Source organism: Prosopis cineraria, unplaced genomic scaffold (assembly GCF_029017545.1).
Source record: "Prosopis cineraria cultivar Desert tree isolate PC_DT_omini unplaced genomic scaffold, ASM2901754v1 PC3, whole genome shotgun sequence".
NCBI lineage: Eukaryota > Viridiplantae > Streptophyta > Magnoliopsida > Fabales > Fabaceae > Prosopis > Prosopis cineraria.
In genome coordinates, this window is record NW_026555334.1 from 39617374 (window position 1) to 39688240 (window position 70867).

General features: G+C 34.4%; 6 protein-coding genes across 14 annotated transcripts; 5 read left to right on the forward strand and 1 right to left on the reverse strand.

Annotated features, from left to right (window-relative positions):
- Positions 1-1166: 1166 nt before the first annotated feature.
- Positions 1167-3529, forward strand: LOC129307130 (probable carboxylesterase 15). Its single transcript, XM_054948010.1, has 2 exons — positions 1167-1918; positions 3039-3529. Exons 1-2 carry the CDS (start codon positions 1251-1253, stop codon positions 3373-3375), a joined length of 1005 nt encoding a protein of 334 aa, XP_054803985.1. The 5' UTR covers positions 1167-1250; the 3' UTR covers positions 3376-3529.
- Positions 3530-12276: 8747 nt separating this feature from the next.
- On the forward strand, positions 12277-16052 carry LOC129304614 (myosin-binding protein 7-like). 2 transcript variants are annotated; one of them, XM_054944335.1, is made up of 4 exons: positions 12277-12680; positions 12802-14407; positions 14906-14952; positions 15642-16052. In XM_054944335.1, the coding sequence occupies exons 2-4, from the start codon at positions 13055-13057 to the stop codon at positions 15748-15750; spliced, it is 1509 nt and encodes a 502-aa protein (XP_054800310.1). In that variant the 5' UTR covers positions 12277-12680; positions 12802-13054; the 3' UTR covers positions 15751-16052. The 2 variants fall into 2 exon arrangements, with proteins under 2 accessions (XP_054800310.1, XP_054800311.1); XM_054944336.1 differs by having other exon boundaries at positions 12922-14407.
- Positions 16053-17580: 1528 nt separating this feature from the next.
- LOC129306706 (arginine-specific demethylase JMJ22) lies at positions 17581-20173 on the forward strand. The gene is made up of 2 exons (XM_054947418.1): positions 17581-18933; positions 19743-20173. Exons 1-2 carry the CDS (start codon positions 17636-17638, stop codon positions 19981-19983), a joined length of 1539 nt encoding a protein of 512 aa, XP_054803393.1. The 5' UTR covers positions 17581-17635; the 3' UTR covers positions 19984-20173.
- A 1054-nt stretch (positions 20174-21227) lies between these two features.
- Positions 21228-26972, reverse strand: LOC129307463 (uncharacterized). 3 transcript variants are annotated; one of them, XM_054948438.1, is made up of 15 exons: positions 26696-26972; positions 26277-26439; positions 26020-26099; positions 25810-25939; positions 25594-25682; positions 25360-25513; positions 25083-25282; positions 24684-24883; positions 24495-24590; positions 24269-24390; positions 23518-23619; positions 23016-23125; positions 22795-22882; positions 22115-22314; positions 21228-21732 (listed from the first exon to the last, which is right to left on the reverse strand). In XM_054948438.1, the coding sequence occupies exons 2-15, from the start codon at positions 26385-26387 to the stop codon at positions 21516-21518; spliced, it is 1899 nt and encodes a 632-aa protein (XP_054804413.1). In that variant the 5' UTR covers positions 26388-26439; positions 26696-26972; the 3' UTR covers positions 21228-21515. The 3 variants fall into 3 exon arrangements, with proteins under 3 accessions (XP_054804413.1, XP_054804411.1, XP_054804412.1); XM_054948436.1 differs by having other exon boundaries at positions 24495-24593; XM_054948437.1 differs by having other exon boundaries at positions 24495-24593; positions 26277-26460.
- A 7686-nt stretch (positions 26973-34658) lies between these two features.
- LOC129304560 (calcium-dependent protein kinase 20-like) lies at positions 34659-39117 on the forward strand. 2 transcript variants are annotated; one of them, XM_054944259.1, is made up of 7 exons: positions 34659-35958; positions 36427-36570; positions 36685-36837; positions 37228-37346; positions 37945-38112; positions 38232-38456; positions 38594-39117. In XM_054944259.1, exons 1-7 carry the CDS (start codon positions 34953-34955, stop codon positions 38678-38680), a joined length of 1902 nt encoding a protein of 633 aa, XP_054800234.1. In that variant the 5' UTR covers positions 34659-34952; the 3' UTR covers positions 38681-39117. The 2 variants fall into 2 exon arrangements, with proteins under 2 accessions (XP_054800234.1, XP_054800233.1); XM_054944258.1 differs by having other exon boundaries at positions 38232-39117.
- A 5434-nt stretch (positions 39118-44551) lies between these two features.
- LOC129306458 (ABC transporter G family member 22-like) lies at positions 44552-53174 on the forward strand. Of its 5 annotated transcripts, XM_054947071.1 has the most exons (12): positions 44552-44646; positions 44773-44969; positions 45134-45524; positions 49518-49588; positions 50318-50553; positions 50688-50843; positions 50976-51159; positions 51253-51561; positions 51643-51930; positions 52026-52310; positions 52394-52501; positions 52599-53174. In XM_054947071.1, the coding sequence occupies exons 2-12, from the start codon at positions 44937-44939 to the stop codon at positions 52809-52811; spliced, it is 2274 nt and encodes a 757-aa protein (XP_054803046.1). In that variant the 5' UTR covers positions 44552-44646; positions 44773-44936; the 3' UTR covers positions 52812-53174. The 5 variants fall into 5 exon arrangements, with proteins under 5 accessions (XP_054803046.1, XP_054803047.1, XP_054803048.1 ...); XM_054947072.1 differs by lacking the exon at positions 44773-44969 and having other exon boundaries at positions 44556-44646; XM_054947073.1 differs by lacking the exon at positions 44773-44969 and having other exon boundaries at positions 44598-44646; positions 45119-45524.
- Positions 53175-70867: the final 17693 nt, after the last annotated feature.

Sequence of the window (70867 nt, forward strand, 5' to 3'; positions counted from 1 at the left end):
CTTACTTGTTAGGCTAGAAAAAGTTGTAAATTTTGTTTACCAGTTCCGCTGTAAGGTGTACTATATGGTCCGTGCACGAATACATGTCATTGGGTTAAAATATGAATGACCCCTTTTGGGAAACATATAAAGAAAAGAGAAAGAAATTATACTATAAATAATAGAGATAATCCCATTCTTATGGCTGCCGTGGGCACCTCCACCACCACTATCAGTAGTACCACCATTTAAAACAGACCTACACATGGGTCCAAGAGCTCGTAGGTCAAAAGCTCAATCACTGCCATTTTAATAGCGGCAAGTCTGATCTTGTTTCAAATTCCCAATAATTAGTAGCATCCTCGCCCAGAAGAAACCAAAATATCAACGCCTTTCTGGACTAGCATATGGAGACTTCTGGGTGAAGGAAAGTCCAGTTTTGGTCTAAAGCTATTATCAAAAAGAAAAATGCCCATTCCACTATTTTGCATGTACCAGGCTTCATTATGATAATACAGATGCGTTTAGTCTGCTATATGAACATACTCTAAATCTAAATTTGCTGAGAATGTTGCATTTGAGATGTAAAATTTTTAAAAGGCAAATGGTATATTCAACCCTACAAGGTTCCTAAGAATAAAATTTTTAGGTGGTAGATATGAAAGACTTTTTTAAGATCTTCATATCTTAAAGCAACAAAAAGGTATATAAGGTTCTCACTATAAAGTGTTGATCAAATTAAAATAATGACGAGAAATATTTCCCATCCTTGTATATCTGTTGTGTCAACACATTAAAAGGAACCTTTTTTATGCAAGCATCTAAAAAGAGGACTATATTCATATATCCATGATTTCTAAAATTTTAACTCATCACAAGCCTCAGATCAAACTAATTCTGAAGCCATCAACTTGTTATAGAGCCATCAACATATTCAACATTTGATATATAATTCAATTTTAATACTAATCACATCATAAATAATATTCCTAAAAAAATTACATTCTATCTATTGCATGAAAAATTGCATTTTTTTAAAGTAAACAAAAATTAAGGATAAGCAGCATGATCCCCCCAACACATTCAATATTCAATAATTATTTAAGACTAAAATTACTGAATTATCCTCATCACTCTCCATTATCTCTCCATACTACCACCTGCCTGGTGCTCTATATATATCCTTCCACAGCAATGCCGGGTTCCTACACGCCTGACTGCAATAGCCTAAGCAAAACCCATTAACCATATAACTTGAAAAAACACAAATCATGGGTTCTCTTCCTCACGTAGTAGAGGACTGCCTAGGTTTCCTCCAGCTTTACAGTGACGGCTCCATTTTGCGATCCGACGGCATGGATTTCAATGTTTCACTCGTAGAAGACAACTCCGTACTCTTCAAAGACTGTCTCTTCCACAAAAGATTCAATCTTTATCTTCGTGTCTTCAAACCCAAATCCTCCTCCGGCAAGCTTCCTCTCATAATGTTCATCCACGGCGGAGGGTTCTGTTTCGGCTCTCACGCCTGGCCCCACCTTCACAATTGTTGCGTTCGCATGGCTTCGGAGCTCCAGGCCGTCGTCGTGGCGCCTGATTACCGCCTCGCGCCAGAGCACCGGCTTCCGGCGGCAGTGGACGATGCTGTGGAGGCGGTGAGGTGGGTGCAGAGGCAGGCTTTGAGCAAGGATGTGGTGGATAGCGGTGGGGATGCATGGTTGAATGGTGAGGTTGACTTTGACCGAGTGTTTATAGTGGGTGACTCATCTGGCGGGAACATCGCACACCATTTGGCTGTTCGGCTGGGATCCGGATCCCTAGTAATGGATCCGGTTAGGGTACGAGGTTACGTGCTGTTGGCGCCCTTTTTTGGTGGGGAAGTTAGAACCAAGTCCGAGGAGAGCGCTCGGGAAAAAATGTTGAGCTTGGACTTACTCGACAGGTAATGAATAATTCATAAAAATTCAATATAACTCATTTCGAGTAAAACTTGGTTGTAGCCGGTAACTATAATCTTACGTACTGAGTTTGTTCTTTTTGTAAAAAAAATATATATATATATAATTTACATGTACACATAAATTAAATTATAAATAATAACGTTTATAATAATATTGGGATAAAGACAAAGTTAATAGTCCGAGAGGCTTACAATTCAAGCATGCATGTGGATTATACAGAATTAAAGCAATAACATTTTAACTTGGCTACTTCCTCTTGGACACATCTTTATCTGTCACCCTCGCATGCCACATCACTGGAGCATGTTCATCAAATCGTGGAGACCAGCGAAACGTTATTGTCACAAATTGATATTGTTTACTATTATTTTCAATCCTTGGCTTTTCATCGCTTTCAAAATCATTGCTCCGTCGTAATTTTTGCCCTTTTAAATGGGAACATCAGCACTTTATACATGTACTGTTGATGCTAATTACTGTCACTCAAAGAAACAAAGCATTATTGCCAGATCCTCATTCCTATATAACATCGCCAGCAATGGGATATATATATACACACACACATTCATGATGATACTTGCAAATTAATTAAAGATGCCACTTAAAGCAGGGTGAGATGAGTTATTGTTAGAAAATAAAGAGATAAAAGATAGTGCTAGCTAGGTAAACCTAACATAAAATTCATGTGGGTGGGGAATATTTGGACAGAAGATTCGAACACCAGCCTTCATTATTCAATCAAAGAAACAAAGTGGGTACAGTATATAGCACACATGCAACACATAGAAAGATATATAATTGTAATCCGCCATCTATATCCACTAATTAAATTGATGAAGATTGAAGGTATATGTGTGCAATATCTGCTAAATTAAATAAGAAGTCATGACCAGAAACTACTTCATTTTTGTCAACTATTAGTGAAGTAACCAATAATAGCAAATTCAGATCTCTCTTAATATGTTTCAAATCATCTTGCAGAGCTGTGCAGCCTTATCCAACACTAAGGCTTTACAAATTCCATCATTATATATCAATCATTTTTTAAACTATAGGTTGATAACAAAGAGCACTGAGAAGAGGTCATTAATCTGTGTGCAGATTTTGGAGACTGTCAGTTCCTGTCGGAGAGAATAGAGACTACCCAATGGCGAACCCATTCGGACCTGAAAGCCCTAACCTTGAACAAGTGAAGCTTGATCCTATAATGGTGATAGTTGGAAGCAATGAATTGCTGAAGGATAGAGCATACGACTACGCACGAAGATTGAAGGAGCTAGGGAAAAAGATCGAGTACATTGAGTTTGAAGGAAGAGAACATGGATTTTTCACGCAAGATCCATACTCACAAGTTGCTGGAGAGGTGATGCAAATCCTCAAACAATTCTTGCTTGAAAATTCTGGCTCGAAGGAGATGACCTGTGTACTGTACATATAAGTTTGTGGTAGCAAATTAATGAGGGAAATTGCATGCCTTTAATTATTGGTAAATTTGTGGGCTTAACTGTAGAGATATGCGTTGGCTTCAAGTGCGCATTGATTGAATTAAGTCTAAGTGGCTCTATCTATCTATCTACCTATCTATTTATCTATCTTTACCTTTTTGTCTCGGTGTTCATATATGTTGTGGTTTATGGGCTTGTTTAGATTTCAGTTTGGTATAATTAATTATAAAAAAATTGATTAATATAATTAATTTTGATTATAATTAATTACGATTAATATGATTAATATGTTATAACGTGATCACAAAATTAAAGATATTTGAATAATTTATTTAAAATCAATTTTAGACGTGCAAATTAAATAAAAAACATTGCTTTCGAAAATATTAAATTTGTTCAACTTTATTTAATAAGTAAAATATATTATTTAACTTATATACCTCATTAATTATGAAAATTATATTTAAAAAATAGTATTTGAGAAGTGGACCTCTTATTGTTGCAGGAGGCTTAAGAATGAGAGTTTAAGATAGTGGAACAGAAGCAGGATATGTGCACATATTCACTAGAGAGAAATTATCAAATGGTAGAAGGAATATTAATAATTTAATTGATGTAAAACAACATAGTTAACGCATCTATGTTTTCTACTCTAGTTAGTGATAATCCTTATACAAAAAATACCTTGATCAAGTAACGCCTAGCACTAAATAAACAAATAAATAAAATCTAAGAATTTTGGCATGCATGTTTTTATAAGATGTGAGACATATATTTGACGGAGACAAAAATTTTATTTTCACACCAAAAGGAAAACCAAAGAGCATGGCATTGCTGAAGGATAATAACGTTCAAGGCTAGATTTGGCAATGGGTATTTTATGACAAATAATAAATACGCATAACAGTAGAATTGAAATTCAGAAGCTGCTCCTCCCAACTTACGCCAAAACTAGGTTTCGAGTTAAATAATTGATTACGAGCAAATATGGTGTCTGGGTTTTTTTTTTTTTTTTGTTTACCCAAAGCATAATTTTGCCCAAAAGAATTGATTATTTTTTGTATCCAAGCAAGCACTATATGTCATCTTTAATTAACAAGTAGTGGAATATCCAAAGCCACCAGACGTGTGTGAAATCACAATCTTGTCTCACGTATATACGGCGACCGCCACGCTTAAAAAGTTTTATGTCTAAATTTTCTTTTTATAATGCATCTTTATTTTTGCGTATATCAGAGACTTGAGCAATATTGATGCATAATTAGTACGTACGTGCGCGCGCGCGCGCGCGACTCTACATGTTAGGTTCAATAGCGCTTCAAAATTTAAAATAGTTAATTCGCTATGTATATGATGACAAACCATATACTTGGAATTCTTATTGGAGGGATGAATAGCTGCTATATATAGCCTTTAATGTTTGATTACTGATACATGATTGAATGTTATCGTTACGTTTCACATCTATATTATTACTGTCAATGCACGAAATTTCTCCGTAACAAGTACAGTGAGTAGAATTTGCATCTTGCTGGATCTACTGATAATGAAGCAATCACATGAGAATTATATTTCTTTAAAACCGACCACAAAGACTGTGACAATTGTAATCATAGTTCAAGTTGATTGATAAATGGGTGATCCAACAATAGTTAAAAGTCAACTTCAAACAGAGGCATATTGCCATCCAAGAGCCGTCACACAATATATGATAACTATATAAAGGTTAAAACAGAAAATTCACCCATAAACTATGTAGATCTAGAGTGGCTAGAATTTTAAACTTATTTTTTATATAATATTTTTTTAAATTTTAAAAATAATATAATTTATTTCCTACCATTAATAAAAGTTAGCTTTAACTGTTAATTAACTAGAAAATAATATCAAAAATTAAAAAGACCAAAAACGTACAATAAAAGGCTCAAAATTATAGGCAAGGATCCAAAAAATTATAAAAAAGGCCAATAAAATTTTTATTGATAATTATTTATAATTTTTGAAGTTATTTTTAAATTAACTAATAGTTAAAGTTAATTTTTATTAATAATAGATGCCAAAAAATGAGTTTAAGATCCAAACACTCTTGAACTTATGATTTAGGAGACAATTTATTTTTTATCCATATATGCAGTTCTATATGCCCTTCCTTATAGGCATTTTCCCCTCTATGTCATGTACAGTCATTCATGCATGTAACCATAGAAAAAATTCAAATCGGTAATTGATATATACTTCCTCCGTTTTTTTCATAAGATTCATTCTTGGGATATTTAATATAAGACTCTTTCTAAAACTTAATAAAACATTCATGAATAATTATTTTCAAAATTATTCTCTCAAATCCATCTTATATCAACTAATTTAATGAAGGATAGTTCTGAAAAATTATAAAAATTCCTGACAGTTAATTACTTTTAACTAATGTCCTCATCCATGTAAGGTAACTAAGATGTCTTTTTAATAAAAACTGGAGGGAGCAATGTATTAGATTTCATTGATGCAAGTTTCAACCCTGCAGGCCAGCACCAATTAATTATTGATAAAATTTGTCAATTTGTTCATCTAGAACTTCTTTTGATATGGATTTTATTATTTCTTATTTCTATCAAGAAGGCCGACAGAGAAAAGATAATCTCGTTGGTGTTTGTCATCGTTAAATTTTAATAAATTTAAACCTACCTACTCTTACATATATATGTATGTATGTATCGAACTAAGGATAACGTATTTTGTTGTTAAGTACTTTCTTAAACTTTTATGATAAAGCTTAAAAGTCAGCTAATGAGTGCTTAGAAGCAAAACCACAAAGATTAAAACAAGTGGGTGGTGATTAATAGTGATCAGATACCGTGGGCAACCTTCCAGGCCATTCACATCAGCTTCTTGTTGGTCTCAGGATATACTTGCTTGAAGCACATACATTGAGTGCATAAAGATGACGAATAACACCATTAACTTCAGTTCAATTATATTGGTTCCTTAATTACTTAACTATTCCTTCTCATTAATTCGTCTTTTCAAGTGTTCCAACATGTACACATGTTAAATATAATGACTAGCTTGCTTTATGATCTGAATCAATTAGTATAGCCCACCAAGCACTGACAATATTTATATGTTTAGTCTTTGTCTTTTTAGTGGAATGAGTAAAACAGGATGTAGATATACGCATCATTAGAATTTTCTTTGGCTATTAATCATTATTTCATAGAAACTCCATTGCAAAAGTATCAGTTGTGCGCTACACATGCGTGTAATTAAGATCAATTTTACTTTGAATTTAAATTCTCTAAAGTTGTGATTGGTAATTTTTTGTAAATTTTTATTTTTTTCTAAGAGCAAAAAAAAAAGATTTAATATTTTATAAAAAATAACAAAATAAGAAAAAAATATTTTTTAAAAAAAATTTACATAAATTCATGTATATCAACTTTAAAAGTTGTGTGTGTACACTAAGAGCTTGTCATCTATTTGATAAAGCCAGGACACATTTAATCAAGCAACCAAAGTCAAACCCTCCATCATATCTCAGGGTTATAATCAATTGTACATGTCTGAGCAGTCTTGCATATATATATATATATAGTGCGAATATGTTTATAAACAAAACTCATTATTGAATTAATTAATCTAATAATTGAGTCCAGATTTTTTCACAAGAGAGAGAAAGTGATGACTGATCAGTAAATGTGAAATTCACAACACAGATGACCCAGTGTGTAGCTGATCTCTCCTGTGTGAATGGGACGTGAAAAGATTACCTCACCAAAACAACTATATAAATGCAGACTTTACTTCGTGATTAATTGACGAATTGACTATATATTATTTTTTTACAAAACAGTGCGCGTTAATCTCAACATCAATATCTTTTCGTGAGGATTTTGTGGGTCTCAAACCTGGATCTCCATTGGCAAGACTCGAATTGATTTGATTATTAAGAGACTGATTCATTCATATAATATAATATAATATATGCAATTATACCTTCCCCCTAATATACTAGACGGAAGGCATCTATATACATATGGGCTATGGCAATATATTAATTTATTATAATCAGGTTCGGTTCTTATCTTCTCCGAGAGATAACGGCAGGAGCGATTTAGGGCGGAGCCATCCATACATTTTCTGGGTCCGAGTTCCGTATCATTCTTTCAAAGACCACGACACGGATTCAACGAATGTGCTTCAAACACGTACGCTCTTGACTACTTCTTCCAACAAGGTTTCAAATCAACAAAGAAAATACAATCCTCTCGTGATGCTTGGTTTAATTATCTTGTCCTTTTTTCACCCGAAAGAGAACAGCTTTCTCTGACCCTCATTTCTTTATTTGGAATGGGTTTAGATTGATTTGGACACCTTAACAATCTGGTGGACAAACCCTAGTGTCCACTATAGTTTTTCTGGTTTTGCCTACAAACTTACAAAAAATACTTTAGACATGTGTCGGGTTCTGGCATGATCATCAGCCTTTTCCGGTCTTTCAAGTTCTCGGCCATTTGAAACGGTAACAAAAATATTCTTGAAATATAAAGTATAACAAAAATTTTATCGTAAGAACTCTGATTTCTTAGTTCAGAGTCGTCTTCTCTTCCTCGGTCAGAAAACTTGGCATGGACAGAATATGTTATTAATGGACATGATTTAGGCAATTCTCTTAAACATAAACTTAATTAACCTAATTAATATGATTTGAATTAGACTTCGATTAGACAATTAAAAAAAATAGATGGGTACACCTCCGTTTAAAAACACAAAGAGAGAGGAGATACAACTACGTCCTCAAGGTAAGTGATTATTCATAATTCATATGCTGAGTATAGGTTACAATCTGATTTAATCAACTAATTAACTAAATTAGTAACTCCCATAACGGACAGACACAGTAAAGAGACTCAACAAAATAAAGTGTATTTTTTTCTTTTTTTTTTTTTTCAAAACCAGAATTTCTGGAATTGTGAATGCTGTATATCATTATGATCTTGGAAAGTGTTGAAGCTATTCAGAGGATAGTACATTATTCTGAGTGTTCTGAAACTATGATGAAGTCCCACATGCTAGGGATCGAGCCCATTCAGAAGAAGCATGTTGGCTCTCGGAAAGCACTCGTGACGTGGATCACTTACTGCCACTGACGCAACAAAGGACTGTGCTTGTGGGATATGAGCCAGCTAGCCAAAGACTATAGTGCATCTTGAGATTGGTCATGATGATGATAACAAAAGTTGCAATAATTCTGGGCCAGTACAAAGGCGAGAAAAAATACCAGAAACATCTTCTAGCTGATCTTCCAGAACCATTTATGAGACAGGAAGTTAGAAAAAACATACTACATGTAATTCTTTTATTTCTAACCTAACATCATTTTTTATTTTTTTTATTGCTCAGATATCTTTTTGTTAGTCCGTTTATAGTTGGAAACTCACTGTATATTTCATGTCACTCCCAGGCATTCTTAGATTTTACCCTTGATTAAGTTCTGATCACTTAGCTTGCTGATCAGCATGCAAGCTCCTTCCATTTATAGGATCACTATATCCATTGTCTCTACTCATTGGCTTTCATTGCAATTAGCTTCAAAGAATCGAGATTTTATGCAAAACCGTAACATCTTTCAAACATTATTGTTAAAAAAACCTCTTGATTTCGTTGATTCCTTTTGTGTTTTAGGGACAACTGGATTTTGAATTTCATGCATTTTATGAAGTTTGAGAAGGATGAAACAGTAGTAATCATGGCTCCATTATCATCACGACATTTTATAGTTACACATTCACGCATTTATTGATTGAGTTAAAAGTCATTCTTATCTTTAAAATTTATCTAAAAGGTCATTAGGAACCTTAAACTCAATTATAAATTAATTATATCTCTGAACTTTAAAAAATATCTCTCTTGTCTTGTTACTGTGTCATTTTCTCATTGTTAGTGTGCCTACATTATTTTTTTTTTAATATTTGAGTTAAGGATACTCATTGACTCTTCAAATAAAAGTTAAGGAGTAAAAATAACTTTTAACATAATAAATAATATTAAAAAAATATTAAAACTTATTGATAACTAAATGATGTTAAATGTTTTTAATATTAAAGTAATAAAGAAGTGAATATTTAACATTAGAAGATGTACAAAATTGATCTATAATTAAATTTAAAGTCCTTAATAACTCTTTGGATAACACTTATTGATTTCTTCAGCTTTTACAGGGAAAAAAAAGATATCAACGAGTTTTGTTCTTAAATAATCAGGGGGAAGAAGGCGAAATATCACCTTTATTTAATTTACGAACAGTTTGTAAATAAAAGCGCCGGCCCGTTGTAGGCCATTCTGAGTTTTGAAGATGAATGCTAGACAAAAACCCTGTAAATGCAATCAAGTCTAAAAATAAAAAATTGATAAACGGTGCACTCTATATATAAATTAAATACCATAAAATCCATTAAAAACCATGCTTATAAGTCATGAGTAATGTGACTCGCCTCATAATTCGTCCAAGAATATACGTTAAATGAAGGGGGGCTTGGCCCAGGAAGGAAGTAAAGCCCACTTGGAATGTTGGGCAGCATTAGCTGGGCTAGCACGGGCACGTGGGGTATGAATCAATGAGTTCCATCCCAATCAAGTTTAAGAGCCTTCTATTAATAAAAAAAAAAAAAAAGAGTTTAAGAGCCTTCTGTAGCGAGCCTCCTAGATTGACGAGGTTATCATTGTCAGTCTCAGATAGCGTCTGGTTTTGGTCAATACTTGAAGGAGGAGAATGGTTGAGAGCTTGTCGATCTTTGCTAGTCTGGAAGGATCAAATCAGGGCCTCGGGAAATTGAGGGAGACATTCTTTATAATTATAAAGATATTGACATTGATTTGGTCAAAAGCGCTTGTTTAAAGATTAATAATTAAGACCATAGTGAAGTTGCAGTCAAACCAATTGCGAATAAAATATTTTTTTAAACGAGTCAAGACATTGGCTTAAATAGTTTACCGATTCAAGTGACTAAACTAACCCAGATTTTCATATCATAAGAATCACATGAGATATTGTGTTCAACATGTTTGGCGTGATGACTGATTAGTGAGATGGGGTTTCTCCTGCGGAAGAAGTTGAAAGCTATGCTAAAATGTTATGTCGCGTTGAGATTTTGAAATGAAAGTATCCATGGAGATGTAACGGATGAGAATAATTATCGGTTGAGATTTTGTATCAGCTGAATTTATTTTTATTTTTTCTTTTGGTTGTCCAAGGTATTTCCACAATTAGCAGTGGTGGCCTGTGAGACTAATCTTCTAAAAAATTTAAACATCATTTAAGTAATTGACTCTCTCAAGTAATATTTTTCTATACATATTTTTAGGAATTAAACACTGGAATGATGTTTAAAGGGTCCAAACCACTATTATCTATACCACATCTATTTGTTTGTATCAGCTGATTTTATACGAGACTTCTTCTGAGAAGTGTTTATTTAAATTTTGGATGAAACAACACAAATCCGGGAATGAAAATAAAGATTTTCCTGTTCACGGCGTATAAGTTCAATGATGGGTATCATAATTCTTCGCCCAAACGAGCATGCACAAGTCTCATGCATCGTATTGTTGAACCAGGTGGGTTCTATATAACTGGTCTTATTTAACTGTAAAGTCTCTCAGGCAACCCAAAAAAAAAAAAAAAAAAACTCAATTGGTGAAGAAGATATGGCTAATTCTTAAATTAAATTAATTCATAAATAGAAATTGCCTCAAACTTGTAATAAATTATGTTTTCTAGTCACACACATGTATGAGAGAACAATTATAATGATACAGGTATTTAAAAAAACACAATATTAGAGAACGAAAACCATACATGTATTTCAAGAGACAATGTGGCCGAGAGCTCTTCATTTATGAATTAAAATCCAAAATAAAGCTCACCAAAAGATAAAACAAAAATCCAAAACAGGTTTGCAAGAATTAAAATGCCTGCGCAACAAAAAAATTATTGCTCTACTCCCTTGGTCTAGAAGAAATTATTTTTTTCCAGTGATTTTGTATAAATATTTTTTATAATTTTTTATTTTACAATTTTTTGATTAAAGTATTATATATGAGAAAGAAATTTTTTAAAAAATATTAATAAGGATATTCTGTAAAATTTGTTTTCATTTTAAACAATATCAATAATTTAACTTTTTATCATTTAGATTCGATGCGGTAATTGACCTAACTTCTACTCCATCTATTCAAAAATATTAATTGAGAAAGTATATAAAATGAGAGCACTTCTTTTCAAAAGAGAGGGTATTTCTTTGAGGGAAGAACGGTAACAATTTCGTCATGCTGGGATCCAAAGAGGCCAGAGAAGGCAGGAAAACAAACCAAAAAGGTCAAATATTGACATCATTAGCCAGGTACCTAAATTAGACCATAATAACGAACAAGTAGTTAGTGTATAGTGTATTCATGAGGTTTGCATGGAGTATTAAGGAAGCGCAAGAATGAATATCAATATTTGATAATATATTAACAGAGTACATCACATAGCATGATTCATTGTCCATACATCATGCAGATCTAAGCTCATAATTTAAATCAAAAAAAAGGTATCAATGAAAATGAGAAAAGGCATTATAAGACATCACATTAAGTATTCACTATAATTTTTAAATTTTAATAAAAAATTAAAATTGACTTGTAAATGAAATAAAGCAGAGTACTTTACAAAATAATTTTAAAACAAAAGAGGAAATAAAAGAAAATGATGCGATAATGATAATCAATAAAAAAGAAAGCGGACAAAATGAGAATGGATAAAACCAGGCAGTTGTAAAATCCAACAAAGCGGCATGGAACAGGTCAGAGTCACGAACGCGATGGCTTCACCATACCTTCACTCTTCGACCGTACATCTCTCGCGTCCCTCTGCTCTGCCTGCCCTCTCTCCCTCCCTCTCTCTCTCTCTCTCTCTGTCTGGAGGAAGAGAAAGGGACCATTAGCACAAAACATATCGTCTCTTTGAAACTCGAACTGAGGCGAATAATAATATATAATAAACAAACCTAAAATTCTAAAAATGAGAATTACAATCACAAATCACAAATAGATAAAAAGGATTTTCTTGGGGATCATTTTCTCTCTCCCTCTTCTTTACTTTCCCCTGACCCTTCAATTTTCCTTCCCTCCAAACACCGTTCCCGCTTGTGCATTCGCGGGGACAAGTGTGAGAAGCCATTGAGGTTCTGGTGTTCGCGGTTGTGCTCTCTTTGCCTTCGCCGGCTCCTCTTGATTCCCCCAACCGATTTTTTTTTTCAAGGTGAGTTTCGATCTTTTTCCCTTACTTTCTTTTTTTTTGAAAAAAAAAAAAACAATTCATCTTTTTCCTATATTTGTTCTGGGAAAGACTAATTTATTTGGAAATCCTTTTATCTGGCAAGGCTTCGAGCATTTATCCTGAAAGGTGAATGATAATTATAAACGATTTTCAGAGCTGGTATTTGAAAATTATTCGCCGTGATATTTTTAATGGGCAGGCGTCTTTCTTTTCTTGGGCGTAGGTTCGGGGTTGATTGTTTGATCTGAGGGGGACCGACAAAATAAAGGAGCGCTTGGCATGGAAAGAGGGCATTGCTATAATTTGTTCTATTATTATTGATTTACAAATTCTTCGCGTTTGGATGTTAATTTGAAATGGAATCGGACGCAGCTCCATTTTCCAGCCAATTGGTAAAATGTTGCGACGGTGGGTGTAGATGTTCTTTGGTAGCTGAATCTCCGGGCACTTGGATTCGTTCTGTTAAACGGAAGCATGATGAGTTTGAACGGGGTAACCAATTGTTTCTACCTGCCTTGAATTACTTTTCAGTTGCAAGGGTCCAAATTGAGAATGAATGTGCTGCATTGCGCGAGATAGTTAGCAGACAACAGGAAACTATACAAGATTTATATGCTGAGCTGGAGGAAGAGAGAAATGCTTCATCGACAGCTGCAAACGAGGCCATGTCAATGATATTAAGGTTGCAGAGGGAGAAGGCAGAGATTCAAATGGAAGCCCGGCAGTTCAAATCCTTTGTGGAGGAGAAGATGTTGCATGATCGGGAGGAAGTCCTAGCATTTGAGGATTTGTTGTATAAAAGAGAACAAGCAATCGAGTCACTTACTTGTGAAGTGCAGGCTTATAAGCATAGGATGATGAGCTATGGGCTCACTGAGTCTGAAGCAGATGGTAGGAGTCTGTATATGGAAGATATTGATGCTGAATATGAACCTTCCATCCATGAATACCCTCCGTTGAAGTGCAATGTAAATGAAACACATAATGCTGCCAGGGATGCTGATGACGTGGACGTTGAGAAATATGCATTTGGTGAAACCCCTCGTGATCGATTGAGGAATTTGGAAAATAGGATATGTCAAATGGAAAGAAATCCCACTTATAGCCAGGTGGATGGGGATATTTCAGGAAAAAATATTCTAGAGAAGGTGATAGTTGGGCAGTCTCCTCGACCAAGTAAACATTCGAGGAAATTTTCTGGTGACTCTAGTACATATGCTGGAATGGGTAGAGAGATGAGACCTGAATCTTTTGTGGATTCTCCTAAACTTAGTTCTTCCTTTCGGAAGATTGATCATATCGCACTGCCAGAGGATCTATCCAACTTGAAAAGGGTAGACAATGCATCAGAAGCTGGTGACGACACTGGTGACAGAGTTTATACCATCGACTCTATTCATAGTGGCCCCCAAAATGGTATTAAAGAGTCCAAACCTGTATCTGGTGTTTATGAAGATTATTCAACCACTCCAAGGGTTGACAATGTTTTTGGATATGAAGACCCTGACATTAAAAAGTTATCAATGAGGCTCCAGGCACTTGAGGCTGATAGGGAATCAATGAAGCAGACAATCATTTCAATGAGTACTGATAAAGCACAGATTGTGTTACTGAGGGAAATAGCTCAACATTTATGCAAAGAGATGTCACCCCAAAGAAGAATGGCAGTGAAAAGGCCATCTGTTGGCGGATTTTCGTCTATCATTAAGGTAAATAAAACAATGGTTTCGTGAATGCAATGCGTGTGCTTCTGCTATATCTGATCTCTTATATATTGTTGATATTATTTATCATTTGGTTGAACTTTATTGCTTTAAGTTTCTGCGAAACTGAGTCATGAATTCCGAAATTCTAGAGATGCCTTTGAAGCTAATTTATCAAGTGAACGCATACGAAGTTTTACTCTAAAATTTAACAGCAGATATTACTCATGCTGGCTGTTTTCCTTTCATATCAAAGATTGTTCTCTCTATGAAAGATATCATCTGCCACCCTTTGCTGTCCATACAAAGCCCTTTTTTTTTTTTATAAAAAAAAGGAAGAAAGAAAGGAAAACTCCCGGCTACCATAGAATCATTTAGAAACACGTGCTGTTTCCCTGTTTGCATTGCTCATTTAACAAATAAATTGCTTTTATGCCTATCACTCGTAAGTGAAGATTTTTATGTTCTCACTTGATATATTTTATTTTTCTCTTTTGTGTTCAGACAATCACAGCTGCTCTTTCATGGAGGAAGAAGGCACGCCAAAGCAAGTAAGTAGAGAGTAATACTCTGTTAAGGGGTAAAATTGGAGGGATTATTTTGCGGTGAATGAAATTTGGAGGTAAAACTTTGGATAACAAAAGTAGGATAAATAAGTATAAAATTGAAGAGAATATTAAACCTTAATTTCACCTGAATCTACTCTAAATTGGAGCAGTAAAGAGAAAATTGGAATGTTGCCTTCATTTGCATGGCGTGTCCTCATTTATATGACATTGAACTAAAAGGAGAAAAATGTTTTTGATGGCATCGTGTTTTCATCATTGTGTTCATATTCATGTTTCTATCAATATAATAGAATGCTATTATGCGAGGTCATGCTTGAACTCTTATAACCACCTAAACAGTTTTTTGTCTGAAAGACAACACCGTACTTTGAATTTAATGTAGCCAATACTTATAAAACACTATATGAAGGAAGAGAATATTTAGGGACTAAGGGAGAGAGAGGATGTTTGAAGGTCTTATGCGGGAACTTGTGAAGTTGGATCTGAGAATTATGGATTGCTTTATATATAAACCGTTGTCTCAAAGCTTAGGCATTTTATCCAAATGGCAATTTTACTGTGTCCATGACTTGTCTGATTTTGTGGGTCCAGACTCCAGAGGATAAGCAATTGTCTTACAGTTTACTTTCTAAGCGATTGTTGACCAAATGATCTGAAATGGTTAACTCCAGGTATACGTTCGGGCAATCAGCCAACGGCGTCGGCTTGCAAACGCTTCTGGATAATGGGCCTCGTGCAAGGCAATGGAGATGTCTTTCTAGCACAGAACTCAGAGTTTAGTTCTTGAATCCCTGTATCAGCCCACAGCGCAGAGCCCAAAAAGGGAAGCACCAACTCAATTTTAACCCCACTATTGCGAGGAGATATATCTTTTTTTTTCTTTTAAATATTTTTTCTCGTGGGAAGTGTGGTGTTTTATGCATTGTTAGTTCATTCGTTCTTTTGTATTCTTTGCATGAAATTGAATGTAATTTGTTGGTTGTTTTGTGAAAAATGAAGTGAGCATGATTTGCTCGAATAACCTGTACATGGCATACATAATGTTTCATAATCTTAAGTTCAATGCAAGTTTCTTAACTCTCCGTCTCTTCCTGCAATGTACATAGTATATAGCTTTCTCAGGCCCCTCTAATGAACTTGTTGAGCCTTCGTTAATATTATTATCCCTTTTCCGAAGGTTAAACCAGCTGCATGTAATTTAGAACAATATCTAGAATATCACCTTTCTGTGTTTGAATGGATTTTCCCATATGTCTAATATATATATATATATATATATATTGGGTTTTCACTTATATTATGGGCACGGTTGGGAAAGATGCCGAGATTGGGAGATATTAAACGTAGACTAAAAATAAAAAATAAAAATGGTATTCAATTTTAACAAATAATTAAAAATAATTATTAAATATTAAATATTTGTAACAAAATAAACATGTTACATATAAATAAAATAAGTGTGTATTATTATTTTACTATTCTTTTATTCCTATTATTTATTTATTTTTTAACTGAACAAGTGGAGGCTAAATTGAGCAATTTTTCCAATTTTCTAGTAGTTACTTAAAAAAACTTAAAATTTCTTGAAAATTATACTCATCTATCTATTTGTAAATCATATTAAAACATGTGAAGAATATACAAAGTCAACATTATGTGCAAAGAAAGATTGAAGAAAAATTTTAAAAAATATACAAACGATTTATAAAATATAATTTTTTTTATAAATTTTAACTGTATATTGATATTAGTTTTTTTTTTATGGAAGTGCATCTTGGAATCCGCTTGAATAAGAATAAGATGAAATATTTGCATCACAATTTTGATAAGAGGTATAGTAATTTAGAAGTAAGATTAGGAAATTAAATTATATCTGAAGTGAAAAAATTAAGATATTTGAAAGCTATTATTCAATATGATAAAAATGTTGAAAATAAAATATAAGTTAAATGGTTTAAATAGAGAAAGGCTAAATGAGTTATTTATAATCAAAATATACCTAATAAACTTAAAAAGAAAGTTTTATCAACCTACTATAAACTCAATTATATTATATGATAGTAAATGTTGGATCTTAAGAGACAACAAGAGTATAAATTTGGGTTAATAAAGATGAGAATATTAAAATGAACATGCAAGCAGACATAAAAAGATAAAATTTAAAATGAACATATATATATAAAAAAATGAGTAGGACATCTATTAAGAAAAAAATAATAGAAAATTATTTTGTAGTAGTTATGTATAGAAAAGAACGTGGGAGGCACTAATGAAAAAGGTGAAACATGTAATCTCAAATCATATAAATAATATGAAGGATGAAGAAAATATTTACAAAAATTGTTAGACAAAACCTCCTAATTAATAATATTTTTAAAAATTTAGTTAATGATAAAATATAATAGTATAGTATAATTGATATAACTGATATCATTTAGTGGGATAAAGATTATTATTGTAATGTTAGTTTTTTATGGTAAAAATGATATATATATTTAAAAAAAAAGTAAAGAATATACTGCAAGCGACATTTCAGCAAAATATTTTCAAAAGCGTTTTCGTGTACAAGCCGGAACGTTTCGAGTAGGATGGAAACGCGTTTTCGGAATCACCTTCAGCTTTCTTTTTAGGTTTCGGCATCAGTGCAACGCCCTCAACTTCCACAATGCTTAGCTTCAAGAGCTTCTGGTACCGTGCAAGAAGGATCAAGAAAAAGAACAGAAACAAGAGCAAACTCAAAAGTCCATCCGCTATCCATAAGCAAAAGTGCATTTCCCATAACATTGAATATCTAGACCGAGAAGGAGTGAAAGAAGATACTGAAGGTTTCAGGCTCAAAAGTTCTGCTCCATCACATACTTACTGGGTGCAGCCTTTGGGCAATCTTTATCTCAACCCTGGTTCTATCAACTGCAGAGATACAGGTTTAGGTAATCTGCACACTCTGACAGACGAGCTTGTTCTTGAAATTCTGGGGTTGTTAAATGGGAACGACTTGGGGGTTTTAGCAACTGTGAGCAAGTCCTTTTATGTTTTCACCAATCATGAACCCATTTGGAGAAATCTCGTGTTGGAAAATCTTAGTGATGGCTTTCGGTACAATGGGTCTTGGAAATCAACTTATATTGGTACTTACTACCCTTTATTTGATGTATCAAATATTGCCGTCCAGAATTTGAAAGTGAAAGATTTTTATTCTGATTATCTTTTCCAAAGTTGGCTCTGTGCTAATCTTGAAATGAAACCCGAATGGCTGGTAAGAGATAATATAGTTCGCAAAAAGGGCATTTCGGTTGAAGAATTTGTGAAGAATTTTGAGGAGACTAATAAGCCGGTATTGCTGGAAGGATGTCTTGATAATTGGGATGCGCTGAAAAAATGGGATAGTGATTATTTGGTGCAGTTGTGTGGCGATGTTAAGTTTTCAGTCGGGCCAGTAGAGATGAGGCTTGAAGACTACTTTGAGTATTCAGTTCAAGTGAGGGAAGAAAGACCATTGTACTTGTTTGATCCAAAATTTGCTGAAAAAGTTCCAAAGTTGGATTCACATTATGAAGTGCCAGCTTACTTCCAGGAGGACTTGTTTAGTGTCTTGGGCAAAGAGAGACCTGACTACAGGTGGATTATTGTTGGTCCAGCTGGATCAGGATCATCTTTCCACGTTGATCCAAATTCAACTTCAGCTTGGAATGCTGTGATCAAGGGCTCCAAGAAGTGGATATTATTTCCTCCTGATGTCATTCCACCTGGAGTTCATCCTAGCCCTGATGGTGCAGAGGTTGCATCTCCTGTTTCAATAATTGAGTGGTTCATGAACTTTTACTGCGCGACAAAAAGTTGGATGAAGAAACCTATTGAGTGTATCTGCAAAGCTGGGGAGCTTGTCTTTGTGCCTAATGGATGGTGGCATTTGGTGATCAACTTGGAGGAGTCCATAGCTATAACCCAAAATTATGTCAGCAGGTAAGATTCTGTACTGCTTTCTGTAGTTAGTTTAATTAATAGTATCGTATTGAGTAGTATATTATCAATCTACGCAAACTAATTTGTAGCCCACTTTTTTGAAAGTTGATTTCTTTAGGTTTGAACAAGCTATGCTTTCATTAAAATTATATGCAGGAGTGTTATGGCTCACTTGATTTGGTTTCTTCATTCACTCGTGGTAGCAATATGGTGTTCTACCTTTTGATCATTCCGTTGACTATTGGGAAGTAGTTATAGGCTTCTACATTCTTCTGTTTCTCCATTGACTTTTGTCTTCTTCTTCTTCTTCTTCTTTTTTAATACATCATGGTAGTAGTTCCAGCTTCAGAGGCTAGGGTCTAAAACTGTATAATGACATCGTGAAGTTGTTTGGCTTGTCAGGTTTTGCACTCTGAGTAATCAAGTGCTTGATTTTAATGTTAAAACCATGACATGTTTTTATTAGTTAGTGGTTAAGACAAGTTTTTGTGGCTCAGTGAATTTGGTTCTTTGTACCTGAAACCGAACATGGAAATTTCACATTCAAGCTAATGCTGTAATGTCTATTATCTCTTCTGATACAGTTGGCAAATTTCAATTTTCCCCACCCTGTCATCCTTGTGGTTGTATAAACAACTTGAAAATTGCTTAAAATTCATGAAAAACTAATTGCTAAACAATTTAATGATTTAACATTTGTGTAGTGTTTAATTTGGTTTCACCTTTGTATTTTGCATATTTTGTAATCTCAAATGGTGCAGGATGGAAATTCTTTCTTTGACAGAACTCGTTGTGGTAATTTGTTGCAGGAGAAACTTGCTTAATGTCTTGGATTTTCTTAAAAGGCCAAATGCGAGCGTACTAGTATCTGGAACAAGAGATCGAGTGAATTTGTATGATAAGTTTAGAAATGCTATCGAGGATTCTTTTCCTGGAATAATTGATGAGCTGACGCGGAATGAGAGAGAGAAACAGATTCAGCAGAGGAAACTTTCCTTCTGGGATTCTGTCACGGATTCTAAAGTAGGAGCTTTTAAGTTCTCTTTCTAGAGGGAGGCAAGAAGCAATAATCAATTTTGCTAATCCACAGTTCAGGTGCATCATACAAATCATCGTCTTAATTCGTCATTCATTAAATTTACTTTCATTTTTGTATCTTACAGAATTATCATTTTCAATTTTTCATGGTGATCACCAATTTTTGGCAATCTGCTGTAGTTTAAAAATTTGTTTGTCCGTTTGTTTGCTTGTTTGTTTTGTTTTGTTTTTTTTTTTGTTGAAATCTTGAAGTCTCCATCAGACTTTTATCACTGCACTATCAAATTCACTCACGCGTCTACTCTACGATTTTATCTTTTTGATTTATATGGTTCATACCATCATGAGTTATATTGTTATTATTTTTTACGTTAATTACAGAAGTTTTGAATGTTAAGTTATTACATTATAATCATAGAAAAACTAAACAAAAAAAATTAGTAGCAAAACCAAAAACTAGATTTAAAATTTATAAAACTTCAATTATTCATAAGAATTATTTGTGCTCTTCAATCTTTTTTATAAGCCATGTTTTAAAAAGTTTTCTTGGTCATTTATATAAGTCATTTTTTCTTTCTTTCTTTTTTTTAAGTAACATTTGATTTACAATGTCAAAAATACTTTCTAGCAAATTCTTAAAAAAAAGAGTGTAATATTTTAATTTTTAAGAAAACTCTTCTTACACATCAAATCACCCTTTTTAAAATCTAAAGACAAAATTGAAAACCGATTTATTTTTAGGATAATTTTATTATTCTAATTAACTCACATTAGTTTTGGTAAATTGGTTAAAAATGACTTATAAAAATGGGAGGAAATAAAAATTACAAAATAAATTCAAGCACAAGAGTTAAAAGAATTTGTTTTTTGAATGCTCAAAACTTGATGCACATATTCCAAATTTGCATGTCATGAGATTAATGCATTTATTTAAAGTATCTAAATTTACACTTCTTTCGGGACTGATAAATCTAAATGTCGATGCATGCATACCCTCGCATTGAATCCTCTGCAATAACTACACCTTGTGTAAACCAAGAGTGAAATAAGTATAGGCTCCATGTTTATGGTTGTTTCCCTCCCACCACCTTTGTGAATCCCTAATCCAAACTATACAGACATTTCTATACATGTCAAGCAGATCGGGAGGATTTTCCTTTTTTCTTTTCTTCTTTCCTTGCTGAAATCATCAGCAATTCTGACGAGCAGTAAAATCCATGTGTCTATATTCACCATTCAGCATAGAAGAAAAAAAATTGAAAATGGGGGAAAATGGTCAACATTCTGCTATGGTTCAAATCCAAATATTACACATGCTGTGCATTCCTAGAGTTTAAGCGGATCACCACCAAATAAGGATATGCTTGCAAAAATTACAATTGGTTTGACATATTACACATTCTTGTTACAACCTGTTCTTCGAAGGTAGATATGAAAAATGCATGGGAATTTTTTTTTACCTGGGAAGAAACTCCGAAACTGTAAGGTTTGAAATAATTAGTCAGCACCGTGATGGAAACCAGAATTATTTGTAGAGGATAAAATTATACAGGCGATAGAGAAGCTGTATAAGAATCATCAGAGTACTTTAGGCCCTTTAGCGAGCATGGCTGCAAGCCAGAGATGACTATGGCTCCAGGAATGCCAAATGTATCATTGCAGTTTTGCAAGCTTCCACCACCTGCAGCTTTAGAACCTGATTTCTCACAAGTTGAATTCAAAGCAACATTCAAGCCAATTGAGCTCGGTTCTGTCACAAAACTGTAAGCCACAAAAAAGAAAACATCATTTAAGGGCCAAATAACAAAATCTGACACATCTTTTTTACTTGATTAAATAGCATGTCACAAACCCAGCACATCACTCAAGATATAGCTCATGATCAAGAAATATTCAGCTTGTTTTGGGATTCCTGATGACTGAGAATGACTGAAGGTTGACAAGACCATGAAACCCAAACATAGATTGAAGCAGCTAAGCTAGGAAACGAGGAGGGACAACCTAACGTCCTAGATCGTGCTGAATTAATACAATATTCGTTCCACGCACAGGAACCACTTCATTGTACAGACCGCATGAATTTGGTCCTTCCCAAACAATTCAAAGTAGCGACAGGGTATCATCATGCAGAAGCTATCCATACCTTGCCTCAAATTTTCTTCCTTCAGAACTCATCAATGAACATATACCAGAAATAATCCATGGTGGAAGAATCGTATCTTTGATTTCAATACTACAACAAAGGCCATCTGATGAACCTTGGGTAATTTCAGCATCTCTCCTATATGATTCATCATAGGAGGCAGCAATTTGTTCAGCCCGTTTCATCTCCATGCATTTAATCTACAAAGGGGTGTCATTATGCTCCAATCATCTCTTGTTTCATGGCAAGAAAAATAACCAATGTATCTCAATTAAGCAGATTTCTCTACTGGTAGCACTAGCATAGCAAATTTACTTGAGCGAGTTTACAGCAAACATTCAATTTTCAAGGGAAGTATAAGTGCTTATTTGGAGGATACTGATAAATCTTATCATCACTAGTCCAGCATGCATATTCAAAAGATTAAGCAACTACTGGCAACTGCTTTTGAAGGTTTGTTAAATGTTTCAGGATGGTAGGTGTTACCTAACCCCAAATTAACCATAATAAATTCCACAAGTGAGGTGTCAATACCTGTTCTTTCTCAAGTGGTGTAGGTAATGATGTAGGTAAAAGGATTATCTCGACAGTTCAGCAATCAACTAAACATCTAGATGCTAAAAAAAGAGCAATAATAGGGTGTGACAATTATTAGGGGAGAACACAAAGGTATGACATACATCAGGAGAAGAAATGGCAGCATTTTGAAACGGAACAGGAGAACATAATACAGGGACATCCATAGCAGATAGTGAGGTAAAGAAAGATCTGCAGACAAAAGGAACTAGTCAACAAGCCAGAAATTGAGTAAACAACAAATTCGCATAACCCACTAACATGATATGGAAAATCTGGACAGAAACATTAGAAGAAAGTTACCATTAATTGGTTCAATAGTCACCTGTAATTTAGTAAAAGGTCATATAAACCGTGTACATTCATGTTGCCACTGAAAACCAGTAAAGATTCTGGGGTATTGTCAACATCAGAGAAGGATCTCATTCTTCGAGTCTGCAATTTGTTCACAGAAAGCAACAATCAACTCAAAAATATAAAAATTATACATGGTGAAGTTAACTGATAGCCCTGTATTGGGAGCACTAGACAGATACAATAAGGACAATCATTTTCCCTACAATAATCTTAAATTCTTAATAAGTGTTGACATATACGAGAAGATACCAAAAACTCAAATAAAGGCGAACTTCCATTAATGAAAAGGCCATACATTATCATCAGACAGCCAATAATTGAAGCCAACAGAAATTTTGTCAAGCCAGTTAGACTTATGGAGACAATTATAAAGAACGCTATTAACTAGTTGTAGATCCCTAGTCAAAGCAAGGCATAAATCAGGCATTGCATAAGAAAATGAATAACATGAACGGTCTATTGATTCAAACCTGCCCTAGATTATGCCTTTCTATTTCTGATAGCTCAACCAGGTGTTCAGTAGCAATCTGCTCCACTTTAGAATGGCAAAGAGGCATAGAGAAAGAAACATCCTAGTCAACAGGGATATGGCCAAAAATAAGTATAAACATGATTACTAAATAAATATTAGGGCACACATTTCAATATCAAGTATAAGACTAAAAATAGGAGAATCTTTAATTTCACAAAACAAATATACGACCTTTTTTCAAGTCATGATATTGAGCAGTTTAGCCATCAAATGAGGATTTTGGCAAGAAAGAAAGAAAGAAAGAAAAAGGAAATGGAAAAAAAAACCACCAAATGAGGATAACCTAGTAGATTTTTTATTATTTTCACATGTATAAGCAACAAATAACTAATAAGCAACACCAATTAGCTTATAGCTATATTATGCTAGTCTAACCATCAAACAGGATAAGCTTATTGTCTTGGGTTTGATCCCTAGTTCATATCCCTTACTTTTTCCCTACTCCCCTCCACAGTTCAATGACATGCTATGTAGCAATACTAGCAAACATAACTTAACAGGTAGTTTCACTGAGATCTGCCTAGAAAATATTCTATCAAAGGTAAATTACTCTTATCCTGTGTATCCAGTACAGGAAATAACAAGCTATGAGAGAAAAGTATACTAGGCAGAGAGTGAATACTGAGTAAGCAGTGACAAATAAGCACAAAGCACCCATCAAAGTGAGGAATTTGTGAATTTATTCTTACATGCTCTCTTAATAATGATCTCAAGCCTCTAGTTGACTGAGAGATATAAGCATTGCAAGAGGATATGGATCTATCAGAACCATCACTGCCGGTGAACATCACCACAAACTGAGAAGTGCAAACTAGAGGATGGAGGAAACACAGGAAGATTAATACTTGGTTTCCATTCAAATTCAAATTCAAAACAATAAATAAGGCAGTGGAACTAGTGAGGGGATGTTATCACCATAAAAGATGCCACATGTATTATTACGAAGCATGTAATAGAGATTCCGGAAAGATTCTTCCCAATGTATCTGCCGTTTATTTAAGAAATCCAATTCTACTGCACAAAAGGGAAACATCCACCTTAATAAAGAGGGAGAAAACAAGGAAGAGACTGGAAATGCAAAAAGTTAAAAAGCTGCCTGACAACCTCCATCAGCTGTTGATGAGCTCAACACTGATATGACAGAAGGTGGGAGGATGGATTGAGGATACGTCCATGAATGCAAAACTTCAAAGTCATCAGAATTAGATGTGAGATGTGAATGACCCCTCATATTTTGACCCTTGAAAGTGCCATGTTTGAAGGTGAAATGAGGCATGGTTCGGCGCATAAATGACCTCTGAATCCTGAAGTTCAGAAATCAACAAAAAATAAACAGGATAACAACCAAGAACACCAAGGATAGCTGAGACCAACAAAGTAAGCAGGCAATAAAGTATTCAAATAAATCACATCAATGAATGCAGCAGTACTAACAAAGTGAAAATTGCATGCCATTCCCCTTCATTATCAATGGTAAGATGTCGGTCCATCCAATGTACTCACCAATTCACAGAAGAAGATACAACACGCATACTAGTTTTTAGTGTAAGATCCAGAGGAGCCTTATGGCCAGGTACATGGCACTCATTGATAAAATTGCCCACAGTGGTTGATGCACTATCTCCAAGTCTTTTAGATGAATTAGCAGCTAAACCACAACCCACATTTAGTTCTGGGGCAGCTAGTCCTCTTAATGCATTACCCTGTATTTTAAAACATGTTTACAAATGGCACCCAACATATAAGTACGTAAAAAGAAAAGAAATCCGCCAATGTATACCATGTCAATAGCTGCCAAGCCTGAAGATCTATCAGCAGATGATGAAAGCTCAGTTACAGTGAGGAACTTTCCTTGGCTGCACTTTTCGATTGTATGACCAGACTGCAATGTACTATCTTTGCTTACTTCACTAGAAGCAACAGTATTCTCTAAGCTGAAAGCAGTTACAAAGAAAATCAACACAGGGAAATTATAAATTTGAACTAAAGAGAACACATAGGAAACAAGGCAAACCATGATATCCCTTGCTGTTTTGTGGTAGTCAAATTAGTAAGAACATAGGGATTCTTCAGGGTGCTAGTTTTCTCCGTAGATGTATTTTCCTAAACATAATAACAAGGTTACTTAGTTCAATTCGAAACACGTTAGCAGTCAGAGATTTTCCATCTAACGAGGATGTGAACAGAAAAAACTCAGCGTAAGTCACATGTCTTGTACAAATGTAATAACCTTTGCGTTTTCTTTTCCAGAAGTCATTCTAAACCTGGACTTTTTGGCAGGAAATACATCATCAACGCGTGTATCAATGAATTTTGAATTCCTTGATAGCCCTGGCCTTTTAAGCCCATTATCCACGTCACTGGTGTTGCAAACATAAATCAAGCAAGCTGTCAACAAATTATGAAATAACAAATTCAACGAGAATCAGAAGAAGCTCACTTTGAAGTACTGCTCAAAGGCAACGGAGATTCATCTGTAAGGTCCACAGTCACAGCACTAGCCCGCTGCAACTGTTCTCCCTGCCAACAAAATAAAGATGATATAGACATGAAAATTTCTGCCTCAGCATTCCACAACAGTTCATTAATAGTAATCAATATCAATGAAAAGATGCTGAAATTAATCGGACTGGCATATATATCAGAATCACGTAATTGGACGCTTTAATTTAAAAAGAGAGAGAGAGAGAGACTTACCCTCAATTCTGATGGCGTCTTTCTTTTCATTATTGTATCACTATTTCGAGGCCCTGAGCCAATTAGATGAGAGCGATGGAGTAACGAACTTGGAGCAACAACTTTTGCCATGCCTTGGCTTCGAAAACCACAATTGCAGCTTTCTTACCAATCAAAGCACGTCCTATGATTAATTGAAGTAGACCTAGTGAGATGCGAGATGAATTTTTTAAAAAAATCAAAATCAAAATGTCCACAATGATGGAATAAACATTTTAAGCATTGGCATATCTGATTTAAGTCGACGAAGCCGCGATTCTAATAGTGATAATAGGAGCAAAGAACGCAGGATCGCGACCAAGATTATTCCCAGTAGTAGTACATATAAAGACCGGAAGCAATTCAGAAGCTAAGGAATCAAAAGATTGATTTCATCTTACCTCCATTCTTAGGTAAAATACAATATGCCCTTAAACTGAGACTGTATCAAGTCCCGGATTTCGCATAAGTTTCGCCCTAAAGACGACCTTAGGGCAGACTCAGGCCTGAGTTTGGAGGAGAGGAGGGGGAGTAAACTGAGTGAACTGAGATGGCAGAGAATGAGAAAATTAGCGGCGAAAGTGAATTGCTTTCAAAAGCAATTTGATTTCCCTCCTGTTTCTGACGCCGTGAGCACGACGCCGTTTCCGACCGTTCGGGAGTCTCGTGTGTTGAGGAGCTTCCACTATCCAGAAATGATCGTATTTGTAATTTTGTACCTCGAATTGATATTTTCACACGAGAGCGAAACCTTTTTTTTTTTTTTTGGTCACCAATTAAAGTTGGCATGCATGATAAGGATTCTCATCGTTTAAGTAAATGATTGAAAATCATGATATTAATTACGTAGAAATTTAGTTTATATTTTGAGAGACATAATTTTTATTTTTAGTAAAATTTATTTTTTATATTATCAAAAAAATGAGTTTTAGCAAATTTAACCAGCATTATATGGCTAAATAAAATTAATAACCCACCTTTTTCTAAATTAAAATAATGATCATTTTTTAATTTACCTTTGATGTAAAAGATAAAATTACTTTTAAACATCGCAATATCTTAATTATTCTTTTTTACATTGGCTTCACTTTCACTCACCTGGAAATATGGAGATGACACTACACTCTCAGTCACAACGACAAAGAAATTGATAGTAGATGACGGAACGGCTTACATTGATGGATAAACGAAGTTAGAAATTTATCTAGGAGACCGCATGAATGCAAGGTGAGGCAAACTAGAAGCTACAAATTCAAGTTAAAAAATCACGAATGCGATGTGAGGAAGTTTAAAACTGCAGCTTCTATACAAAGCCATAATAAAGTTGTAGATTCAGGGTGAAGAAGTCTATTCAGACTCGATTACAAAAGTCAAAATTCAAGTGAGGGTTTCTTGAGATTTGATTTAATTTGTTTTGAGCAAATGATTATGTATTTTTCGCGTTACTAATTTATGATACTACATCATTAATATACTACGGTATATCAATTATAAACAAGTTTATGTTTGATTGTCTGATTATGTTAATTTATAATAGTATATCACTGATATACTATTTTACATCACTAATATATAAGCCATATTCATGAAATGTACTAATTTGTTTATTATTGATATATAGCTGTATATCAATGATATAATATCACAAATCAATGATAGAGTTTTCTTTTTAATATCTAATAATTTGCTTTGTAATATCTGGGAAAAACAAAGAGGGACAGGGAGGAAAAGCTCTGTAATAAAGATAGTGATCCAGGCAAATTAAATCAAAAATTCTAATAAAAAAAGCATTGTACAAGAAATGGATATGATGACCTAAGAAAATCATATCCAAATTTTTGATGAAGAAAATATTTAGAGATAATAAATGAGAGAGGGAGCACACACAGTATCCAATCGGTTAAAGATTAGTTAAATCAAATATATTTTATTTTAATAATAAATTTATTTTGAGGATAAAAAAGAAAAAACACATTTAATTAATTTTATGAATGGGTCATATTTTAAAATATTTAAAAACTTTATCTATAATTTATGAGAGTTGTATCTTTGGAGGTTATGGAATTGATTTTCTCTCAAAAAAAAAGGGAACGCTTATTTTACTTTAAAAAATATATTTATAATCTTTATAGTTTTCTTAAATTTTGAATCATATTCTTACCCTTGTAAGTTACTCTATTTTTAATTAAATCCCTATAATTTGATTAATTAAATTCTTTAATCCCTGAAAATTAGATTTTTTCGATTTTTTTCTTTAAAAAACAAAATAAAAAATTTTATATTTTTATTAAATGATTATATAATTTTAGAGCTAGTTTCATAATTTTTATAACTTAAATTTTATATAATTAGATTGTCTTTTAAATTTTTGTTATACTCATAGAATTTTCATAAAAAAAATAATAAAAATGTAAACAATGCATTAAATTAATTTTTCCCTATTCTAGCTAAAAGAGTTGGATTAAATTTTCTACAAACTACAAGAGTGCTTTTTTCAGAAATTTAATACTTTATCCATTAAAGAATGTAAAGTAATTTTAATCGAATCTCACCTTAATAAAGATAAAAAATGAGCGAGCCACGGTGGTCCTTGCCCGTATGGGCTCAGCCGATATAGATCCAATCCTGAAAGCTTGGTTTTCCAAATTTTAACCAAAATCTTGAAGCCCGACTCTTATAAAGGCTCAGGGCCTAACCCTTAAACTTGATTTAAAAAAAATAAAAAAATAAACACTATAATTTAATTATAATATTCTAAAATTTAACATAGAATAAATCAAGGTCTCGCATCATCTTTTAAAAAATACATAAAACATTTAAAAGATTCTTTTAAATTTAAAATGAAGATAAAAATATTCATCAACCTAATTCTAAATTTTTATTATCATCATCTAAAATAAATCCCTCATATATATATTCACTTGATAAAGATGACGATAGAGGTTCATTATCAACTATCTTTGTAACTCTTTCTTCATGGCATAATCAAGATCAGAAATGAAATATCAAAGTACAAACATACAGCATCAAAGTTAAATGCTGTCAAGATTCAAAATGAAGGTCTAGAAGTAATTAAAAAAAATAGTGCAAGTCAAGCCCAAGAGATCACGCAGGTCATAAATCACAAAGACAAGGTGTAATACAACCTATTGATGACAGCGTGCATCAAATTAAAGTATCAAACCACTGTAAACACTAGTGAGATTTTGATATATGCTCAACCTATGAAGCCGAGAATCGAGAAGAAAATGGATAAAAATAGAAGAAATTAAACTCGGTAAAAGTCAAAAATTAGATATTAGAGCACCCCACAATGAGAATTGGAGATCACGAGACAACCGCCCAGCCACCCGCGACAAGAATTATACTGGGCAGCGGCCAACTAACACCCATGATAAGACAATCGCGCACGGTGATACTGAGCAGCGATGGGAGGGAGAGCAGCTTGCAAGAGACACGAGGTAGAGTAGACAGTCAAGAGAAGAAGAGAAGGCAAAGGCAAGAGTAGATCAATAGGAGAGTCGACAAAGTTGAGAGGCAAAGCCTGAATGTTGGAGAGTAGAGAAGGCGGCTTTGAGTTTTTCCCCTTTTTCAAACAATGCGTTTCGGGGATACGAGCTTTTTCTCGGGGGGGGGGGGGGGGGGGAAGAGAATTGAGCTTAGAGAGCCCCCTAAGTCCGGACATGTTTTTTTAAGATTTATTAAGGTAAAGCCACAAAGTCCCAATACCTTAAAAATCACAATTTCTAAAACCGAAGCCTTTATTCTCAACGTGGTTTAACGGGCAATTCTCTGGAACCTATTCTTGTTCTTGACTCCATACCCCTGATAAAATAATTAATTGTTTTTAAGGTAAATGTAAAATAATTTATTTATTATGCACACTTTAAAAAAATATAATGATTATATCTTAAAATATTAAAAATATTTTACATATTTTAATATCAAACCTCTCAAAAAAAATGTATTATATTTTTTAATAGAGAGAGTAATTTTTTTATTAATTTTAATTTTTCAATTATTAACATATTTAACAAATCAAACTATATGAACTTCATAACAATAAAATAAATTACAGAGATCCAATTTAAAATTTAAAAAAACTATAAGGACTTGTAGATTAATTTTATAGTTGGGGTAAACAGAAAAACACAAATATGGTGTTCAAATTTTAGTTACGTTTATTTTGAAATTGACTAACTCAGATTATCATTCAAACTCAAATCTTTACGTGATCTCGTGGGAAAAAAAATCTTACGTGATCTTAAAAATTACTGCAGTATCATAGAGCAAGTCGCAGTAATGTTTTTATAGCTTGTTTTGCCAAATTGTTTTATAGTTCGATAAATAATAAATAACTAATCAAGAAGTATTTATCTAATACCCCCCATAAGAATATTCCTTCCCCTTTTTTCTGCCGAGAAAAGGCTATTGTTCCACATTTTTTATTCTCAAAGAAAATGGTGACCCTTCTTCGGTTCTTCCAAAAAAAAAAAAAAAGGTAACACACGTACCGCACACCCATCTCTGCGTGGCAAGGGAAGTGCTACTTGCAACTTCGCTTTTTTAAGAGAATATGGTGCTATTGTTCCACGAAAGTTCGCCCATATTAAAAAAAAAAAAAGTTACACTTTTTTTTTTGCCAACAATGTTAAAAAAATTTTGCACTGACAATTATCGAACAGTGAGATATTGGAGCATTTATTAAAAAAAAAATATCGAACTGTGATTTACACGAATAAATGCGGTGACTAATTTAAAGGTCATTGCCAATATCAAGTCAAAGGGACCCCACCACTCCGATGACGACATAATCATTGATGACTATCCGAATTTTTTTCTCTTGCATTTTGAGTATCAAAAATGAACGAAAAATAATGACCATGTCGGTTTTAGATTACTTGTCACGCTGTTTGGCTTCAAGTGGAACTCTCATCTCTTGCAAAAGATCCTATAAAAAGTTAAAAAACAGTCCGAGCTTTTATAGTGCAAACCCTGGGACAAGGAAAGCAACGAAGAAGCCTTTTTGGTCTTTACAATGAAAATGGTAAAGAAAATCATGAACTTATGCATGAATAAATTGATCATTTAACCTTTCTTAAAGCAAATTATCCAAAATGGAGATTTATGAATTTTTTGTGATTTTTTAAAATATTTTTCTTACTTATTTATTTCATAAAACACAAAAATTTCTCCTTCATTTTTTTTAAAAATAAAACACTATTAAATTTATATATTCAATTTCAGAATATCCATTTCTTTTAACTCCATTCAACAAATTAAAGACTAAAGCATATCTTTAGTTTTTGACTGCTCACAATGTTGCATTTTTATCTCTTAATCTTATAAAATATTTTTTCAGCCCTTTAATTTTGACACTGATAAATTCATCACAAATTTTTTTTTTCCATTAAATTTTTAAATATTAACAAAATATCTTCAAATGTTAACATATTAAATTTAATTTTTTTAAATAATAATATGTGACATAAAAAATAATTATTTAAAACCAACGGTGCTTTAATTAGGGGACTGAAAAAATATTTTATAAAATTAAAAAACTAAATCAAAATTTTGTTCAAATTATGAAGGCCGCAAGTATACTCTAGTTTAAATTAGATGGGGCTGAGTTTCCAGCTTTGCGCAGAAAAAACGTGGGGCTGGTTAAGTCGCATGCGGGCACTCTATGTATCGTAAATCAAACTGGAAGTGATCCATGTATTTATGCCTTGATACTAAAGTAACATGTAATATTGTAAAAATTAGACAGCGAGGGTTCACTTGCTTGTGCGTATGATCACACAAAGTCCACGAACTGCATTAAAGTCTGAAACTGAAAGTCAGTCGTAGCAGAAAGGGCATGAGCAGGGCCAACCCTAGAAGTACACTTGAGATGATCATCTAACTGGCTCTCGTCTGCACAATTCTTCTCCGATTCTGGACGATGTAAGGCGCCGCAAGAACGAAGAGAAGAAGCGGAAGATGGTGGATTGGAATTCCCGGTTAGCTGCTGCACCAGACTCATAAATTCTTCGGGCTTCACATGAAACACCTTCGGAGATCCCAGATAAATGACCACCGGAGAGGAACACTGCTTCTGATGGTGCTTCTTCGTCATCTTCCTGGAACTCTTGTTCACCATGAGAGGTCCAGCCCTTGGACCCTGCAACTTCATCCTGTTTGCTTCAGATTGCGAATCCATCTCTCTTGTGTCTTGTGATACGATGCTGTCTTTCGAGCTCCTAATTCGTGCTTTATGTAGAGAGGAAAGCAGAGTGAGGATGTCAAGACTTTTTGAGCCTGTGTGAGTGGTGTTAGTTGTCAAAAAAAAAAAAAAAAAAAGACAAGCACTCATGGTCTACCCTGATTTCGTCCATTTTTAGTTTTATATAATCTGAGTTTCGTCTTTTTGTAAAATTTGCCGGCGGCTCGGCTTGGAGAATCGGTGTTCATTCCCCAGTCAAAGTTCACCAGACAGTGATAGTCACGGTCAAAGTCAACCTGTGTGGACATCTTCCTCTTCATGGCCCATTGCTAATATTACACTCCCTCGTGTAAAAAATATAAAATATTTTAAATTAAATTTTATTTTTTAATAAATTATTATTTATCTTTAAATTAACACTATTTTTTTATATTTATCTTTATATAACAAAATATTTTATTTTAAAATAAATATAAAGTGATTATTTAATAAATATATTTAAAAAAAAGACAATAAATATATCTTTAAACATTATATTTTTAAATATTTAATTTTTAAAAAAATATTTTAAATTTTTAAACGGGGAAATATTATGTTTACATATTCTAACGTTAGTAAGTGACCATTCAAAAGCATTGTTCTTCTCTCTCTCTCGAGATTATTCCTCTTCTTTTTGAGAAAGTCAACCGTGGACCTTTTGGTTAAACTTTAGATGTTCAACTCGGACCATATAATAATTTAATGATCTCATTTATTACTCACTTCATAAATTTCACTGAAACAAGTTGTTGCATTCCATAAATTAACAAACCTAATAAAAAATGCAACGTCGGAAGTCAAAATGTTTTATGTCCATTACGGGTGAAAATCCACGTGCTGCATAGCAGATCGATAATTAATTAGGACGAACGACGAAAAGTCAAAACCATGGGAAGGATTCAGATAAATGAATTGATTTAATTTGAACCGTTCAAATTCCATTTTGGCTTTCTTCTTATTATTTGCCATGCATTTTTCAACTCGGGGTAAGTTTGATTGATGACTTGTTCGTATAAAATATATCAACCTGGACACCTACTTTAGCAGCCTCTGCTAAAGTAGGTGTCCCAGTTCGTCCCAGTTCGTCTTTTTGAATCTTTAGCAGCCTCTGCCCCGAGATACTTTTCTTTCAATTATATAAGAAATTGTTCTTCATACTTAACCATCATTAAAAATATTCAAGCATAATTTTTTTTTCATGGATTAATGCTTTGTTTTTTGCATTCATTGGCGTTCGAGGTGAATATAATGTAAATGTTATGATATTGACTTTCATCATGGAGAATTTTTCCACGACTGTAAATATCAATGCAGCCACAGATAAGATGTCCCGACTCGAGAGAGGACCAAAAAAGACGGAGATGAAGGAAACAGCGATAAAATAAGTAAAGAATTAATAGTAGAGTCAAAACTTAGAATCTCAATATATTGACTTTTAGAGATAGAAATGGGTCCATGGATCTGCTCGTAATGTATAATTATAATTAATTAAAAGATAAGACAAAAGTATATCATGTGTACGCTAGAAATGTAGAAACATGGGTTAAAAAAAGTAAGTCACGTAGGAAGATTTACTACTAAATATTGGGGGGTAGTTAATACATGTTATACGCACATAAATACATAGTTCAAGCATAATTATTTAAATGCTTGAGATCGGCCTCTATTTAATTATTTATAACAACTCCATGTGCATGCAACTTTAATTTGTTCGACCTCTAAAAATGAGTGTCCTGCAAATTATCAATAGAGTTAAAAAATGAGCTGCACTATTTGTCAATCAACAAATTGAAAATTTTGAACCCCTAAAATTTACTATATATTATACATAGATTATTTAAAAGTATTTCGAGCATGCAACAAACTCGATATTTTTTTTAAATAACAAATATATTGAGTCGTATTTGCCATTTGGTAACAGGCGAAACGAATTCATATACACGATTTGTTCCCATATAGCTTAAACTTTTTATATTCAGACCCAATAGCAGAAACAAAAATTTTACGTGCGAGGTTATTTTGCGTATAAAATCATAAAATGCTGAATTCTTGGCATGCTAGTCGTGACAACATTTTTTTCTTTCTTCAATTATTCCTATTAGAAAATTAAAAGGGGAAAATTTTTCGTTCTTCTCCAAATATCAGATTTCATGTCAACGATTATCCTTCTCATTGATTCCGTTTTGATATAATTGTCGAACCGATTCATACATTGTGCAGATCATGGAGCTCGACTGAATGCGAGCATTAATGTTCAGGTGCAATCAGGTTATCCAGAATCAATGAGGTTTTCTTGGACGGAATTGTCTATTCTAAGTCCCCGATTTTAACGTCAATGGAATCATCGGAGATCAATCTGCGCATTGGTTTTCACGAAAGGCCGTGGAGGAGAACACTGCGAAGGGTATAATTTGATGGGCAACGTCTGCGTGGGGCCTAACCTTGGGAATGGGTTCTTGCAATCGATCACATCCGCTTTCAAGAAAACCCCGCCGCAGGAGGGCAGGCTTCCGGCTCCTAACGCCGACAACAACAATAAAAGCGCGGAAAATGCTGCGCCTGATTCATCCAAAGATTCTGATGCTCCAAAGCAAGTTCAAAGTACACCACCTGAATTGGTGAAAATTCCCAGCGATGAAAAACTTAAACCACCGCCAGAACCCGAAAAGCCTGCTGAACCTGAGGTCCATGAACCTACCGGCGGCACTGCTCATGCTGGGAAAGCTGAAAAGCCTGCCAAGCCGGAGATGGTCAATCACCCTGCTTCTAACAATGCTGCCGATGCCGGGGAATCTGAAAAGCCAGTCAAGCTGGAGGTGGTCAACGAAGCTGCCTCTAATAATACCACGAATGCTGGCGAAACTACGAAACCTACTCATGTTAAAAGGGCATCGAGCATGGGACTTCGAATAGAATCGGTCTTAGGGAGGAAAACTGAGAATATAAAGGATCTTTATAGTCTGGGGCGAAAGCTAGGACAAGGGCAGTTTGGGACAACATACTACTGTCTAGAGAAGGCGACTGGCAAAGAGTTTGCTTGTAAATCCATTCTTAAGAGAAAACTGAACACACAAGAGGACGTAGACGATGTCAGAAGGGAGATTCAGATAATGCACCATTTGGCTGGTCATCCCAATGTGATTCAGATAATCGGTGCTTATGAGGATGCTGTAGCTGTTCATGTCGTTATGGAACTCTGTGCTGGTGGAGAGCTTTTTGACAGGATCATACAGAGAGGGCACTACACTGAGAAAAGGGCGGCCGAGCTTGCAAGGGTAATAGTTGGTGTCGTGGAGGCATTCCATTCTATGGGCGTCATGCATCGGGACTTGAAGCCAGAAAACTTTCTGTTCGTCAACCAAGAGGAAGAGGCACAACTTAAGACAATAGATTTCGGGCTCTCGGTGTTCTTCAGACCAGGTATATCCATCTCTTCATTGACCCTAGTTATTCATTCTTCTTGATTTATTTCTATGCAGCCATTGTAGTTGGACTTGATCAGTTATTTGTATCTTTATTGAGCTAACCGTATCGATTTTTTTATAGTTATTTTTATCCACTGCGAACAAAGACAAACAGGGACAACTACTTCATTGGCCTTTGCCGTTGCCAACCCTCAACAATAGAACATTTCTCCTGTTTCAATTTTCGCTAAATCAATGAAAAGAAGACGCTAGATTGCAAACAAAAAATAACTAAATATCATTTTTCTTTCGTGGGGCCATTAGCACACTCACTTATCTATTCTAATAAACTAATCGTTTCAAATGTCCTCCTTGACTCTTTCCCTCAAGTGCGACAGACAGTCACTGCTTTTAGCTGTTTGGTGCGCTTATGCTGAATCGAATGTTTCCTTACTTCAGATTGAGAAACATATTGAACTTTCAGGTGAATCATTTACCGATGTGGTTGGGAGCCCCTATTATGTGGCCCCTGAAGTTTTACGGAAGTTCTATGGTCAAGAATGTGACGTCTGGAGTGCAGGGGTGATCATTTATATTTTACTGAGTGGAGTTCCCCCATTTTGGGACGGTAAGAATGCTATGCCACCTACTCTGCCCTGTTAACTCCATTGCTATGTCAGTTTGTCGTTTGTTAGGTTGTATTAAGTTCATGTCAATTCCTGAAGTTCCTTTTTTGGATCAGAGACGGAGCTAGGCATATTTGACCAAGTTTTAAAAGGAGAACTTGACCTTGTCTCTGAACCATGGCCCAGCATATCTGCAAGTGCAAAGGATCTTCTTCGAAAAATGCTTGTAAGAGACCCTAAGAAGCGACTATCGGCACGTGAAGTTCTTAGTGAGTAACCATGCCTCTGTGTTGCCATACGAATTGATCTAGAGTGCAGCTTGTGATAGTTTTCATTCCTTTCTTATCATCACAGACCAGTTTGATCTTTCATGTATGATGTAATTCATCTGGTTATACAGGATTATTTAACTTAGACGATCATAAATATACAACATCAAATTATGTTGATAGTAACTCATTTGCATGCTCTTACGCTGCATATTATAAACGGAGAGGTCTTCTATTTTTAAATAGAAGAATATTCCCAGTTGTTTGCACCGTTGCGACTCTTATCTGAATATTCTCAATAATTACCATTAATTTCTGTTCTGTTTGAAAGATATGCATCTTCAGCTTTGAATAATAGGTGCAATAATTCAAGCTTGTGATTATATGCAGGCCATCCTTGGTTCCAGACTGAAGGTTTTGCTCTTGATAAACCTCTTGATTCTGTTGTTTTAACTCGTTTGAAGCATTTCTCTGCCAGGAATAACAAGCTCAAAAAAATGGCCTTCCGGGTAGGTACCCGCTGGCTATCTAAAGACTACACTTGTCTGATGTTCCACCTGGAAATCTTGAAAATAATCCTGTGTATTTGCTATGATGCTGTTCAGTGTAGATGTGTGGAGTATTGTTTGCACTTGAAAGAAATCCCAGAATCACGAGTACAGTTTTATTTACGCTCAAGATACTGTGACATCTTTAAGTTGAACTATGCTTTTCTAGAGAAGTTTTACTGAAACTGTGATTGATCATATTTTCCTGATTGCTTAAAGTCTTTATCGTTTGAAGAATAGAGCAGACACAAGGTTGTTACTTTATTTATTTATTTACTTATTTTCAATTTGGGACGAAGTGAGAGACAGGTGCTCTGTTCGATAAATGATAGCTATTAGCGACCCTTGGGCTTGGGGTATCATGTCACAAAACTTGTTTGTGTTTTGAATTGTCTTCTTAGCAGTTGTACTACTAATGCTCACTTAGTTGTTTAACATTTGGTAGAATAGTGTTTCCAGCTCAAGTTCCTTGGAGATTATTCTGACCGTTGTTTTAACCCCTATGTTGTTATTTGCATGATATATTATATGACTTCGGGGAATTATTCTTTGACAACAGGTGATTGCTGAAAGTCTGTCGGAGGATGAAATTGCTGGGTTGAAAGAAATGTTCAAGATGATAGACACAGATAATAGTGGACACATCACTCTTGATGAGCTGAAAGTTGGATTGGAGAGAGTGGGTGCTTTCCTTAAGGATTCTGAAATTAACCAGTTAATGCAATCGGTGAGCGTTGGCATGAAATTCAAATTACCATCTGTATTTAACCATGTTCGTTGTTCAACAAGGATTGGCCCGAATTCCATCTATAATAATTAAGGCTGCTTGTTTCTTTTAAACTTCAGGCAGACACTGACAATAGCGGTACAATAGACTATGGTGAATTCATCGCAGCTATGCTTCATGAAAACAAGGTCCAACAGGAGGATCGTCTATATACTGCCTTCTCCTATTTTGACAAAGATGGTAGTGGGTATATTACGCGAGATGAGCTCCAGCAAGCGTGTCAACAGTTTGGTCTGCAAGATGTTCAATTAGATGATATAATTCGCGAAGTTGACCAGGATAATGTAACATGTTTAATTTCCAATGGTTTTCTACGGTTCCTTTTCCACTTCTCCCGCCCCCAACAAAGAAAAACATCGTGGATGTTTCATTTTCTAAATATAACTTCAAACTTGTTTTATGCTTTCATATCTGTTTTCAGGATGGGCGCATTGATTATAATGAGTTTGTTGCAATGATGCAAGACTCTGGTTTAAGCAAAAAGGGACTGCAAAATATCACTGAGTAGGGTTGCGGATGTCGCCGAGCATTAATTAGTATGTGTAAGCTATGCCATGCGATTACTCGATAGATATCTTTCAGCTAGCACCCTCTCTTCCCCTGGGTAGATTATGTAAGATCAGACCCGTGTATAAAGTGGGGAGGCGGATGGATAATCTGCCAAGTAGTATTTTTCTAGTGATTAAAAACGTGATCTTTTGGTGGATATATTTCTAGAGCATTAGATAACGGTTTTCTTTTTCCTCTGAATTTTGGCCTTTTTTCCTCTGAGGCGGCCAGTTGGGGTGGTGTTAATTGTTAAACATCAATGAATATAATAAGGATTTGTCAACATGTACTTATACCATTTTGTCAGTCAGGCTCAAACTATGCAGCCTTTGCAGCCTATCCTGTTGTAAATGGCTCAATTGGTGTATTAATAATATTTCATATTCTTGAGGCACACTGCATGCACTCTAATCATTTTCTTTTTCTTCCTTTTGTTTTCCTGATGATTTCTAATCAATCCCCGTTTTCAGCTTGTGATGCCACTGCTCAGTTTGATAAGTGTTAGCTCTAAGGATTTGTCAACACGTATTTATGCCATTTTTGTCAGTCAGGTTCCAACCGTGTAGAGTTTGTAGCCTGTCCTGTTGTATCAACTCGATCTGTTAAATGTTTCTGATTCTTCTTCTTCTTCTTTTAGGAATAAACAACATATTCATTGATTGATTTCTTTCAACAGGTTCATTATCCCTAGCATTTACTTTGCCCACAAGAACTATGTTCTCGACTTTTTATGTTTGTAAGAGATTAACTGCGACTCTGTATTCTGCGACTCTCCTGTTGCATGAATTGTTAAATTATCAGTATTAACAAAAAATAAAGAAGTCTCGAGTTCAGTTTTCTCCTTATTACGAGATTATAGAAAATTCTTGTTATTATGATATTTATGCGTGAATTAGCCATATACATTTTTTTATTACCCCATACTACCTCTCTTGCCACCAAAAAAAAAAGGAACAAATAAATCAAACTTAAATTCTTATTTACATGTATGGATCATTGCATCTAATCAATATACTCAAAATACCTCAGTATTTACAAATCATGGATTGACATGATGTGATTTTTTAGACTTGCCATGGTACAAAGCATTATCCACGTTAGTTAACTGATATAATTTAATGAGGAGCTACTGAGTGAGTAGTGGATTATGAATATGAAACAGGAGTCAACCTGTAAGCAGTGCTACTAGCTAGGTGTGACCTGTTAATTAAAACAGCTAAACATACATGCAAATGAGTTGACTAATGAGACGAAGAAATTAAAGGCGACATGATCCATGAAACCAATGGCCTAAAAGCACACGGAACTCCAAAGAGAAAGAGAAAAGTGAAGAGCCCATGCAATAATGGAATATTAATTAAAGGGGCCGTTAGAACAATGTATGTGGTAGGCTTGATGACCAATTAACGAACCGTGTGCAGGATCCAGTAGCATATGCATGCATGAGCAATGATAGTAACCGTAATGGTTTATTCCTCACGTGCAAGCAATAGAGACACACAAAAGTGCTGATGAATCATGCAGTGCACCTGCTTAACCTAATCTCTGGTTATATATGAACCAGCAACGTGTAACCAGGCAAAACTGGAGTTCCATACATATCATTGGCTTTTTATCAACCCTTTCTCTTTTTACGCGTTGTCCACAGTGTGCGAGTGTCCTAAGCACATGACACTGCAACTAACACTCACCATCTTTTTCCCCATTAATTGCATTTTACGCGCTCGCTAACGTTGACCCTTTCCTCCTTTTAAGTTTTAACTACTGGCGATGGATTTATCATATCTCTCATTCTTAAAAAAAAACGAAAGAAAGAAAGAAACAAACAAACAAACAAACAAACAAACAACAAAGAAATAAAGCTCTCTCTCCTGTCAGTCTCGTCGGTCTCTGCCATTCCATGGTGCAAATATATATATATTGAACGAATATAACTAAAGCGTGTCCCCTACAGGGATTAAGAAGGCAGAAAATGCTATTAACAGGAAGTTTTACACAAAAATGGACTAAAAATTTATACAGAGGAGTGACGGATCGTCCAGCCAAGTGGGGTGGTGGATAAGGGATTGAGGTTGAGTTATGCCTTTTGGATGATTGATGCGGGCCCTGTTTTCATGTCTTGTGATGGACCAACAGCTGGATTCTTCTGTCTTTTACCCTTCTCTTCTCTTTAGACTTTAGCAATCCCTCTTTTTCTATATCTTGAATTCTTGATTTCAATCGAAATGATCATAACTCGAATTTCACCGGGACTAACTTTTATTTGTTCATTTTTCTATATCTTTTATATCCTTTTATTGCGTAGAATTATCGTCCATCCGCGGACAATTTATGGATATATAACTATTAAAAAGAAAAAATTGTGCAGTGGATCATTGGATATTATATAGAATGGGTGAAATTGGTGTGCCTAATCAGCACCAGCGCATGCTTCTCAAAATTCTATTGTGAAAATGATATAAAATCAAGAAAAGATGGGAACGCGTCTCAGTTAGGTCCACGTGGAAGGCAGCCCGAGAAGGCGCGGCCCTCTTGTGGCCACGTGTCGGGGGGTAATCCCAGGTGTCGTCAGTGGATTATGGACGACACACGTGGCCAACGACGAGGGATAGGATCCATCCTCATTTAGTCATTTTGCATTGGACGCGTGCTTTTCTAATTTTCTTTCCGCTTTGCATGCACAGATAATGAAATGATAATTTATTTAGGACATTCAATTAGGGAAAATAGGGATTTTGGAAATAGCACTGACACTGAGAGTGGGTGGACCAGACTGAGACGCACTGTCCGTCGCCATCACGTCCCTGTCACGTGAGCTTCCCCCCCACTCAGGGCACCGCCCCCTACCGTGTACTCGCATTTAGATTTCTTCCATCCTTAATTATTGCATCATCATCATTAATTAATAATTGAGCTCCAATCCTCCAACCTCGACCCACGACTCTCCATGTCTAAGATCCATGATCATGACAATTTTCATCTTAAATCGGATCTCAGTGAAGAAGTGATAATACATTTTGACCGCTGTATTTAATCTAATTAATAATCAGAAGTTAAGTAAAATGCTCCTGCGGCAATAATATTGGGAGAATTAAAAGAACGTGGAGCAAAGGAGGGACACGTGGCGAGTCGTGGCGGAGAGTGGGGGGCCAACCACGAGGCACCAGCATAGCAAAAGACAGTTGAGGGTCAGACAGCTTCTTTTTCGTCAGGAACCACCAAACATCTCCTTTTGGCACCCACTCTTCAGTCCACCGCTCATTTCTTCCCCTTCTCAATTTACTTGATTGCCCTTTCTAACCTACCTCTCATTCACGAATTCGCAGCCTCCCCTTTAATGTTTAATCATTATAATTAACATGTTAACCACGTTTGATTATTTGCACGCTATATATTTTTATACGCCACATAAGTAGGTGTTGCATCAATCTGCTATATTAGTGATAATATATTTTTTTTAGATTCAAATCTTCTAAAGTTAAAATTGGTGAATTTGGATGAAGTTTTAATTTTTTTTTAGTATTTTTATTCATTTTATTACTTTCTATAAAATATAAAATTTTTAATCTCTTTTTTTAAAAGGAAAAATTTGCGTAAATTAACTAATATCAAATTTAAAAGATTTAAATCCTATTTTTTTTACGTTCACTTGTTAAACTATTATTGAAAAGTGTCAGCACCTTACCTGCAAAATCAATGGATTATCGGCGTACTATTTAGCTATTATCAAAATTTTGAATCAATAGTCGTTGCCTTAACAGAGGGAAACAAAAAATAGGGACGATCCATATAATCTGCTCACGTCAATCGTCTTTAACGGTTAAAAAGATCGCCTTTATATAAATTCCAGTTCGTTGGGGGGGGGGGTAATTTGGTTTTTTTCTTCTCGCTAAACGCCAAAATAATATGGGATCTATACGCACAAGTATGAATTATTTGGAGGCATTCGAAGAAAATTACTGTATAGCGACAAAACATAGAGTCAATTTAATTTGCTCAAATCATCTCTGAAAAATTGGGAATGATGCGTGTACGCATCGGTATTCCTATACAGGCCAGCAATAATCTTTTCTGTGAAAAGCATCAGCTATATATATGTATATCGCTATAAGTGATGAGTAAGTTGATACACATGCTTGTCAACCAAAATGTGGGGTACTTTGTTACGGAAAGTTTGAGAATTAATGTCTATATTGATATACACACTAGCGGTACCTGCTGTGATACTTTGAATTATATTCCCCCAAGAGCTGGTACAAGAACTTAACGACAGCCCTATGTTTTGGATGTTTGTGGCATTAAAGCTGAAGCGAGGTTCCAAGAAATTTCGCGAAGTGAAATGATGAGCACAATGGACGATGGAATTCAATTCACCGTCATTTACAATGGCGGAAAAAGAATGGATGAGGACGAAGAAGGCTGAGGAAAGGATGTCGTCAGGGTTTTTTTTTCCTGGAACAGCTAGTTAACAGGAACAGGCACTTTGCGATAGCCCTAATCCAGAATCAAAACTCACACATCTATATCGCATGCAAAACTCCAAAGTTCATAAAAGCCTTCCCTCTTGGACAGGTAATCTCGGATTTGAAAGTCCAGGCCTCTCTCGATCGTCTGCTTATTAGCTTCAAACATGCAGGGCCCTTCATTTGCCGGCACATGAGCCACAAGCCGCCCTCGCATAAGGTTCAAACTCTTCATTAATACCAAAAGTTTCAAGCTCCAAAGTCCAGCTCTCTCGACGTCTTAAATCCCAATAAACACCCATTCTTGCATGCAAAATGAGTAAATTGTTCGGCTGTAGCCACGTGTACGGTCATGATGACCGTCTCATGTGAAGGCCTTGCATAGCCATGGGTCCCTCACATGTAGAAGTTTAATCATATCACATGTTCATTCTTTTTTAGATCCACATTCTATAATTTGCTCTGTTGTTTTGCGACGTAAGGAATGAAATAGAGACAATCTTTCAATAATTGTGCTGATAAAAAGTGACGTTTTAATTTAAAAGAAATATTAAAAAAATCTAAAGTAAGTAAATTGGCTGTCAAAATTCATATCTTTAAAAGTCGAACTCGTAATATTCATCATACTTTTTCTGGATTACAATATAAGTAGCTTTTTAAAAACATTTCTTGTTTCAATATATGACATTGGGTGCTATATTTTACGTTTGTTTTTTCCATTTAAGCCATTGCTTTTTTTATTCCTTATCTTTAAATGTTCTATATTTAAAGATTATCCACGTATCATTAAAAACTATTAAAAGAGTATAAATGAAAAAATATTGATATTTTTTTAAAATTAAAGCTTAAACTAATATCTTTATAAATTCTAAATTAATTAACAATAATTCATATTGCGAACGGGGAGGGAGTAAATACAACAAGTTCGTCATAAAGAATATTTTGGACTCCCAACCCATACGTTTGATGTACGTGTTGATGTGTCAGATCAGAAGTCCACTTCTCATCGCGAAGATGCAATTATTAATTATATGAGAAACGCCACTGCTTCGGCACCATTTAACGAAGAAACATTATTTCTAACATGTATATACAACATATATTAAGAAAATTTAACTTTTTTTTTTCAAATCTAATGAAAAATTACCCCGTATAAGTACTGGTAAAAATGAAAAAATGTTTCTTAATTAAAATTACACATGCCCTGAATTATTTTAAATTTTAAACTAATAATAATAACTTGAAAAAAATATCCTACCTTATTGAGCAGAGGATTATTGGTTAGTAAATCAAAGGGTAATATGGTAACTTCGCTCGGCTTAGATTTAGTTACCCCTTTATAAGGGGGGATGCTCCACGGGATGGGGCAAAGATTATTTGAGCTGGCCTTTAGAAACACACATCACATAGGAATACAAGCTTTTCTCTCTCGAGGTCCTGTCTTCTACTTTGGTCTGAAACGGTAAGGATCGATGAATTCTCAATGACATTTCTCGTAAACTGCTTCAAAGTTTTCTCTCTTTCAATCGGCGCGCGCATATCTTTTCTCACTGATTAATGTATATTGTGGCCATCTATATTCTTGCAGTATCCTGGAGTACATTTTTGGTTCTCCTGGTCTCTTCTCCTGCTAATTTCATCATTATCCTTCTCTTCAGATTTTATATACATAGAGTAACAGAGCAACGTTCATGTGATCATATCCTTCCTTCCTCGTCTCCATCTTGCATAATTTGTCATCCAGAGAAAATAATGATGATAATAAAAAATCATAGTTATTTTCTGGTATGGATATATCTCATCAGCTCACATATATTTATAAATATTTGCTGTAAAGTTATACTCGCGCAAACACACACCTGTAAGTGTGCGTGTGTGCATAACATACATGCGGCATTCTGGAATGTGGAGTGAATTGTGTAAAGAGATTTCAGATTTGGTGGTGACAGGCGGGAGTGGTGATGATGGAGAAAGCAAATACGTGCGGGGGGCTCGCAAGAACGAAATCGGATCAGCTGGCGGAGGCTTTGAAGTCGCAATTGTCGAGTGAATCGATGGGATTGGTAGAACAAGGCATCACCGGGAGCGGAGCAACGCCGTCGAGGAAGTCGAGTAGGCGGATGACGGGGGTGTCGCCGGGGAGGAGCGGAGGAGGGAAGAACACGCACATGAGGAAGACGAGGAGCGCTCAGCTGAAGTTCGAGGTGGACGAGGTCAGCAGCGGCGCGGCTCTGAGCCGAGCTTCGAGTGCCAGCCTGGGCCTCTCATTCTCCTTCACCGGCTTCACCATCCCTCCCGACGAAATCGCCGATTCCAAGCCCTTCAGCGACGACGATATCCGTATGTTCCTCTCTCTCCTCTCATCACATCACTTGTGCGTGCGTGCGTGCGTGCGTGCGTAGTTCATTAGTATAGACGTATTCATATGTTATTCATGTTTTCTTTTAGTCATACATTGCATGGACAGAGACATATGGCCTTGGTTTAACTAAGATTGGTATGCAGTAACAGAACTGGAGTTTGAAATTAGTATTATTTCTTGTTCTTATCGAGTCGAGTAAAACTATACGCGCAGAGTTCAAGCTGGTGTTCCTGGAGAAATTAATTAAAGCTCAGAGTTTCGTAGGGTCTTTCAAGAATTTAAACATTGCACGGGTTTCATTTGGGGGGGGGGGGGAGATGCGAGTGAGATTAGCAGCATGCCAGAGAAGCATATATTTAATTAGGAGAGGTGAACGAGAGAAGGAAAAGCTAGATATTAAATGCTTGAATAAAGGGTGCATGGTGTGGGTTTATTATGAAAATTATATATTTATGCATGGTGAGCATGAAAGAGAGAGAGATGATCAGAGGAAGTGAGGGCAATTTGCAAAAGAAGCCAAGTCAACAGGGGACAGGAAAGTACCGTCCCTAGCGGTACGTGTCCGTGACTCTGTTGCGTGCCAAACCATGAGGCCACCCTAGTTAGGCTCCAAATCAAAGACGGCTTCCATTTTGTATGCATACACTTTGCTATGAGTTGCAATAGTGTAAAAATATCCGGAGAATACAAAATGTATAATAAAATATACTTTCTCTTCTCTACAATATAAATCATTATTAATTAACTCATGATTTAAAAAAAAGGTTATTAGTCTTAATTTCTTAAAATGTTCATATTTTGTTATCGTCCTTCCAGAATTCTTAACAACACGTGGATGATTTAGAAACAAAAAAAATAAGGGTCTCAGTGAAAGACAAATATAAAATTTATTCAATATCTTATATTTTAAATCAAGAAATATTTATAAGAAAATAGCTTGTATCGTGATTGAGGAAGAATCAAGAAGAGTAAAGTTCATAACAGAGGGCAAAATCTTGGGTGGCTGGGAGAGTGGGAGGGCAGGCAATAAAAGTTGGAGTCGGGTGCAAGTGGTACCCAAAAACCCGTGACGTGATTAAGGACCAAACAATGAGTGACTCCTGCTCTTTCCCACCTCCTCAAGCTTCAACACAGTACTCCTTTCTTCCTCTCCCATTCCGCCCCCCCCCCCCAACTTTCCTTCTCTTCTTAGCTTCATCAGGACCAATCCACAATTTGATGAGTGAGGACTAACTTGGAAACAAAATATACAATGGGAGCCTGCCGTCTATTTTTAACTTTTTTATGAGCAAAAATTCCTTTTTTGCCCCCAAGAGCATTTGATAATGTATAGGGGCAAGTTCTCCCTCAGATTCGTTACAACCTAATATAAATCGTCACAGCCCGATTTATATTTTTATCCATCTCTTTTGTCTTTTCTAAAATTAATTACATTTAACTTATAAAACTGTCCATTTTCATAAATTTTTATATTTATATTAATATATTGGTGATAATGTATCATGTAAATGTTGATTATATTAATTCTTTAAAAAAATTAATCTTTTAATCCTTCAATTTTTAACTCACCCGTAACTCAGTCCTTCAACTATGACTCGTTGTGATTTAATCCCTTAATTTTTGTCTCACTTATAACTAGGTATTTATTTTTTATGTTTTTAAATTTTCTTATCAAATAAAAGAAATAAAAGAAATGTTTATATTTTGCTATAAAATACTCTCATCTTGCTTTTTGATGTGAGATCTAAATTAATATAAAAAAATAGAGTTAACAAAAGTTGAGAGGTTAAATTAAAAGTGAGTCAAAGGTTGAAGATTGAGTTATAGGCAAGTTATAATTGAGAGATTGAGTCACAGTGAGTCATAGTTGAAAAACTGAATTATAAATAAATTAAAAAGTTGGAGGATTAAAGAATTATTTTTTTAATTCTTTTATAGATAAGTGCCTCTTCTCCCGGTACAGTTCTCACCAACAGAACTTTAAATTTATCAGCCCTTTGGTATATTTGATGGAAAGACAACTCTCGTTTTCCATCTTGTATCTAGTATCCATGATATAGGATTTAAATTCTTTGAAGTTGTGATTGGTAAATTTTTGTTAAGTTTTTCTTTTTAAGAATTAGAGATAAGATTTTATATTTTTAAAAAATAATAAAACGAGTGAAAGTATTAAAAAAAAGAAAACTTTATGTAAACTCAAAAATCACAATTTCAGAGAATTTAAATTCTTCAACAATATTTATTAGAATCGTTGTTCAGTGATTTTTATTTTTTTTATTTTCATTCTAAAACTAAGAGGAAAAAATTATTTCTCGTTCTTAAAATTATTTCTATTTTTTATTCCATTTTTTCACCTTGGATTTTAGGAACCGGTGTAATCAGTTGTTAAAAAAAAAAAGATGAGGTTGGACTGTAAGTAGTGAAGATTTGTTGCCAACTTTATATTTTATGTTAACATTGTTTTTTGACCTATTTCTAATACTATTTACAATTTGTAAACATCGATAGTCCAAGACTTATTTTTCTCAAGGTCAAGAAATAAAAGACTTAATTTTCAGACTACCGGTAAGCCCATGGAGCCCACATTTCGATAACCTGTGGATGAAGCGGGTAATTGAGTTCGTGGTTGACTTTTTAATTCCATGGGGTGACTCGCGGCTAATTATGAGGCCACTATCGGACAAGGAAAAAAAATGAGGTCACCATCTCATGAGAATATTTTTATCGATAAATAAGGAATCATGGTATGTATGGAAGTTTAATATGGATGGTCGTACTCCATGCATACCAATACATATATTCTTGTATATATAATTTTAAATTTTTAAATAAATAAAAAGGCGAGTATCAGTTCAAAGGTTGATCGCATATCGAGTGTCTATCATTTGAACAGCAGGATTTATTTATGTCACAATGCAGATCAAAGTCCTGTTATTACAGAAAACTCAACAAAACTTGACCATATTAAATTTATATGTTACTGTGTTGACTTGGACTCGTCTAATTTGTGAACATGATCATGAGAACAATTCTCCTTCTAGCCAGATTACCATTTACAACCGTGTGGGGCACACGACCCATTTAATTGGATATGGTCCTAAACCATGAATAGGCCTCACAACATTTTTTTTTTTTAAAATCAGACTACTTGATATCCCGAGTCTACCACATTTTAATGAGAGGACTTAAGGTGTATGGATTAATGAATTTGAATTCAGTAATTGTATTTAATACAATCATTTAGTGCCTACCACCTGAGCTATTAAAATTTAGATAAATAATTTTAAATTTATATTTCACTTAATATTAATAAATGAATAAGTTTATTTGAATTATTGATTTGAATTTAAATAATTCAGATGATACAGATATTCAATACTTGTACTGAATATAGTCGCTGAATTTAAATTTTAGATTAATCCGGTACAAGCCAGGAAGGACTGTGAAAAGTAGCAAAACTCTACTGTCAAGTAATCAATGCAATTTCATTTTTAGGACTCAATTTCTTATCAAGCTTACGAACCTTGCCGCTTGCAAGTTGATCCTTACTATTTAGGTGCATGCCTGTGTGCTTGGTCGCCAGCACTTCGCCTCCTATTTTGTGGGAGAGACCATTTATTTAGTCTTCATAGCTGGGTCCCTTCATTAAAACTGTGTTTGACTTTTTCATGGCTCCGTCCAATCTGCACGACTTGCACAGTCAAGTCTCTTAAACCTGGTCCACGTCGTCCCCCTCCGTAAGACTTAATTTCAAACCTCTCATCTATGCGCGTACTTATTTGTCTCTACTTTTTGTTCAAAACAAAAGGTACAGTCACTGTTATGTGTGTGTGTAAATGCAAGCACTACTTATTTCATACATAATCATTCTATTAATGTAAGTAGTGGCGAAGGAGCTTCTTTCATCTCTGCTGCTTCGTCATTTTATATTATATGAGAAAAGGCTGGTTACCTAGCTATGGGTATTGCAGCGGAGGATATCGAAGCTGGAGCTGATAAGCCAAAGCTTCAAACAGAACCCACCCTTCCCATTTATCTCAAGGTAATGCTGTTTTACGTGCCGTAAATGACTTACTTGGTTCCTATCCATTAATATTCCCTGCCTGCATGCGCCTATATTTGTATATATATATGTATATATGTTCGTAGCTTAAGCTCTGCCAGTGTTGAAACCTGGAATAGCTACATGCAACGACTAATTGATGAGGTACTGCATTATGTATTTGGGCAGGCAAAGATGAGGCTTCAATATTTAGCGATCAAGGCCGCCAATAGAACATACATGGCTTGCTTAGCAATATAGCATGGTCAGGTTCAGTCTTGTACGGAGTCTCATTTCGTAGGACACTGACGTACAAGACCACCCACCTTCTTTCTCGCTTGACCATCCATCAACCAAAAATTAGTTCACTACATAATTTACACACACACACACACACACACACACCCGCCTACCTAGCTCTGGTGCTAAAAATTTTTAAATTGCTCGTGGGTGTGCCTGGAACAGAGATACGGGCAAGTCCACTTAAATTTCTCTCACACTTGAGAAAGGCATATAGGGCTCATGAGTGAATGAAACTCTACTGGTTTTGAGGCTTTAGCCATGAGAGTCAGGCTGTCAAACATGGTTTTGCTGAGAAAGAAGGGTATGCTGTACATACGGATAGCCAGATGATTATTTTTCTTTTAAAAAATTGTCTTGGGGCCTTTTGAGCTAAGTTTTTACGCTCTATTTAATTAACGAAGTTAAATTACTATGTGGAATGTGCAGTTCAGGGAAATCAGTTACAAGGTAGTGCTCAGAGGAATGACAACATCGAAGGAGAAGGAGATATTGCATGGGATCACTGGTTCCGTGAATCCTGGAGAAGTTCTGGCTTTGATGGGTCCTTCAGGAAGCGGAAAGACGACTCTCCTGAATCTTCTTGGAGGCAGGCTAAATCAGCCCACTGTAAGTGGTTCCATCACGTACAATGACCAACCATATTCCAAGTTCTTGAAGAGCAGGTACTTGGAAACTGAAAAACAAGTTACTCAGAACAAGCTCATTGATTCCCCCCCAACCCCCCCCCCCCAACAAAAAAAGAAGTAAATATAGCATGCAGGACTAGTTTTCAAACTCACATATTAATATACCGCAGGATAGGATTCGTGACTCAAGATGATGTTCTGTTTCCTCACCTTACTGTGAAGGAAACACTGACATACGCAGCCCTCCTGAGACTGCCAAAGACAACTACGAAGGAGCAAAAGGAAAAACGAGCTTTAGATGTCATTCATGAGCTTGGCTTGGACAGGTAATTAATTACTTACATCAATGAAAATTAAAGACCAATATCGCTGTAGCCTCAGGTTATATCATTACGAACTCTATACTCACAACGTAAGTGGTAAAAGTCAATCATTATAAATTGTTTGTATGGAAAAAGGTGCCAAGACACTATGATAGGCGGTTCCTTTGTTCGTGGAGTATCTGGTGGAGAGAGGAAGAGAGTCTGTATTGGCAATGAGATCATAATCAACCCTTCTCTTCTGTTTCTCGACGAACCAACTTCTGGTTTGGATTCCACAACTGCCTTGAGAACTGTTCAGATGCTGCAAAACATAGCAGAGGTACGTGCTTGCTCTTAGCCTAATTCCCTTTAGGACACAAGATTCACCGTACGACTCTGCCTTTATCACTATAAGCTGTAAATCATATGGCAGGCTGGCAAAACAGTAGTGACAACAATTCACCAACCATCTAGCAGACTCTTCCACAGATTCGATAAGTTGATCCTTCTAGGAAAAGGGAGCTTGCTTTACTTTGGAAAAGCGTCAGAAGCAATGATTTACTTCCAATCTGTAGGATGCTTACCTCTTATTGCCATGAACCCGGCAGAATTCTTGCTGGACCTTGCTAATGGAAACATAAATGACGTATCTGTACCATCAGAGTTAGAGGATAAAGTACAGGTGGGAAATGCAGCAACTGAAACCCGGAATGGGAAACCATCACCTGCACTCGTACATGAGGTAACTTTTCATTATAGTTTCAATATCACTAGAGGGCGAAAACAAAAAGTTTCCCATCTGACTATAGACGAATTTTTACAGTATCTGGTGGAGGCCTATGAGACCCGAGTTGCAGAAACAGAGAAGAGAAAGCTAATGGATCCTATCCCCCTTGATGAAGAAGTGAAGACTCAGGTTTCTTCTCCTAAAAGACAGTGGGGTGCGAGCTGGTGTGAGCAATATTCCATATTGTTCTGGAGGGGAATCAAAGAGCGGAGACACGACTATTTTAGCTGGTTGAGAATCACCCAAGTTCTGTCCACTGCAATCATCTTAGGATTACTTTGGTGGCGATCTGATGCCACCACACCAAAGGGTCTTCAGGATCAGGTAAAGTAAACTTTTCATTAGTTCACAGCCCTGAGAGGGTAAAATAAGTTCTACTTTCTCATGACTCATAAAACCTAAACCTTTCTGGATTGCAGGCAGGGCTGCTTTTCTTTATTGCTGTGTTTTGGGGATTCTTTCCCGTGTTCACTGCAATATTTACCTTTCCTCAAGAGAGAGCCATGCTGAATAAGGAACGTGCGGCTGACATGTACAGACTAAGTGCATACTTCTTAGCTAGGACCACGAGTGACCTTCCATTGGATTTGATATTACCTGTCCTTTTCCTCCTTGTTGTTTATTTCATGGCTGGTTTGAGAGTGAGTGCAGCTCCCTTTTTCCTCAGCATTCTTACTGTTTTCCTCTGCATCGTGGCAGCTCAGGTATGCATTTCCTAACTGTTAAGAACCACATGATAAACCGATCTAATCTATGATTTTAATAACAACTGTCGCTTGTGAAGCAGGGACTTGGACTTGCCATTGGGGCCACACTAATGGACTTGAAAAGAGCAACAACTTTGGCTTCAGTTACAGTGATGACCTTCATGCTGGCCGGCGGATTCTTTGTGAAGGTAAGCACATTCATTATCCTTCAAGTTGAAGCAATGAAAATGATACCAATGATGGTGGAATAGAAGTAACTAACGTCTGCTCTTTTGAATTCGGCAGAAAGTCCCTGTATTTATATCTTGGATACGATACATGTCATTCAACTACCACACGTATAAACTCCTATTGAAGGTGCAATATGAGCACATAACACCAAGCGTAAATGGGATGAGAATTGACAGTGGTTGGACGGAGGTGGCTGCTCTGATAGCCATGGTTTTTGGTTATCGTCTCCTGGCTTACCTTTCCTTGCGATGGATGAAACTTCAATGAATTTGGAGCTTCGAAGTTGAGACAGTACATGCAAATGCAACTATAAACACGCCTAAGCGTTTCCACTCTCATTGAACCAGGGATATTTAAGGGAAGATCATGACAAAGTTCCGAGTTTGGACGAGATAGAAAATTCTAGTCTTTTAGTATCTGCAGTACTGTAGTTCGTGAGGATTTTGAAGCGCTGACAAGCGTCCTCGGATGATATCTTGAAACACCGGTGAGATGGGCGGCTCCTGAGATTTTTCCCCTTCCCCCAATATATATATATATATATATTTATATATATATGAAGATTATCTAACTCAAAGACAATCGGAGACCTTTGGTATTGTTCAACTTTAAATGACTAGTTACAATTCAGCCTTTTATGTTTGGCTTAATAGGGGAAAAATATGACTTTTAATTTGATGATCATTCCGTAAAAGGATTTTGCAATGGCCACCAAATACGTTAAAAACATTAAGTCGAACAATGATAATTTTGTGGGGTTACACCACAATGATAATGGTGTTTGACAATCCAAAAGCCTGTAACGGCAGGCTGTAATGTAGTAAGTAAATAAAAGTTCGTTATGTCACGAAGAAATAAGCGATATCCCTGGCTGCTTAGAAAGACAAACTTGCGAGTGATTGGTCTTACGGTCCTATTTGTAAGGGGTTTAAAACACTTTTCACGTGTTTTTTTTTAAATTATTATTATTATATCATTTAATTATATCCTTGTGTTAATTAAAGAAAGACAATTGCTACGTTCCATATTATTTGTGCAAATGCTTTCATAAGTTCAAGGGTGGAATAAAAAATTGTTTCATTTTTTTATTTCACATCTTATACTCAGGAATTTTTTTTTAATTTTTATATAGCACCTTGAACATAAAATGAGAGTAGCAGATAATTTATTCTGTGGTCCCAAAATCATTATTGGAAGATTTTATTTTCAAAACTTTGGTGGAAATTGCAGCCGCTGAGTGAGAATGGACCTGGAACACGAAAGTTGGGGCAAGCGATTGGTTCAAGAGGGCATGGCTTTAAATGACCAAATAGCCAAATTGAGACAGCTAAGAAAAGTCTTCAAGATCAGTTTAATGATTACGACAGAACCATATGAACATACAAAACCTCGTCCAAATAGAGACAGCCCCAGTCGAAAGAGAGAGCATCTCAAGAGCCTTAACCTGTTTGGAGCGAAAACCTTTATTTTCATATAAATTACATTTTATTTCTGAGGCTTTTTAACATGAGACTCATAATAAAATATAGATTTCAGTTCATAAATTTCTTTACCGTATCAAATTTGCTTTTATCCTTATTATTATTTTCTTTTTTTTTCATTTTTATAATATGAATATAATTGATTGCGAAAAAATATTTGATTAATATGATTAATTTTAAATATAATTAATTATATTATCTGATATAAATTAATTTATAAAATAGATTAGTAATATTGATTTTAAGCAAAATTAAAAAGTAGAATTGAAAAGCAAAAGTGAAAATCATATTAAACAATAGTTTTATGAAAATATATCAAAACACTTCTCCATGTCAAAATCAATTATAAACTTAAAATTATTACATTTTTTTAAAAAAATTATCCAAATATCACGTCAAAATTAATTATAAGAAATCAAGGTTTTATTAAAATATTCAAAATTTTTATATATCCCACAATCAATAATAAACCTGAAACATTTTAAATTTAAAAATGATAAGTTATTTGCATTAAATATATGCATTTTATAATTGAAGTTTAAAAACAACTTTAAAATTTTTTGATATATTATGATACTATCAATTATCGGATGTTGACATTAGCTATCAATTATCAAATATTGATTATGAAAAAAAATAATTTTTTCTATTTTAAAATACTATATTATAGTTTTTTTATTTTTAACTATGATTATAATGTTAAAAAATAAACGATTGGACCTACGGAAATTGAATCTAATAGAAAGGATTAGTCCCTTGTTACATGACAAATTAAGATTCAAATTTTTATTATAAAAAATATTCAGATTTAGTGTCCAATGATAACTCAATAACATCTGTATTTTTTTTTTTTTTTTGCCTCTTGCTCAGGCAGACTCGATCGCCAGCACTACCTTGTCCCCTCGCACAAATGCTAATTGCTCTCGCCTTTGCCCTGATGGTGTTGTCCATGATGCTGTCAATCGGGTTGAAGCCATGGGTTGAATCAAATGGGTTTCCAATGAGCTTCTTACACTCATCAAATCAGCCTCATTTTTTCCCCCCGACTTCCAGGTGTTTCAATTTCTTGTCTTCCCATGTTCCTATTCCGGCTTCTCAGCGTTCATTTTTCTTTTCACATCTTTTTTGTCTTGTGTCTCTATTGATGCCTCTACAATGGGATCAAAACCTGTGAGATGCCGCCGTATTCAACGTGCCACTTGAGAAAGCCTTGAAGGCATCTTCGATCAAATTTTGATCTCTCTATTACATTCTATTATGTGGCCATATTTTTAGTACCACAACTGACGCTTTAGTAAGGTTTTCATCAATTTGCGCTGCTCAAAGGCAACAATAGTTTGACGAGACAACATGTGCATGGCTGCAGCCTTGTAAGAGCCAAGAGAACTTATGGTCATCATTATAAGAGGAGTTATTCGTGAATATATACCTGTATCCTGATATTTTATATTTCTTCTGTCTTTTGTTGCTTACTAACAGCACTCTCTAAGCAATAATTATATATAATAGCATAATTAAGTAGAAGAATTAATAAAAAAAATACAATCAAATTAAACTAAAATTAAAGTAAACAATCACATACACACGCACATTAACAATTTATATTTAAAAAAGTTAAGAGGCATACCCAAAATTCTTTAGAGGAGGAGGAATGGTGGGAGGAAGACGAGGAGGGGGATCGGTACAGGGGGAGGGGGAACGAGGGTCGCAGCAAGTGGAGGGTGGCCACAGGAGTGGGGTCACAGCAAGGAGGGGGAAGGGGGTCGCGAATGGTTGGGGAAAGGGGAGGGTGGTCGCAGGACAGAATAGAAGAAGGAGTAACATGCAAGTGTGAGAGAAAAGAAGAGGAAGGAATAGATTTAAATACGGTTTCTGCATTGGGCGCAAGTGACTTGATGTAGAAAAATGCTTTTCTACATCGAGTAACCTACACTCACTATGAAAAAACATAGTTAAAAATATTTTTAAAAATAAAAAATTAACATTCTATATCAGTTCTATGCGTCCGATGTAAAAAGTAATTATTTTTTAGAAATTCATGGCACTTTCTACATGGGGTATGAAGAACTCGATGTAGAAAGTGTACTTTTTATATAGGTTAGAAGGTACTCGATGTAGAAAGTCTATAAGTCAAATGTAAATATTATAAAAATGCCATCGCCTATATTTTTTATATCGTTTGCTTCCAACTAATATAAAAAGTTTCTTGAAAAATCCATAATTTGTACTAATGACAAGTGCAATTTTTTTAAGGGGAGAATGAAATTTTTGTAAGGGGATGTTACTGTTAGAAAAATGTAAATTAGCAAAAAAATTTAATGAGGGATCATCTATTCCTCTCTAAAATACCAAATTAGCAAGGGATGTTAATTTCATAACTCGACTTAAAATTAGTGAGGGACTGTCAATCTTCTCTAAAATAAGATAATTAGCGAGAGACGACTGTAAGTCCTTCTCTGAAATAAAATAATTAGCAAGAAATTCTATCCTTAGCTAATTATTGTGAAAAAATTTGATTTTTGGCAAAGACTTTTAATTATATATTTATTTATTTTCATTTAAAAATAAAAATTATATTTTAAAATTAACTAAAATATTCATAATAAAATTATTTAATATTTAATATTTACTTTATTTTAAGTTCATTTTCATTAATAAAATAATATTTTATTAAAAATATAATATAAATAATAATTTGAATAACATATAAATATTCTAACATATTAATAATTAAAAATAAAATTTAATATATATACGTGTGTGTATTTTTATAATATATTATTTGATATATTTTTGTAGTTAAATAATATATTTATATTTAATTTCTTATAAAATAATTCTAAGTGCCTTTCAGTTCAACGAGTAAAGAAGAAGAGCATAAGGTTTAAAAGGTAGGAGATCAAGTATTCAAGTCTTTGCCTTAGTATAAACATAATGAATATGTGACATGGCAATGAGCAAGTAACATGGTGTGAGGTGAACGATGGTAGGTGATAGGTGATGAGTTGTCATGAGTTGTCACACACGTGACAGGTGATGAGGCACAAGATGGTAGGTGACATGGTGATTGATAAGGCATGAGATTGTTGGTGACATGTCACAAGTTAATACATACATGGTAGATGATATGACATCATCATTTTTAAATATAGGTATATTTAGCGAGGGACTAATCCCTTACTAAAATTATAGAATTTTAAATAATATTAATAAGGAATTAGTGAGGAATGTAGCCCTCGCTTAAAACGATCCAGGGACTGAATCCCTCACTAACTATGATATCTCACTAAATTTAGCAAGCTGTTAAATGGTATTTAGAAAGGAATTTATCCATTGCTAAATTTCATTTTTTTAGTAGTGATGGGATAACTGGAATTTTATAGAGGGGGGAAAATGAAATTTTTAAGACGCTGCATGTACTCTTATCTTGCCTTGTTTGCCCCCATCATGTAACAAGTAGCACCCATCTCTACTCTTAAATGTTATTGTCATTGAGTGATTTAACTGTCATGGAGAAGTGGATATGAAATGCCATTAGCTTCAAATGAAATTTAAGGCCCAAAAAGAAAGGGAAAAAAAAAAAGACTTTGAGCGGCATGACAGGTGACCTTGCTTAATCTAACAAAATGACATCTATTAAGGATTTGATTTTGTCTGCGGATGTGTGAAGGGTCATTCTTATGACATGAGGAAATGAACAAAAGAGTAGTTGATGAATTGCTTATTCTTACTCAAGGGAATTCTCACAAATTATAGGATGATCCATTGCAATTCTTCAATTGCTTATGCATTATCAATCCCTGTGCATTCCTTGATTGTCATTTCCATAAATGTCAAGAAACCTCATCCTCTCCTATTTATGCAGTGCGTCACTATATCTATTAGGATGTTATGGTTTAAGATCAGGGGGTGGTTTCACCTCAATGCTTATGGTCTTCTTATCTAGCCATATTAAAATGGTATGTTTCCAATAGTTTTATAGCAAAGTCTTAGACTTTATCCTCGCATCTTTATGTTGTAGTCTAGATTGAGAGATTGATGCTTTGGGTAGAGGGAATGTGAATTTGTCTCAACAACTTGAGTGGCATGAAGGGAGATCCTGCCTAGTCTAAAAAATTGGCATTGATTAAGGTTTTGATTTAGTCTGTTGTTTGGTGAGGGTGATGTTTATGACATGAGGAAATGAACAACGAAATAGTTGATGAATTAATCATTTCCATTCAAGGGGATTCTCACAGATTATCGGGTGGTCCATTGCAATTCTTGTATTGCTTATGCACTATGAATTTCCATGCTTTCCTTGATTGTCATTCCCATAAATGTCAGGATGCCTCATCCTCTCATAGCTATGCAATGAGCCATTACTTTTATTAGGATGCTATAGTTTAAGATTGGGGATTTTTTCCTTCAGTGCTCACGATCTTCTCATATGGTCATATTAAAAATGTAACTTTCGAATAGTTTTAGCGAAGTCTTAAACTTTGTCCTTGCATCTTTACGTTGTTATCTGGATTGAGAGATTGATGTTGTCGCTGGAATGTGAATCCTTCTCAGCAACTTGTGAAGCATTAAGGGAGATCCTGCGTAGTCTAAAACAATGGCATTGATTCATTGGAATTTTAATTTTAATATTACCTACATTTTTTCCTCTATACCAAGTCAAATTTTTTAAAAAAATTTTAATTTTAATATATTTATTTATTTTCATGTTACTGCTTATATCAGTATCTTCCACTTGAATTGTTCGCTAAAAATTTATATGTTAATATCTTCTTGATAGTCATATGTTTATTTTAATTTATATTAAATTTAAATGTTATATAAAAATAATGTTTGGACTTTTTTCGCAGGCGTGATAACTTATTTTAATTTTACATTCAAACATACAAACATAAATTTTCTTGAAAGTTAAAATTATATTTATATAAAAACTCATATATGAATATATGATATTCATATATTATTTGGTTTTCCACTGCAATTCTTGAAAGTTAAAATCTTCCGCTTCATCAAAACTTTTTTGATGCATAATCTTTTCCTTCCTGTTATTTAATTTTGTTAAATTTGTGAAAATATATTGATCCAATTGTTGAAACTGCCTTTGTTTCTTGATTATATCTGCCATATTTTTCAAATATTTTTATTTTTAAAGAAAGAGTACAACACATTTTTCCTATGACTTCTCATTTCTCTATCTTCTTTCTTGTCGTTAAAATTTTTGAAAATTTCCACAGAATACGAAAGGACCAGACTATGGTAGCCATTCTCCATTTTCCGTCTTCATTTTGCAGCGAAGGTTGATGCAGAACAGGCTCATGAGGAGTTGGGTTAGTATATTAATCTTTTCTTTTTGTTTTAATTTTTGCAGTCTTGCTCTCATTGGCTTTTGTTGTGAATTCTGTTTTTGGGTTTACATTGATGGGTGTTACAATCTAATCATGAATCTTGTGTTGGAGATTGTGTGCGAGTTGTTGAGCGGTTTTGGTTTTCTTGATGTGTATTGTCTTCTAATTCTGAATTGATGATTGTAGTTCATGATTTTTTACATCCAAAATTGTATCTATCTTTTTCAATGCATTTTCTTGGAGCTAGGTCGGGGGTTCGCTTTATTTTATTTCTTTATTCTACATAATGGTTTTTATATTTGGACTTTGTAATTTAATTACTGCAGGTGAGACATTTTATTCCCACTTATCTGCTAATTTAATTATTGATATCGTAAATTTTTTTTATATAGTTTGAATTGATTGACTAAGAATATATGCCAAATGTAATCTTAATCACTTTGCACTTGGCCAATATTCCAACCATTTTATAGAGCCTTGGCCTTTTTGTCTATTCTTTTACTCTATACGGATTTCTTTACAATTTTTAATAATCTCTATGTTTGTTTGATGAAATCTATTAATTATAACTTCTATATTATGGTATAATCTCATTGGATTGACATTGAATTTATTTTGTTACGTTGTGTGGGTGTTTTTCTTTTCTTTTTAAATTTTGGAGGAACATTGAGAATGTACATTGCTATATTGATATGTTATGTTATTCAAGTATGAGTGGACATAAGACGATATGAGAAGTCACACATCGAATAAAATTAGACTTAACAACTAATACACAATAAAGAAGAAAGATCTATAAACTTAAACCTTTATTAGGTTGTTCAAGTGTGAGTAAATATAAGATGATATGAAAAGTTTCACATTGAATAAATTTAGGCTTAATAACTAATATATAATAAAGAGAAAGAACTCAAAACTTGAGTCTCGAGATTGAGTTAAAATGTGGTGTCTTTCTACTGCTCTTGCCCGTCTTTCCTCTCCTCATGATGTTAAAGGCAAACTAAACCAAGCTTTTGATATAGTTTGGGCAAAACTAAAATGAAGTTAACGTTATAATTTACCCAATTTGGATTAAAATGTCGTTTTATTTCCCTTGTCCATGGTCGAAACAGTATACTAGCCTTAAATCTTTACTTGTATTTATAAATTGAACGAACAGAAACAGATCGTAGAAATGTAATAGAATCAGTGTTCTCTAGGAGAAAGATAATATTAGGAAAATAATTTACAGCCGCACATGTACTAAAGACATTTTTTATATTAATGTATTTTTATTTGATTTCATATTTTCTTGTAACAAATTTCATTTTCAAAATAATTAGGCTTTGTTTCCTCTTTATAAATATTATTGGATTTTTAATTTTAATATTACTTATATTTTTACTATACAAAGTCCATTTTTTTAAAAAAATTATTGTAAATTTTTTTGTTTGTTTATATAACCGTTCACATCCACTGATCCACATCTTCCACGTGAACGTACTATTCATTCATTAAAAATTTATATGTTGATATCTTCTTGATGCTGATACGCCTATTTTAATTAAATTTTTTATATAAATAATTTTTCGACTTATTTGTTTGCTTCCTCTGCTATTGATTTCACGTGTAATAACTTATTTTAATTTTAAGTTCAATTATACAGCATAAATTTTTTCAATCACTTTTAGTTACAGTCTTCTGATTTTTTTTTGGAATATTCCATGCAAATTATAGGAATATTTATTGTTTCTTTTAATTAGATGTTGAAAAAAAAAAAGAGGAAAATAAATTTCCAGACTTAATTAATGTCAAATAGAGTGATTAAATAAAATTTTTTATGTAAGAAGATTTTGAGTTATTAAATATATTTAAAAACTCAAAAATTAGTTGCTAGTCGAGTTTTGATTATTATAAAATATATATTCTAGGAACTTAGGATAATTTTTAGGGTAAAAATTCTATTAAAAAGCAATGGAGAAAATTTCATCGACCCGAACCCCATCCTTTTTCTATCTACTTTTTCTTTTCTAATCAGCACAAACTGATTTTTCTTTTCCGGCAAGCACAAAGAAAAAAGTAGGAGAGATGTTCACCGAAAAAGAAAAAAAGAAAAGAAAAAAATCATAGTCAAGGGTTAGTAGAGACAATTAATTACATTACTAGATTAAATGGTTCTAATATTACTTTGCAGGATTAAAAGACTTATGTGTAATTAAAATTTATTATGAAAAGATAAAACTACCCCTCATATGTATATATACATTCTTTCAACAACAATTTCCCATTTGAAAAAAAAAAAGAAATCACATTTCTAGTTTAATACAATCAATTTCCTTATTAATAACCATAAAAAATTGAGGTGTGTGATATTTTATTGGAAAATGCATTCATTGCTGTTGTACTGGGGGACTTATGCTTATAACTGGTTATATCATATGAGATCCGGTTTCTCTTGTTCCTTTTACTTTGATCCTGTTGTCATGCTTAGTGTGCTACATGCATTTGGAATGATATTCCTAATTTATTAGCAATGGTATTAGAGTATTCGATGATGTAATGGTAGCGACTAGGTATTGTAGCAACAGCAAGCCAAAACAGAGATTTTATCTGAAAGTAATGTAGTATACCATTGCCTCTCGGGCGTTACTGACAATATTACAAAATATAAGTGATCCAGACACCATTGCATTATACTCTATATGTTTCACATATGAGTGGGGGAAAAAAACAACAAAGGATGCAGCGGAAATAGAAAAAGGTTTGGGCTATATTTGTTTGCTTTCTATGTTTAACTGCTTAGGTCCCATTAATATTATTTTTATATGATTGGTTAATTACTATCTTCAATTTAATTAGGATTGAGGATGATTTTTGATAGGGGGTGGAAGCGGGATTGTGCTAGTTCGAGATATAACCAAGAACACGAATAGGAAATAAAAAAATGGAATAAAGAAATGTAGAGATGAAGGCAAAGAAAGATAACGATCAAGGAAAAGAAAAACTAGAACACCTGCTTTTAGCAACTTTAGCTTTTAAGACACCATAAAAGTTGATTAGATTCTTGATCACATCAGTATTCACTTCAAGATTTCCATAAGCAAGCACAGCTCGTACAAAGAGTTTTATCAAACTCAAGAGAAAATTTTCGCTCATAACTTTCTTGTCTAAAGAGTACATAAGGGGGCCTATTTATAGGTAAGAGAATAGAATACTCTAAAAACCCTAACCCTAGATGACTTCTTCCAAAAGTGGTGGCTCCTGTTGAACCAATTAGGAAGATTCCCTAATTTATGGAGTTTGGATAATAATGATTAAATGGAAGAATTCAAAAACTTTTCTAAAAATTAAAGTCTTAATCACTAAATCAAATCAACTAATAAATAAAAGGGAATCAGCATTAAAGTTGACAATGAAAATGGAAACTAATAAAGACTTGAAATCCAAACTTTAAACAAAATAGAAAATGATTCGAATTTGCATTGAAGGCTTGAAGAGGATGGGAATCATGTCATTTAATGCCTTTAAATCAGCTCCAAAAAAAGCATGCTCCATCATCCTACCTCGCACTTATCATATAGTAAGTATTATTTAAGGCTTGGACATTTTAGGCTAAATCTTTATTGTCTTGGGCCTTAGACAAGTTTTCCTAAAAGAGAATGGGTTTAAAAATGTCCCCTTCAGTGGCTTAGAAGAGGGACATGTCAACTTTAATGATTTGGGCTTGATTTATGTTGATCTCCTCTTTTAAGCCTTCACTGGACTGGTCTTTAGACTCCTCTTCAAAGTACTTAGGCTCTCTATTTGATTGGGCTTGCAACATATGAATCTCCATTAAAGAACCCTCCTTGGATGCCTTCTTGATGGATTGGGCTCCTATCAGTGGACCTTCAATACTTGATAGTGGATCCTTAGACATAACGGGCTTATATCCTTGGACTTGAAACTTGTTGAACATGTGTGGGCATTGCTTGGTTCCTCCAAGCATGCCACTTTAACGCTTTGGGCATTGCTTCGCTTGTTTAAGCCCTAACATCTTAATTGCGATATATGAAGTTCTCTATTGGCCCTCTAGAATTGTGTCAATTTTTTAGGGGCTCTTGATGCTAACAGATTTTAGGCTTGAGATATGGTAAAGGTTGAACCATATGGAGGTTTTTCTTTTTTAGTTTTTTTGTCGAGGTAATCTCTTCCTCTTTGAACATATGTATTTCGGTACTATAGGTAAGCTAACAATCACCAAAGAGGAGTTTTAGGGGAGAAACTGAGGAAGGTGGTAGGTGGAAAAATAGGAAGTTCTAGCTAGTTTGTTCATCTTTAAATTTTTGGGTTTGTTTGGATATGAAATTGTTTCTATTTAAGAGGATATTATATGGATTAAATGATGAGAGTGATTGTTAGGAAATAAGGCTTTTTAGAATGAGGAATCGTAGATGTATTTTGGTAGGAAATTTTGGTATTAGTATAATAAAATTTTATGTAACATGATCATGCACTTGCAATTTATTTATGATTTGGTGTATGCTAAGACTTAAACTGTTAAGAATGTTAAATTCATGGACAAAGAATATGATTTTTGGAAATATTTTCTTTTAATCCTTATACGTGCAGTTATGTTAATGTTTTCAGAAAACTTGAATTGTAACTTGTAATGCTAATTGTAGCCATATTTCAAGTTAAACTTTATTTTAAAAATTGATTTGCAAACCTAAACCTATTTTCTTGTACATGAGATGTGCATCTCACGGGCTTAAGGCGGAAGGATTTGTCTGAATATAGGAATCATGCATTGTTGGACATGGATTACATTTTGGTGCTACGTGTGTGTGAATTATTAATGAGCTTTTCATTGTTTCATGGACCGAAAGATGATAAAGTAACAAGCTGTCTTTTCTTTTTATACTATTGCTTAGAATCAAATGGGGGTTGATATATGAATATAAACTGAGTGTGTTATGCTTAGCTTGGTATTGAGCTTGGGTTATTTGTGGAGCCTCCCCAGGGACAATTTATTGATTAGATATTGAGTGCAGGTAAGGGAGGCATTCCTTCCTGGTGATGACTAATAATGAATATTGAGTTTGGGTTGGTGTGATGTATCTTTCCATGAATTGTGTGTATAGTAATAGTATTAATGTTTATAGTTGTGACAGTGAGAGAAAGCAAGGGAGGGAAAGAGAAATAGAGGTTGAGAAAGTTTAGAAAGTAGAGAATAGAGGATAGAGAGATATTCTAAATAGTACGGTAAGTGGTTCTTATTCAAGGCAAAATCATATTCTGAATTAACAGTAGCCATCTATTTATAGGCTAGGCTCTTACCCACCAAAGGCTGCTCACAGTCGATAACTAATCTTTATTAACAAGTTTCACAATGTCTTTTTCCCGTCACTCACATTTATTATGATTATATATCAATACCCTACCTTTGAAGAGATGCTTGCCCTTAAGGGCCAATTACCTTAAATGACAATTCTTAACCTGCACAAAGAACTTAGCGTAATATCATGTGTGGTAAAACTAAATCTGCACACTGAAAGAAGTATATGAACAGTAAAATTGGAATGGACCTATCAATAGATTGACCTTGTGCAAGAACATTTATAGACACACCATTATCCCATTTACTTTCTAAGTTGGAACCACAAGCCCATATCTTCAGAATCAATTTTAAGGCCCTTTGATATTATCATTATCACCACTCTTTTGACTTTAAACCCATGCACAAGCTGTCCTACTATAACCACCACGTGTGCAGTTGCTATGCAATCGAACGATGGCACTTGGGTGCCAATTAGCACAACTATGAAAGTCAGAATCTGGTCTTCTTCTGTGAAAGATCTTTGACATGCTCAACTCAGTTAATAGTGATGCATCACATAAGCTTATCGTTCTAATCTTTGCCCACGCATTCCTATTTGTATAACCCCATATCCACAAGCGGCAGATGACAATAATGTTGGTCAGTCTTACCTCCTGTTTCGGAGCACAATGCTGTAGCCCAAGGAAAGAGAACCCCACATTGATGGAGATGCAAAAACAAGTGGCGCTAGGAAAGTATGGACACAAACAGCACCGTGACTTTTGATTTTCAATTGTGACTGTCACAAAGCAAATTATGCCCGTCTGTCCGCAAACGTGGATAGAAAGGCTAGCTCAGCCAACTCGTCCTCGTCTGCTAGCGGACAAAATTTGCACTATCTCAATCTTAGGGTTACAACTTCTAACTCATTCTACACCCTCCTAAGTAGCAATAGAGAGCGGGGAACTGCCAAAAACATAGTCCCAAGGGTCCAGAGATTGATTCAAGTGAGGTTTCACGCATTATAGGTACTCATCTCCCTTCCCTACCCTTAGATCTTTTCCTTTTTACTTAGGCTCCATGGATTGCTGCTGTAGGTTACTAATCAAACTCAATCGTGCTTTGGTTAGGGTTCTATCTGGTTTAGAACTAGAAGTGATAATTTGAGTTAACCCAAATATACCTGAAAAATCTTAAAATCAAGCTCAAGAGTTTATAAGATTTTTTTTTATTCTGGACTTATTCGGGCTATCAGAATAAAGAAATTCAAGCAAGCACAAACTCGAATGGCATAACCTGAATACCCGAATTTCTTTGTTGTCATTAATAAAATAATATTAAAATGAGATAAAAATTAAAAATATTAATTTTTTAAAAAAATTGACATTAGATAAAAAATATAATATAAAATAATGCAATATAAATTTAGTATTCGGGCCAGCTCATACAAGCTTGAAAGCCCAAAAGGTTAGGGTCGAGTTTAGTTACATGAGCTTTTTTATGTGTTCAAGTATTTTGAATTCAATCCAAGCAAGCCCAACTCACTTGAATTATCAGCTTTATTTAGAACTATTTCTAAATGGTAATTACTGAACCTTAAGGTGCCAGCAAAAATGAATTGATAATTAAGAATTCCTAGTTCCTAGGATACTTAAGACTTGGAGAATAGGAACTTAGAGAGCTCATTATAATTAATCGAGGTAGGAAATAAGTTTATCACGAACAATAGGATGGAGGAATTAACATTTCAAGCTTACATATTTTCAAGATAGTTTTATTTTACCGAATTTGAAGATTTGGGGATGATGGGACGAGTATGTCTAGAACAGTTCTTTTTTTTTGTAATTGTGGGAATTATGGTTACAGATTCAAAGGGGTTTTATTCTTTTTAGAATTCTTAAACTGTTCTATTGGTTGTAAGATCGAATCTCAAAGGCTCTTTGCACATAAGAAACCTCAGGTTCTTGCATTGAACTTAAGCCTAAGTAATGACGTGCTTGTTCCTTTGTATGCACGGTATGGTATGTAGTTTAATGTTAATAAATCAATGATAAATTGTATGTTAAAAATAATTTGGCTTTTATTTGGAGAACGTGGGTCTAGTGGATATGGAATTTTTATAATGAGAAAGATGTTTAGGTTGATTTCTCATATGTATGTGGTCATATACTCGGTACATTTTTTATGCTCTGGCAAACTCTGAATGAAACGGAACTTTACTTGATGAACTTTTGGAATGTTGACAGATGATTGACTGGACTAAACTGTTAGTCTGTATATGTATTTTTGAAATTCATGATTGGAACTGAATTCAAACTTTGTGATCATTATGTGTATGGACTGTTGATGGACTGGATTCAAATAGATGTTGATATTTATGATTGTATAATTAGAGATTCGTGATCATTAAGTATTGGAAAATGTTACTATTAATGAGAAACTATTAATGTGGTAAAGGTCTTGGAGATATTTTCTAGGGAATAAGACAAGCTGTGTTCATAGACTCATCCCCCATATGGAGCTTATATGGTGGCACTTTTGCGCTCGAGCAATCTCAATCCCTTAGCCGGGAACAGGACAAGTTTGGTTCCAATTATAGCACCCCTAGTATTTGGAAAGTTGGAGATCGTGGTTTGGTTAGGAGCTCTTGGGCCTTTGGCTGGCCACTATCTTCGAGTTAGAGAGCTACAACAGCTTGTCACATTGGCTAGGTTGTTAGGATATTAAAGCTCACAGTCTGAATTTGAGGAATAAGGAGATAAGGTGGATTGAGAAACTAGATAATTATGAACCAAAAGTGTATGCTATTGTAATTGCTTTCATGAATATTTGATGAATTTTCTTTGTTAATATATTGTCGGTTATAATTGATTATCTTGAGAAATATACTACTGGTTATCCATTGATAAATTTTTGGATATAAAGGATTGGTTATTTGTCAGAGTTGTTTGGTTATGGATTGTTAGTTATGTTTGATTATTTTGATTGGACTTGATTTTTTGTGAAAAGAAAACCCACTGGAACGAGTTATCAACTGATTGTGGATATATCGTAATCATTGAAGTGGTTACCATGACTTTTTGTCTCATTCCTTTTTCTTAAATTTTCCAGAGAACACTAGTGAAGCCGTGGAAAGGGAATGGACGCAAGGAAACTAAACTTCTTAAAAAGTATGGTCTCAAGGTTATTTTAGCCTTCAGCCCTACGATTAGTGGATTTTACCAAAGTGCAAGTTGTAAGTTTATTTATTTTATCTATTTTTGGTTAGATTTTTTACTGCATTATTGCTTTTAATCATCTGTGATTATTGTTAATGGAAAAGCGAAGCTCTACCTAGGATGCTTGCAAACATATTAAAGCAAGTAGAGCCTACACAGGTTGCTTGATTTATCCATATTGGATTTGCATGTTGTTTCACATGACAAGGACTATTATTGCATGATTGCTTGTCTATGTTAGATTGGCTTCAATCCTTTTCTACTATGGTGGACTGATTCACTCCTTTTTTACAATAATTGATGTGGAATAATTGTTGTGTAATTAGATAATATTTTAGTCTTTTTTTTTATAACAAGACAGCGAGCTCAATTTAATTGCTCGACAAATTATTTAAATCAGCTAAAAGAAGCCTTGTTAACTTAGAGGATGGGTTCAAAATTCAAAACAAGCCAAGCGATCCTTAGATAACTAAAAGATGTTTTAGTCTTTTCTACTATAATACAACTCATATTAGAGGAGTAAACATGTTATTATAACATAATAGACCATTGGTTGTACTTTTCTCTACCTTAATAGTATTAGGGGCATTTTTTTACCATGATAATATGTTATTTTTCTACCATGATAGAGGATCACTTAAGTGTTAAGATTGGGTCGTTTCATTAGGTCTTCTCAAAATTACATTGCTCGGCTTCAAGAACACACTGAGGACCCTTTGTGAGGTTAGCATCATACACTGGGGGTTGTTGAACCTTGTCATAGATCATTCATGAAACAATTAGATTACACACACAAAAAATACAACAAAGAGAAATGAGAAAATGAAAAATCAAAGAATCCATTAGATGGTATAAAAAGATGAAACAAAAACATGAGAAATAAAAGGAGTTAGATAAAACCAATAAGGGTGGTGTCTAGTAGATGGGATTAATTCCTCACAATATGGTGAATCAAGATTTAAATTCCCATTAGGATAGGTGTTCACATTTAGCACTTGACCATGTCTCAAATAAGATTATCTCCAATAGAAAAATACTTGTGAGTAATTAAAAAAAAAAGAGCTTGATGAGAGGGTGAGTAACAAATCTTATATGAGGTTGTAGACAACGATTAGGATTAATGTAGATTATTTTAATGGTGCCTTTTGTATTAGATGCAAAGGAGCAACACCAATTTTGGCAATAGAGTTTTAGATTCCCATTTCTTAGGGGAGACTGAACATGATCCATCATCTTCTTTAGTAACAGGGTTCTTGCTCATCATTGAACTCTGTTGGACCTATTGGAGAGGTGATCGAATCAAACATATTATCAATATTCTTGGCATTTTCTTGAAGACTAGACCGGGGTTCACCCCTCCACAACAAGATTTATTAGCTATAATCAAAATTGTTGGCTTTATTCAAGGTCAGGTTAGAATAGCTTCATGAATTCTAATAGTTCCTCCTTATTTTGTTGAGCAACTCGTAAAATCTCTCAACAGAAATAATTTGAATTACTCAATTACAAAAATGGGATGAACTTTAATACCTTGAGGTAGCTTCAACTCATAAGCTACTTGCCTAATCTTTTAATGGTGAGTTAACACTTAGAGGAGGTTGTAAGTGCAACTCAAAATCAGTAGAGTGGTAAAGAAGCTGGAGGAGTAGTCGTCTATTGTTCAAAAGCAAGATGCAAGAGTGAAACGTGAAAAATGGGATGAATTCTAACATCTTAAGGTAGCTCCAACTTAAGCTACCACCCTAATCTTTCTTTTTTTTGTTGCCAGAATACCACCCTAATCTTTCGATGGCCTAAAAAATGTGGGGACATGTCTTCAAACTTACTTTTAGTGAGTGACCATTGATAGAAGGGTTGCACTCGCAGCCAAACATCACCAACTAGAAATTCAACTTTTCTTTTATGCTGATTAGCAAAAACCTTCATTTTATCCTAGGCCTTGTACAAAAATTATGCTTCAAAAGTTTAAGCATTATATTGTTAGGCTATTCATTTAGGTATGTAATAAGTGTTTCTCCTTTCACACACAAAGATATAGGAGGTGGATCTCACCATCTTGAATGAAGAAAAGTTGGTGGATGTATAACGGTTGGCGTTGTCAAAATTCTCGGTCCAACCAAAAAAACTTGCGCCATAATTGGAGTTCCTCATGTGTAAAGCAATGCACGTAAGCCTCAAGTCCTTGGCTAACTACCTCTATTTGACCATCCTTTTGAGGATGGTCATTAGTGCTCTCATATAACTTGGTTTGGTTCATGAACAAATAGTCATTACCTATTTTGCAATGAAAGGCTAAGCAAGAGTAATGAAGTGAACATACTTACTTAGTCGATCCCCTACAACTAAAATGACACTGAAACTACCATATCTTTTAAGACTAGTAATGAAATTGAAAGAAACCACCATGGTCTTACCTCATTTTCAATTCTACTTTTCAATCTACTTAAAATCAATATTATAAATCAATTATATCATAGGATAAATTGGCTTAATTTTCAAAAAAAAATTGTACCCATAAAATATGAATCAAATTTTTAAAAATTTAAAAGCATGACCAGTTCACATTGATATATAAAGCATTTAACATTGATATGTAAAAAATTTATCTTTAAAAATTTATAAAGGTTTATCATTGATATATAACTGTAAATTATTGATAAATATAATAAACTAATTATAATATAAAATAATAAATTTTGAATTATTTGTTTAATTTGATCTTGTAATATAAGTTATATATGCAAAAACCTCAACATTATATAATATAATCATTTATATTCAAAATCAATTATATCTTTTTATTATCAAATTTTTTCATAGGGAAATCCAAATGCCCCTAGGAGTACTTGAATTTTTTTAAGAAAATCATGATTTTGATTTTATAATTTATTTTGACATGTATAAATTTCTCTAAACCTTATCATCATCATCATCATCATCATCATCATCATCATCATCATCATCATCATCATTATTATCATTATCCTTTTTGCCCCATTTG

What these genes read in the sequence shown, in the direction of transcription:
- LOC129307463 (XM_054948436.1), bottom strand. Translation starts at nt 26,387, where the DNA reads ATGGCAAAAGTTGTTGCTCCAAGTTCGTTACTCCATCGCTCTCATCTA. An exon ending in CTCATCAACAGCTGATGGAG is followed by an intron (nt 24,594 to 24,683) that starts GTTGTCAGGCAG and finishes CCTTTTGTGCAG; the next exon opens with TAGAATTGGATTTCTTAAAT. An exon ending in CTGCCATTTCTTCTCCTGAT is followed by an intron (nt 22,315 to 22,794) that starts GTATGTCATACC and finishes ACCCCTTTGTAG; the next exon opens with ATTAAATGCATGGAGATGAA.
- LOC129304560 (XM_054944258.1), top strand. Translation starts at nt 34,953, where the DNA reads ATGGGCAACGTCTGCGTGGGGCCTAACCTTGGGAATGGGTTCTTGCAA. An exon ending in CTCGGTGTTCTTCAGACCAG is followed by an intron (nt 35,959 to 36,426) that starts GTATATCCATCT and finishes TTGAACTTTCAG; the next exon opens with GTGAATCATTTACCGATGTG. An exon ending in TCAAAAAAATGGCCTTCCGG is followed by an intron (nt 37,347 to 37,944) that starts GTAGGTACCCGC and finishes CTTTGACAACAG; the next exon opens with GTGATTGCTGAAAGTCTGTC.
- LOC129307130 (XM_054948010.1), top strand. Translation starts at nt 1,251, where the DNA reads ATGGGTTCTCTTCCTCACGTAGTAGAGGACTGCCTAGGTTTCCTCCAG. An exon ending in AGCTTGGACTTACTCGACAG is followed by an intron (nt 1,919 to 3,038) that starts GTAATGAATAAT and finishes ATCTGTGTGCAG; the next exon opens with ATTTTGGAGACTGTCAGTTC.
- LOC129304614 (XM_054944335.1), top strand. Translation starts at nt 13,055, where the DNA reads ATGGAATCGGACGCAGCTCCATTTTCCAGCCAATTGGTAAAATGTTGC. An exon ending in GATTTTCGTCTATCATTAAG is followed by an intron (nt 14,408 to 14,905) that starts GTAAATAAAACA and finishes TTTTGTGTTCAG; the next exon opens with ACAATCACAGCTGCTCTTTC. An exon ending in AAGAAGGCACGCCAAAGCAA is followed by an intron (nt 14,953 to 15,641) that starts GTAAGTAGAGAG and finishes GGTTAACTCCAG; the next exon opens with GTATACGTTCGGGCAATCAG.
- LOC129306458 (XM_054947071.1), top strand. Translation starts at nt 44,937, where the DNA reads ATGATGATAATAAAAAATCATAGTTATTTTCTG. An exon ending in CCCTTCCCATTTATCTCAAG is followed by an intron (nt 49,589 to 50,317) that starts GTAATGCTGTTT and finishes TGGAATGTGCAG; the next exon opens with TTCAGGGAAATCAGTTACAA. An exon ending in CCGGCGGATTCTTTGTGAAG is followed by an intron (nt 52,502 to 52,598) that starts GTAAGCACATTC and finishes TGAATTCGGCAG; the next exon opens with AAAGTCCCTGTATTTATATC.
- LOC129306706 (XM_054947418.1), top strand. Translation starts at nt 17,636, where the DNA reads ATGCTTAGCTTCAAGAGCTTCTGGTACCGTGCAAGAAGGATCAAGAAA. An exon ending in ACCCAAAATTATGTCAGCAG is followed by an intron (nt 18,934 to 19,742) that starts GTAAGATTCTGT and finishes AATTTGTTGCAG; the next exon opens with GAGAAACTTGCTTAATGTCT.